Below are 72,089 nucleotides of genomic sequence, written 5' to 3'. Positions count from 1 at the left end.
CCTCTCTCATTCTCTCCATCTGTTCCTCTCTCCTCAAATGCTCTAACTCTCACTTGTCAGGAGTGATTTTGGATAAACTTGGTCATTCCAAAGCACGCCCCCATTCTCATCGACGGGACTGTAGTGGAGCAGGTTGAGAGCTTCAAGTTCCTTGGTGTCCACATCCCCAACAAACTATCATGGTCCAAACATACCAAGACAGTCGTGAAGACGGAACGACAATGCCTATTCCCCCTCAGGAGACTGATCCTCAAAAAGTTCTACAGTGGCACCATCGAGAGCATCCTGACTGGTTGCATCACCGCCTGGTATGGCAACTACTCGGCCTCCGACCGCAAGGCACTACAGAGGGTAGTGCGTACGGCCCAGTACATCACTTGGCCCAAGCTTCCTGCCATCCAAGACCTCTATAACAGGCGGTGTCAGAGAAAGGGCCTAAAAATTGCCAAAGGCTCCAGCCACCCTAGTCATAGACTGTTCTCTCTGCTCCGGAGTGCCAAGTCTAGGTCCAAAAGGCTTCTTAACAGCTTCTACCCCCAAGCCGTAAGAGTCCTGAACAGCTAATCAAATGACTACCCAGACTATTTGCATTGTTCTCTCCCCCATGCATAGTCACTTTACCTCTACCTACATGTACATATTACCCCAATTACCTCGACTAACCTGTGCCCCCGCACTTTGACTGTCAATGTGCCCCCTGTATATAGCCTCACTACTGTTATTTTATTGTTGCTCCTCTACCGCTTCTCTCTCCCGGATCCGGGATCCTCCTCATCAAAAAAGCTGACTAGCATAGCCTAGCCTAACGGGACAGGGATATCATATAATATAATTTTCATGAAATCACAAGTCCAATACAGCAAATGAAAGATAAACATCTTGTGAATCCAGCCATCATTTCTGATTTTTTTAATGTTTTACAGCGAAAACACAATATGTATTTCTATTAGCTAACCACAATAGCCAAACACACAACCCCATATTTTCACCATGTTTCCACCGCATAGGTAGCTTTCACAAAACCGACAAAATAGAGATAAAATTAGTCACTAACCAAGAAACAACTTCATCAGATGACAGTCTTATAACATGTTATACAATACATTTATGTTTTGTTCGAAAATGTGCATATTTGAGGTATAAATCATAGTTTTACATTGCAGCCACCATCAAAAATAGCACCAAAGTAGACAGAATAATTACAGAGAGCAACGTGAAATACATAAATACTCATCATAAAACATTTATGAAAAATACATGGTGTACAGCAAATGAAAGATAAACATCTTGTGAATCCAGCCAATATTTCCGATTTTTTAAGTGTTTTACAGCGAAAACACAATATAGAATTATATTAGCTTACCACAATAGCCAAACACACAAACACATTTATTCACCGCAAAGGTAGCTTTCGCAAAAACCAGCAAAAGACATAAAATTAATCACTAACCTTTGGACAACTTCATCAGATGACAGTCTTATAACATCATGTTATACAATACATTTATGTTTTGTTTGAAAATGTGCATATTTATAGCTACAAATCCTGGTTATACATTGTGAATACGTAGCAACGATTCACCAGAATCTCCGGAGATATTTTGGACACTCACCTACTCTGACCAAAGAACTCATCATAAACTTTACATAAAAATACTTGTTGTATGGCAAATGAAAGATACACTGGTTCTTAATGCAACCGCTGTATTAGATTTAAAAAAATAACTTTACCATAACATACAGCTTGCGTTATTGTGAGACAGCACTCACCAACACGGCGGAGAATAGGAGTCAACATTTTACACAGAAATACGAAATAACATCATAAATGTTTTCTTACTTTTGCTGAGCTTCCATCAGAATGTTGTACAAGGAGTCCTTGGTCCAGAATAAATCGTTGTTTGGTTTTAGAATGTCCATTTCTTCTGTCGAATTCGCGCCACAATGCTAGCCAAGGTTGCTAACATTCCCATCCTCTCTTGGCGCAAAGAACGGAAAACTCCAAAAGTCCCAATAAAGGTTGAATAAACTGATAAAACTCGGTTGAAAAAACCTACTTTATGATGTTATTATCATATGTATCAAATAAAATCAGAGCCGGAGATATTCGCCGTGTATACCGAACGCTTTTCAGAAGACAATGTCGAGCTCCCCCGCGTGCCTTCGAAGACAAAGAAAATACCGGACCTGTCACTCCAAAAGCTCTTATTCGACCTCAGATCAAGCTAGACACCCCATTCCACCTTCCACTGCCTGTTGACATCTAGTGGAAGGCGTATGAAGTGCATACATATCGATAAATAAAAGCCAGTTGAATAGGCAGGCCCTGAAACAGAGCCTCGTTTTCAGATTTTTCACTTCCTGTATGGAAGTTTGCTGCCAAATGAGTTCTGTTTTACCTACAGATATAATTCCAAACAGTTTTAGAAACTTCACAGTGTTTTCTATCCAATAGTAATAATAATATGCATATTTTATGATCTAGAATAGAGTACGAGGCAGTTTAATTTGGGCACGATTTTTTCCAAAGTGAAAACAGCGCCCCCCTATTGACAAGAAGTTAATTATTTATTTATTTTTTGTTATTTTTTGTTGTTATTTTTACTTCAGTTTATTTTAGTAAATACTTTCAAAACACTTATTTTTCTTAACTGCATTGTTGGTTAAGGGCTTGTAAGTAAGCATTTCACTGTAAGGTAATACCTGTTGTATTCGGCGTATGAGACAAATACAATATGATTTGATTTGATTCCTTGGTGTGACTTTGTGAGGCGGTAACCTTGAGAGGGTGTGTGTGTGTGTGTGTGTGTGTGCGTGCGTGCGTGCGTGTGTGCGTGCGCGTGTGTGTGCATGCGTGCATGTGTGTGTATGTGTGTGTGTGTGTGTGTGTGTGTGTGTGTGTGTGTGTGTGTGTGTGTGTGTAAGCGAGAGAGAGGATGAGTCCCTGTGTGTATAGTAGATTAAAAAGTGTGAAAGGAGATACTGTGATGTGACAAGGTCTAATGAAAAACGCCTGATCACAGTGTGTGTGTGTGTGTGTGTGTGTGTGTGTGTGTGTGTGTGTGTGTGTGTGTGTGTGTGTGTGTGTGTGTGTGTGTGTGTGTGTGTGTGTGTGTGTGTGTGTGTGTGTGTGTGTGTGTGTGTGTGTGTGTGTGTGTGTGTGTGTGTGTATATGTGTGTGTGTGTGTATATGAGTGTGTTAATTGCGCTGCTATCTGACCAGCACAAACTACAGGTCCTACAGCCCTGTGGCTGTATGTAACTAGCTCCTCAGAGTAGGAGTGCTGATACAGGATCAGGTCCATCCTGTCGATGTAATCTTTTTCGATGTGATCTAAAAGGCAAAACTGATCCTTAACCCCTAAAAGTCTAAGGGCTCTATTTTTGGCCGGCGTTAAGGCGGTGCCAGTGTCAAACGCACGCTCTTTGGCAATTTAGACTTGTAAAAGCCAGTGCTCTGCTATTTTCCAACCCTCATGCCAGTGTTGGTAATTGACCTGTCTTATATCAGGTGGGAGGGGTGGAAATATTTTAGGTGTGTCTTTAAAAACGTGTGCCAATGTGCAAATTTCACGCAGCGCTACTGGTGATATTTAAGACTCACCAAAAAGCTGGTCTTAGCAGTAACGCAATTGGTTTTGGCATCAATTTGGCCAGCAGAGGCACACAGTAGCCTAATCAGTAGCCTATAACCAATGTTTTATTAAAATATCATGAGCAGCAAAACAGTCAACAGACATCCCCTATTATTTATATTGGACATTATTTTTGTCCATAGAGCTTCTGTGAAAAGTTTGTACTCATTAGGCCGTGCGGGAGTGGATATCGACTCTCAGCACTCCTACTCTAAATCACTTTAGAATAGGAGTGCAAGGACATCTAACTTCCTGCAATTCTCCACATTTTACCAAGAGGCTGAGAGAAAATGTTGCTATTTTAAAACGAATTTTCTGCAGTTCTACACATTTTGCCATGTGACACGGAGAAACATTTTGTCACGCCCTGGCCATAGAGAGGCTTTTATTCTCTATTTTGGTTAGGCCAGGGTGTGACTAGGGTGGGCATTCTAGTTTCTTTATTTCTATGTTTTGTATTTCTATGTTTTGGCCGGGTATGGTTCTCAATCAGGGACAGCTCTCTGTCGTTGTCTCTGATTGGGAATCATACTTAGGCAGCCTTTTTTCCTTTGGTGTTTGTGGGTAGTTGACTTTGTTAGTGGCACTATAGCCCTAGTAAGCTTCACTGTCGTTTTTTTGTTTTGTTGGTGACATTCTAAATAAAAGAAAATGTACGCTTACCACGCTGCACCTTGGTCCGGTCATTTCCACGTAGACAACGGCCGTGACACGTTTTCAGTTTCATAGCTAATCTTATGCTATCCTACACGTTTTGCCATGAGGCTAAGAGAAAAAGGTTCATTTCCTGCAATTATATAAATTTTGCCATGGGGCATGGGAAAAAAATTGCAGTTTCATACTGTAATGGCTTCCATCGGTAGAAGGAGAGGAGGACCAAAGCTCAGCGTGGTATGTATCCATATTTATTAGAATACTTTTTCAATAATGAACAAAACAATAAACAGACGAAAACCCAACGAAGCTACAGTCCCGAAGTAGAGAACACATAAACAGATGAACGCAAGAACAGGAACAATCACACACAAACCAACAGTGAAAACAGGCTACCTTAATATGGTTCCCAATCAGAGACAACGTAAAACACCTGCCTCTGATTGAGAACCATATCAGGCCAATAAGACAAACCTAAACAAAGAAACACGTAACATAGACTACACCCACCCAGCTCACGTCCTGACCAACTAAACAAAGACTAAACAAAGGAAATAAGGTCAGGAACGTGACAGTACCCCTCCCCCCCCCCCCCCCCCCAAGGTGCGGACTCCGGCCGCAAAACCTGAACCTATAGGGGAGGGTCTGGGTGGGCATCTGTCCACGGTGGCGGCTCTGGCGCTGGACGTGGCCCCCACCGCACCATAGTTAATCCCCGCTTCCCTGGCCTCCTCGGAATGGCGACCCTCCAAAATAACCCGACTGTACTGATGGGCGCCTCTGGACAGAGGGGCAGCTCCGGACTGAGGGGCAGCTCCGGACTGAGGGGCCGCTCCGGACTGAGGGGCAGCTCCGATCTGAGGGGCAGCTCCGGACTGAGGGGTAGCTCATGACTGAGAAGTAGGTCATGACTGAGGGGTAGCTCATGACTGAGGGGTAGCTCATGACTGAGGGGTAGCTCATGACTGAGGGGTAGCTCATGACTGAGGAGTAGCTCATGACTGAGGGGTAGCTCATGACTGAGGGGTAGCTCATTACTGAGGGGTAGTTCATGACTGAGAGGTAGCTCATTACTGAGGGGTAGCTCATGACTGAGGGGTAGCTCATGATTGAAGGGCAGCTCATGACTGAGGGGTAGCTCATGGCTGAATGGCAGCTCAGGCAGCTCCTGACTGGCGGGCGGCTCAGGCAGCTCCTGACTGGTGGGCGGCTCAGGCGGCTCCTGACTGGCGGGCGGCTCTGGCAGCTCCTGACTGGCGGTCGGCTCTGGCAGCTCCTGACTGGCGGGCGGCTCTGGCGGCTCCTGACTGGCGGGCGGCTCTGGCGGCTCCTGACTGGCGGGCGGCTCTGGCGGCTCCTGACTGGCGGGCGGCTATGGCGGCTCCTGACTGACGGACTTCTCTAGCGGCTCCTGACTGACGGATGGCTCTAGCGGCTCCTGACTGACGGACGGCTCTGAAGGCTCAGGACAGACGGGCGGCTTTGAAGGCTTAGGACAGACGGGCGGCTCAGACGGCGCTGGGCAGACGGGCAGCGCAGGCGGCGCTGGGCAGACGGGCAGTGCAGGCGGCGCTGGGCAGACGGCAGACTCTGGCCTGCTGAGGCGCACAGTAGGCCTGGTGCGTGGTGCCGGAACTGGTGGTACCGGGCTAAGGACACGCAGCTCAAGGCTAGTGCGGGGAGCAGCAACAGGGTGTACAGGGCTCTGGAGACGCACAGGAGGCTTGGTGCGTGGTGTTGGCACTGGTGGTACTGGACTGGGGCGAGGAGGTGGCACCGGATATACCGGACCGTGAAGGCGTACTGGAGCTCTTGAGCACCGAGCCTGCCCAACCTTACCTGGTTGAATGCTCCCCGTAGCCAGGCCAGTGCGGCGAGGTGGAATAGCCTGGCGAACCAGGGACACCATGCGTAAGGCTGGTGCCATGTACTCCGGCCCTATGAGACGCATTGGAGACCAGCTGCGTTGAGCCGGCTTCATGGCACCTGGCTCGATGCCCACTCTAGCCCGGCCGATACGTGGAGCTGGGATGCACCGCACCGGGCTAAGCACACGTACAGGAGACACCGTGCGCTTTTCCGCATAACACAGTGTCTGCCCGTACTCTCGCTCTCCACGGTAAGCACGGGGAGTTGGCGCAGGTCTCCTACCTGACTTCGCCACACTCCCCGTGTTCCTCCTCCCAAGACATTTTTAGGGTTTCCTCTCGGGCTTCCTTGCCAGCCGTGTTCCCTCGTAACACCAGTTCCCTTTCACAGCTGCCTCCGCTCTCCTAGCTGCCTCCACCTGTTCCCATGGAAGGCGATCCCTTCCAGCCAGGATCTCCTCCCATGTTTAGCAACCCTTTCCGTCCAACACGTCTTCCCAAGTCCATTCCTCCTGACATCGCTGCTGCTGCTGCTGCCGCTGCTGCCCATTATCCACGCTGCTTGGTCCGAGTTTGGTGGGTGATTCTGTAATGGCTTCCATCGGTAGAAGGAGAGGAGGACCAAAGCGCAGCATGGTATGTATCCATATTTATTAGAATACTTTTTCAATAATGAACAAAACAATAAACAGACGAAAACCCAACGAAGCTACAGTCCCGAACTAGAGAACACAAAAACAGATGAACGCAAGAACAGGAACAATCACCCACAAACCAACAGTGAAAACAGGCTACCTTAATATGGTTCCCAATCAGAGACAACGTAAAACACCTGCCTCTGATTGAGAACCATATCAGGCCAATAAGACAAACCTAAACAAAGAAACACATAACATAGACTACACCCACCCAGCTCACGTCCTGACCAACTAAACAAAGACTTAACAAAGGAAATAAGGTCAGGAACGTGACACATACCTAATCTCATGCTATTCTACACATTTTGCCACGAGGCAGAGAGAAAATTGTGCAGACTTAAAGCTAATTCACTGTAATTCTAAAATATTTGCCATGGTTTATGTGATCATATGATGTCTGGGTGGGAGTGGTACGCCAGTCCATACGTCCCCTGACCACACAGTCGTCACGTCATAAAAAAACTGTTTCTGCTGAAGAATTTATTTTCAAACTCTCCTTTACACAAGTCCTTTTCCTATGCCAAACATGTGTTGCTGTTTTATATTGTTGGATCATTAGGACCCATAAACACTTGAAATATGTGAAAGATTGTATTCTTTAGTTTAAAGATGTATTGTAAGAGCTTCAGTTTAGGGGGATTTTAAATATTTGATTTCGTAACAGAGGAAAACTGACAAGAGTCGTCGGCCAAAATCTGTCTGAAAGGAATCCTTAGTCTACTGTCATGTCTTCTGATAACACACAAATAACCCCCCCACCCCACCGCACCCCACACGCACACAAAAATCCTCCCGTCCCCACCCACACAACACCACCAAACGCACCAAACCCCAGGGACGTTGGGTCTCGGAAACAATCAAATCAAATATATATGGTTCCTTACGTTCCCAACGATGCAGGTTTAATAATAATAAGAAGAATACAAGTGGCATAAAATAAAATACACAAGAGTGGAGCTGTATACAGGAAGTACCAGTACCAGAGGTACGAGGTATTTGAGGTAAATATGTACATGAAGGCATGGTAAAGTGACTAGGCATCAAGATAGATAATAATAAGATTAAAATAAACACAGTAGCCACAGTGTCATCACCAGTGGAAAATCTGAAGTATACAGAGGCCAGGGAGCATCTGTTGAGTCTATCAGTAAATTCCCAGTCCTGCTGTTCCTCTACAGAACAAACATGTCAGACAGGAGATTTACACTGGCATGGAAACCACACAGACATACCAGCTAGGTAGCTCAAGATCCGTTGTGAAATTAGACATCCGTCCAAGTAAGAAGGACGTTGGGAGATGACGTCAAAACCGGCCACTAGGGGCAAAGTTGAGTGCAATTACCATCAAGTAGGCTTGGGTTTTAATAGGGCATTGTAGATGGGGATGGAGGATGGGTGTAAGCCGCGACCTCTGACTCCGAGGGTTCCATGTTCAATCCCAATTAGAATTTTTTATTTGTTTACCCTATCCCAAACCTTAACTCTTAACTTAAGCGTTCGCAATTAATACCTCAATTAAACCTTAGAAATGTGATGTTTATGGATAGGGTTTGGACATTTGATTTTGCAGTGAGATCTGCACATCAAATCAAATTGTATTCATCACATGCTTAGTTAACAACAGGTGTAGGCTAACAATGAAATGCTTACTTACAGGTCTTCCCCAAAAAAATGCAGAAAGAAAGAAAATAATAGAAAGTAATAACATGTAACAATAAATACACAAAGAGTAACAGTAATTTGTCTATCTACACGGTGTATACACCAGTGCCGAGTACCGAGTGCCGAGTCAATGTGCAGGGGTACAAGGTAGTTAGGGTAGATATGTACAGTTGAAGTCGGAAGTTTACATACACCTTAGCAAATACATTTAAACTCAGCTTTTCCCAATTCCTGACATTTAATCCTAGTAAAAATTCCATGTCTTTGGTCAGTTAGGATCACCACTTTATTTTAAGAATTTGAAATGTCCGAATAATAGTAGAGAGAATGATTTATTCAGCTTTTATTTCTTTCATCACAATCCCAGTGGGTCAGAAGTTTACATACACTCAATTAGTGTTTGGTGGCATTCCCTTTAAATTGTTTATCTTGGGTCAAACGTTTCAGGTAGCCTTCCACAGCTTCCCACAATAAGTTGGGTGAATTTTGGCACATTCCTCCTGACAGAGCTGGTGTAACAGAGTTAGGTTTGTAAGCCTCCTTGCTCGCACATGCTTTTTCAGCTCTGCCCACACATTTTATACAGGATTGAGGTCAGGGCTTTGTGATGGCCATTCCAATACCTTGACATTGTTGTCCTTAAGCCATTATGCCACAACTTTGGAAGTATGCTTGGGGTAATTGTCCATTTGGAAGACACATTTGCAACCAAGCTTTAACTTCCTGACTGATGTCTTGAAATGTTGCTTCAATATATCCACATCATTTTCCTGCCTCATGATGCCATCTATTTTATGAAGTGCACCAGTACCTCCTGCAGCAAAGCACCCCCACAACATGATGCTGCCACCCCCGTGCTTCACGGTTGGGATGGTGTTCTTCGGCTTGCAAGCCTCCCCCTTTTTCCTCCAAACGTAACGATGGTCAATATGGCCAAAAATTTCAATTTTTGTTTCATCAGACCAGAGGACATTTCTCCAAAAAGTATGATCTTTGTCTCCATGTGCAGTTTCAAACCGTAGTCTGGCTTTTTATGGCGGTTTTGGAGCAGTGACTTCTTCCTTGCTGAGCGGTCTTTCAGGTTATGTCGATATAGGACTCGTTTTACTGTGGATATAGATATTTTTATACCTGTTTCCTCCAGCATCTTCACAAGGTCCTTTGCTGTTGTTCTAGGAATGATTTGCACTTTTTGCACCAAAGTGCGTTCGTCTTTAGGAGACAGAACGCGTCTCCTTCCTGAGTGGTATGATGGTTGCGTGGTCCCATAGTGTTTATACTTGCATACTATTGTTTTTACAGATGAACGTGGTACCTTCAGGAATTTGGAAATTGCTCCCAGGGATGAACCACACTTGTGGAGTCTACAATTTTTTTTTCTGAGGTCTTGGCTAATTTATTTTGATTTTCCTATACGGTCAAGCAAAGAGGCACTGAGTTTGTAGGCCTTGAAATACATCCACAGGTACACCTCCAATTGACTCAAATTATGTCAATTAGCCTATCAGAAGCTTCTAAAGCCATGACATAATTTTCTGGATTTTCCAAGATGTTTAAAGGTACAGTCAACTTAGTGTATGTAAACATCTGACCCACTGGAATTGTGATACAGTGAATTATAAGTGAAATAATCTGTCTGTAAACAATTGTTGAAAAATTACTTTTGTCATGCACAAAGTAGATGTCCTAACCGACTTGCCGAAACTATAGTTTGTTATCAAGACATTTGGGGAGTGGTTGAAAAACACTCCAACCTAAGTGTATGAAAACTTCCGACTTCAACTGTACATATCACCAGAAACAAAGTGACTAGGCAACAGAATAGATAATAAACAGTAGCAGCAGTGTATGTGATTAATCAAAAAAGTTAGTGCAAAAAAGGTCAATCCAGACAGTCCCATTAGATATTTGGTTAAAACCTGTTTGGGATATGGGGCAGCATTTTCACTTTTGCATGAAATGCGTGCCCAGAGTAAACTGCCTGCTAATCTGTCCCAGATGCTAATATATGCATATTATTAGTAGTATTGGATAAAAAACACTCTGAAGTTTCTAAAACTGTTTGAATGATGTCTGTGATTATAACAGAACTCATATGGCAGGTGAAAACCTGAGAAAAATACAACCAAGAAGTGGGAAATCTGAGGTTTGTAGTTTTTCAAAGCTTGGCCTACCGAATACACAGTGTCTATGGGGTTAAGTTGCACTTTCTAAGGCTTCCACTCGATGTCAACCGTCTTTAGAAACTAGTTTCAGGCTTCTGCTATAAAGGAGGGGGGAATGGGAGCTGAATGAGTCATGGGTCTGGCAGAGTGTCTCAGGCTCGTGACGCGCACTCCCGACAGAGTTAGCTCTCGTTCCAATGCTTTGCTGCAGACAATGGAATTCTCCAGCTGGAACATTATTGATGATTTATGTTAAAAACATCCTAAAGATTGATACCATACATCGTTTGATATGTTTCTACGACCTGTAACGGAACTTTTCGAGTTTTTGTCTGGACGCAGTGCTGTGTTCGCCTTAGCAATCACACTAGGATAAAGACCTCCTCCATTCCTGCCATTATTGAAAGAGATCGTGATACCTCACATCTCAAAATAGGGCTACTTAATGTTAGATCCCTCACTTCAAAGGCAGTTATAGTCAATGAACTAATCACTGATCATAATCATGATGTGATTGGCCTGACTGAAACATGGCTTAAGCCTGATGAATTTACTGTGTTAAATGAGGCTTCACCTCCTGGTTACACTAGTGACCATATCTCCCGTGCATCCCGCAAAGACGGAGGTGTTGCTAACATTTACGATAGCAAATTTCAATTTACAAAAAATAAATGACGTTTTCGTCTTTTGAGCTTCTAGTCATGAAATCTATGCAGCCTACTCAATCACTTTTTATAGCTACTGTTTACAGGCCTCCTGGGACATATACAGCGTTCCTCACTGGGTTCCCTGAATTGTCTCTGGACCTACTAACTGTCACAGTCATACTCTGGACCTAGTTTTGTCACATGGAATAAATGTTGTAGATTTTAATGTTTTTCCTCATAATCCTGGACTATTGGACCACCATTTTATTACGTTTGCAATCGCAACAAATAAAATGCTCACACCCCAACCAAGGAGCATCAAAAGTCGTGCTATAAATTCTCAGACAACACAAAGATTCCTTGATGCCCTTCCAGACTCCCTCTGCCTACCCAAGGACGTCAAAGGACAAAAATCAGTTAACCACCTAATTGAGGAACTCAATTTAACCTTGTGCAATACCCTATATGCAGTTGCACCCCTAAAAACTAAAAACATTTGTCATAAGAAACTAGCTCCCTGGTATACAGAAAATACCCGAGCTCAGAAGCAAGCTTCCAGAAAATTGGAATGGAAATGGCGCCACACCAAACTGGAAGTCTTCCGACTAGCTTGGAAAGACAGTACCGTGCAGTATCGAAGAGCCCTCACTGCTGCTCGATCATCCTATTTTTCCAACTTAATTGAGGAAAATAAGAACAATCCTACATTTATTTTTGATACGGTCGCAAAGCTAAATAAAAAGCAGCATTCCCCAAGTGAGGATGGCTTTCACTTTAGCAGTAATACATTCATGAACTTCTTTGAGGAAAAGATCATGATCATTAGAAAGCAAATTATGGACTCCTCTTTAAATCTGCGTATCCCTCCTAAGATCGAGAGACAATTAAGTGTTTTAGTACTATATCTCTTGACACAATGATGAAAATAATCATGGCCTCTAAACCTTCAAGCTGCATACTGGACCCTATTCCAACTAAACTACTGAAAGAGCTGCTTCCTGTGCTTGGCCTTCCTATGTTGAACATAATAAACGTCTGTCTATCCACCGGATGTGTACCAAACTCACTAAAAGTGGCAGTAATAAAGCCTCTCTTGAAAAAGCCAAACCATGACCCAGAAAATATAAAAAACTATCGGCCTATATCGAATCTTCCATTCCTCTCAAAAAAAATTTAAATGCTGTTGCGCAGCAACTCACTGCCTTCCTGAAGACAAACAATGTGTACGAAATGCTTCAGTCTGGTTTTTGACACCATCATAGCACTGAGACTGCACTTGTGAAGGTGGTAAATTACCTTTTAATGGCGTCAGACCGAGGCTCTGCATCTGTCCTCGTGCTCCTAGACCTTAGTGCTCCTAGACCTTAGATTGGAAACCCAAATTGGTCTACACGGACAAGTTCTGGCCTGGTTTAGATCTTATCTGTCGGAAAGATATCAGTTTGTCTCTGTGAATGGTTTGTCCTCTGACAAATCAACTGTACATTTCGGTGTTCCTCAAGGTTCCGTTTTAGGACCACTACTGTTTTCACTATATATTTACCTCTTGAGCATGTAATTCGAAAACATAATATTAACCTTCACTGCTATGCGGATGACACACAGCTGTACATTTCAATGAAACATGGTGAAGCCTCAAAATTGCCCTCGCTAGAAGCCCGTGATTCAGACATAAGGAAGTGGATGGCTGCAAACGTTCTGCTTTTAAACTCAGACAAAACAGAGATGCTTGTTCTAGGTCCCAAGAAACAAAGAGATCTTCTGTTGAATCTGACAATGAATCTTGATGGTTGTAAAGTCGTCTCAAATAAAACTGTGAAGGACCTCAGTGTTACTCTGGACCCTGATCTCTCTTTTGACGAACATATCAAGACTTTTTCAAGGACAGCTTTTTTCCATCTACGTAACATTGCAAAAATCAGAAACTTTCTGTCCAAAAATGATGCAGAAAAATGTATCCATGCTTTTGGTACTTCTAGGTAAGACTACTGCAATGCTCTACTTTCCGGCTACCCGGATAAAGCACTAAATAAACTTCAGTTAGTGCTAATTACGGCTGCTAGAATCCTGACTAGAACCAAAACATTTGATCATATTATTCCAGTGCTAGCCTCCCTACACTGGCTTCCTGTTAAGGCAAGGGCTGATTTCAAGGTTTTACTGCTGACCTACAAAGCATTACATGGGCTTGCTCCTACCTATCTTTCCGATTTGGTCCTGCCGTACATACCTACACGTACGCTACGGTCACAAGACGCAGGCCTCCTAACTGTCCTTAGAATTTCTAAGCAAACAGATGGAGGCAGGGCTTTCCCCTATAGAGCTCAATTTTTATGGAATGGTCTGCCTACCCATGTGAGAGACGCAGACTCGGTCTCAACTTTTAAGTCTTTACTGAAGACTCATCTCTTCAGTGGGTCATATGATTGAGTGTAGTCTGGCCCAGGAGTGTGAAGGTGAACGGAAAGGCTCTGGAGCAACGAACCGCCCTTGCTATCTCTGCATGGCCGGTTCCTTTCTCTCCGCTGGGATTCTCTGCCTCTAACCCTATTACAGGGGCTGAGTCACTGGCTTACTGGTGCTCTTTCATGCCGTCCCTAGGACGGGTGCGTCACTTGAGTGGGTTGAGTCACAGACGTGATCTTCCTGTCTGGGTTGGCGCCCCCCTTGGGTTGTGCCGTGGCGGAGATCTTTGTGGGCTATATTCGGCCTTGTCTCAGGATGGTAAGTTGGTGGTTGAAGATATCCCTCTAGTGGTGTGGGGGCTGTGCTTTGGCAAAGTGGGTGGGGTTATATCCTTCCTGTTTGGCCCTGTCCGGGGGTATCATCGGATGGGGCCACAGTGTCTCCTGACCCCTCCTGTCTCAGCCTCCAGTATTTATGCTGCAGTAGTTTATGTGTCGGGAGGCTAGGGTCAGTTTGTTATATCTGGAGTACTTCTCCTGTCTTATCCGGTGTCCTGTGTGAATTTAAGTATGCTCTCTCTAATTCCCTCTTTCTCTCTTTCTTTCTCTCTCTCGGAGGACCTGAGCACAAGGACCATGCCTCAGGACTACCTGGCATGATGACTCCTTGCTGTCCCCAGTCCACCTGGCCGTCCTGTTGCTCCAGTTTCAACTGTTCAGCCTGCGGCTACGGAACCCTGACCTGTTCACCGGACGTGCTACCTGTCCCAGACCTGCTGTTTTCAACTCTCTAGAGACAGCAGGAGCGGTAGAGATACTCTTAATGATCGGCTATGTAAAGCCAACTGACATTTACTCTTGAGGTGCTGACTTGCTGCACCCTCGACAACTACTGTGATTATTATTATTTGACCATGCTGGTCATTTATGAACATTTGAACATCTTGGCCATGTTCTGTTATAATCTCCACCCGGCACAGCCAGAAGAGGACTGGCTCTTCCTAGGTTTTGGCCTTTCTAGGGAGTTTTTCCAAGCCACCGTGCTTCTACACCTGCATTGCTTGCTGTTTGGGGTTTAGGCTGGGTTTCTGTACAGCACTTTGAGATATCAGCTGATGTAAGAAGGGCTATTTAAATACATTTGATTTGATTTGATTTGAATGAGTGTGGTCTTAGTGTCAGCATCTTTTTCTGGTGTTAAATGAACAGCTACGAAAAATATAAAAGAAAATACATGCATGCACACACATGCACACACATATACACATGCACATGTGCACACACGCACATACACACACATAGACGGACACATCCACAGACGGACGTACGCACAAACACACACGGAAAATGACATATACACACACTAACATGTAGACAGATACACACACACTCTCTCTCTCTCTCTCTCTCTCTCTCTCTCTCTCTCTCTCTCTCTTTCTCTCCCCATCTCCATTGATTAGGGACTGAAAAGGGCCTGACAGGAAAGAGTATAGGCATTATATCAATTAGTGTTCTCACAGTGACACAACACCCCTTACGCTGTCATGGCCTTACGGGTCAAAGTTGACGACAATCACAGAGGTCACTCCTAATGACCTCCCACTGTGTTTCTTTGTGTGTTTGTGGGTGCATGTGTTTATTTGTGTGTGTGTGTGTGCGTTTGTGTGTGTGTGTTTGTTTCTGTGTGTGTTTATTTGTTTGTGTGTATATGTGTTTGTTTGTGTGTGTGTGTGTGTGTGTTTACAGTTTTTAACAATCACTTTGGCACTAATTTCAGAACCTTGCAGTCATTTTTCAAAACTCTAGACACAAAACTCAAAACGGTCATCCCTTGTAACACAGGCTGTCCAATGTTCAAAACATTGCATTGTGCATTCCTATCTTTAAAGAAACCTTGCATTTGCAGATTCATTGGTTCAAATAACTCATTTATCATGAAATACCATAGGAACATTCATTTAGATCACCCACACACAAGATACCGATAGTTTCACTGTGTAGATGTTCATATAATCATTAAATATTGTAGTACAAAAGATGTGATACATGTTTCATTATGCTACTACACGTAAATGCATCACTGTAAAAGAACTAGTAGAGAGAATACTACAGACACAGTGGAATCATTGAACAAAATATGAAATTTATTGATGAAATACAATAAAATCACAACATAGGTTTCTTTGAATCAAAGCAAAATTTATTAGCTACAAAAAAGAAAAAACAGTTAAAGGTCAACTGCAGTGTTCCTCACCTGGCTTACTGTAAAAAGCTAAACAAAAGATTGATTACTGTACTTCTATATTTCCATCAACCCTGTCTTGTGGACTTGGCCACAGGTTCTCATCCACATCACAATGGATGTTTTCATTAGCCAAACATCTTGGGAAGAATCTTCGGGCATGGCGAATCCAGGCCTGACACTGGTCTGCCGTGATGTGCTTGACGCATGCGTCATCAATGGTCTGGAGAAGGGTGGCTTTTTTGCGAGGGCGCCTATCATATACCTTCCACTTCCATGTGGAGAAAAATGCCTCAATCGGGTTAAGGAAAGGAGAGTATGGGGGTAAGTACAGGGTGGTAAATTGTGGATGGGCCTGAAACAATGCTTGCACCATTTGAGCATGGTGGAACCTGACATTATCCCACACAATGACATAGGTCATGCCATCAGCTCTACAGACCTGATTTAGCTGATCAAGGAAGGTTACATTCGAACACCGAATCATGTGGCTGCCTGCAACTCAATATATAGAGTATATAGAGAAGAGAGCTTTAGATTTTGTTCGACCAAACATTAGAAGGGGCAAGATGCGCAATCTAAGCAACTTTGACTGTGGTATGATTGTTGATGCCACACATGGTGATTCCAACATCTCAGAAACAGCTGCCTTCCTGGGAATTTTATGCACTACAGTCTCTAGAGTTTACAGAGAATGGTGCGATAAACAAAAGGCATTCAGTGAGCGGCAGTTCTGTGGGCAAAAACACCTTGTTAATGAGAGAGGTCAGAGGAGAATGTTCAGACTCATTCAAGCTAACAGAAAGGCAGAAAACAGAAAGGCCACAAATGCTCAAATAACAGCTGTTTAAAACAGTGGTGTGCAGAAGGGAATCTCTTAACGTACAACACCGTGAATAATTCACGCTGTTGTGGAGGCAAAGTACCAGATAGGTGTACCTAATAAAGTGGCCGGTGAGTGTACAGTAATGTCAAATCTGAAAACATGGTCTGGAAAAGTGGTACATGGGACCATAGAAACAGTGTCTGATAAAGAATGATGATGAAATATTACATCCATAGATAATGTAGTCCAATTGGTTCATGTTCCACGGTAATTGGTGTCAAAAGATCTCGTTATCCTGAACCTTTCATGATCTAAACATGGAATATTGTTTGTCAGTTTCCATAAAACTATGCATTAAGAGTAATGCAAAAGTTACTTCTCATTTTGAGCAGTTGTATCAATTGATAGTTAGATCATTGAAATTAAATTAATAGACAGTCATTTCAGATGTAATGTGTGAATTGCATTTTGAAATGGTAATACTTTGATGTTAAGTTGTATCATTTTGAACAGGTGATTTTAGTTCAATGAACAAATGATCTTAGCTTTTTGTGTATTGTATCCAAGCAACTGGAAAAAGTGTTAGAGTTTTGAAAAAATTGCATTTTGATCATTGGTTGTGAGTTTTGTGTCTAGAGTTTTGAAAAATGACATCAAGGTTCCGAAATTAGTGCCAAAGTGATTGTAAAAAACTGTATTTGTGTGTGTGTGTGTTTATTTTTGTGCATTTCTCTCTCTAGATTGGACCTTTCAATCTCCCTTCTCTTCCTATCCACCTTGACATGGAATACGACTGTGTCTGCGGCCAGTGGCCCAAGCAGCAACCAAGCAGGAACATACTTGTGTGTGTGTTAGTGTATGTGTGTGTATACATGCGTGTGTGCTTGTTTTCTGACTCTTGTGTCTGGATTGGAATATATTACTATCCTTTCCCTAGACCTTTCAAATTGGCTTTGTTATACATCCAGGACTCTATGCAAACACAGTCATCTCTCTCTAGATCAAGTTGTAATACAAGTTTGCTGTGTGTGTGTGTGTGTGTGTGTGTGTGTGCGTGTGTGCGTGTGTGCGTGTGTGTGTGTGTGTGTGTGTGTGTGTGTGTGTGTGTGTGTGTGTGTGTGTGTGTGTGTGTGCGTGCTTGAGCATTTGTGTGTGTGCGTGTATGTGTATCTGTGTGTGTATGTGAGTGTCTGTGTGTGTGTGTGTGTGTGTGTGTGTGTGTGTGTGTGTGTGTGTGTGTGTGTGTGTGTGTGTGTGTGTGTGTGTGTGTGTGTGTGTGCATGTGTGTGTGTGTGTGAGTGTCTGTGTGTGTGTGTGTGCATGTGTGTGTGTGTGTGAGTGTCTGTGTGTGTGTGTGTGCATGTGTGTGTGTGTGTGTGTGTCTGTGTGTGATTGTTTGTAAACAGAGCCAAGCAGACAGAAAGGCTCTAATCAACTGTGAAAAATGTTCCCCTTATCACTACACATCAATAAATAGACCTATTCTCATGCTGTGTGTATGTGTTTGTTTGTGTGGGTAGGTGTGTGCGTGCACATGTGTGTGTGTATGTGTTTGTTTGTGTGGGTAGGTGTGTGCGTGCACATGTGTGTGTGTGAGTTTGCGTGTGCTTCAGACCTGGGTAGAAAATATTTGTATTTTGTAGTTTATTTGAAAACATCACATTTTCAAATACTCAAGGTAGTCAAAGGGTAGTGGAAAATGTAGAGAATCCACTGAAGGCAAGTATTTCCTTTGATATTTATATACAGGTCTCAGAAAAACAAATAATATTTTAAAGCACAAATAATGGCATTTTAATGAATTTGTCCTCTTTTCTTTAAAATATTTGAACGTATTTTGAATACCTCTATATATTTATTTGATGACTGCGAAATATTTGATGAAGAACCCAAAAACTACAACAATTAGTTTAGGTATTCTAGATACATGATCATTATTACATGGTTTGTACGTCTTTCAGGTATGAATCTTAATATATAGCCTATAATTAAATAGTTCATGATTGAATCAAATAAAACATGGCAAACATTCACATTTATCAATCTAAATAATGGAAAGGGATACAAATGTAAATCAATCAGGCATTTAGGTACATCTAGGCAATTGTTCGTGAGGGACATGGACTCATCTCAACATTGGAGTTGGAACGGTTGTCTAAAATACATTTTCTTAATGATTTAAACATAAGGTACAGTAACACTTGACATCAAGTTCATATAACGTACATATACAATATACCATATATGTAGTAACCTTGTGATTACTACAATAGCAACATGGTTATTAAATAAGACTTTAGATATTGGTTTATAATTTCAAAATAAGGGAGTTATTACACAAGTGGAATAAGGTACAATCACTAATCTTGTGCACAGTAATTTCAAAATCTCTCGGCTCATTGCTATGCAATTTAATTACCCAAGTATTATGTAACAGCATACTAATAAAATTGTGCTCTAAAAGTAATTACAGTGTTATTACACAGGCACAATAACTGTTATTGAGAATGTTAACAGTAACGGTTAAAATATAGCTATTAAGTGTCTAAGGGAACTAAATATAAAAAACTTGACAGCCAAGGTGGGTGGAAAATCATGTTAATAGCTTATTAAACCATCCCTTTAAATATGGTTTACTGTGTGTTTGAAATAAGAACACTCAGATAGACAAAGAGGTTCTAAAATGTTTTTGTCTAGCATCCAACTCCCTGTCTGCAATGTTTTCACTTTTCTTTGAATTTCTCTGCAGTATTTTCAGGTATCATAACATGTATTACAGCTTTCAACCTTTTCAGTGGCATGTTGAAAGAGGCATACTGTAGTTTAGTGTCACAACTAATTTATGTAAAAATATCATTGGTTGATTGGTTTGACTTGATTATCTACACCTGGGGTCTGTTCAGGAGAAAGGAAATATACAGAATATTCAGATAGAAATGTATTGTGTAGATCAAATTTGATCTCCTGTCAGATAGATTGGAATAGTACAGGAGATTGTGTTTGGTCTATTCATTATATCTGCAACATGCAGTTCCTGAGTTTTTTGTTATGTTTGTTTTAACCCTATCCGAAACCTCAACCCTTATCGTAACCATTCAGAATTAATACCTAATCTTAACCGTCAAAATTGGATGATTATCCCCCGTCTGAACAAACGTTGAATACTGAAGTCAAACAATGTCAGTGTGAGATCTTGTTGGGAAAGCAGGGTGGAGGACATCAGCCAGGCTTGACAGTCTGACAGAAGCTGATGGAGGATCTAAATTAGTTTGATATTGGCCATGTCTGTGTGTGTGTGTGCGTGTTTGTGTGTATACGTGCGTGTGGATATGCATCCTTGTGAGTGTGTTTGTGTGTCTTTGTGTGTATGCACGTGCACATGTGCTGGTGTGCATGTGTGTGTCAAGAGGACCAGGGGACAAAGCTGGCTCCTGTCTGTGTCCTGGGTCCCTCATCAGGCCCTCATTAGTCACGCTAAGTGACCTTTGAGGAGGTGAAGATAGACAGGAGATGGGACACAGCCAGAAAGTCTATCTCCCTCTCCTTCTCCTTCTCTCTCTTGTCCCTCTCCCTTGCTAGCTCTCTGTCTGTATGTCTGTCCCTCTCTCTCTTTCCCTTCTCTCTCTCTTTTCTCTATCCTGTCTGTCTGTCTCTCTCTCACTCTCACTCTTTCTCTCTCTCCCTCCCCCCTTCTCTCTCTTTATCGCTCTCTCCTCCTTCACTCTGTCTCTTCCCTCCCCTCCTGGGTGGTTCAGTGGTTCCAGAGACGGTTCAACAGAGGAAGGTTTTTATATCTCATACAAATACAGTACAGCATTGTCTAAGAATGTATTTGGAGAAAGTGTGAACTATCAACTCATTTGAATGTTTGTTATTGGATGTTTATTTGTGTGTGTTCATTTTAGTGTGTCAGAAATGCAGCCTCTGTCTGTTGGAATCATCTTACTATTTTTATCCATCTTTCTTTCTCCTCTCTCTCTCTCTCTCTCTCTCTCTCTCTCTCTCTCTCTCTCTCTCTCTCTCTCTCTCTCTCTCTCTCTCTTCATCTCTCCCTTTTTTCTTTCTCTCGCTTTCCCTCTCTCTCTTTATTTATTTATTTATTTCTCTCTCTCTATCTCGCTCTCTGTATCTCTCTCTCTCTCTGTCTCTCTCTCTCCCTCCCTCCCCTTGACCCGGGTAGCAGCTCCAGCCCGGGGGGACTATGTGTGTCTGTGTGTAGCCTGATTAGAGGCAGTGTGGGCTGGGGAGAGCTGGGCGTTGTGCTGGGCTGTCTGGAGCTCCTCCAGACATATTCAGACCTGCTACTGAGGAGACAGGCTGGAACGTGGGAGGAAACGCACACACATACACACACACATACAAGGACCAGAGAAGGAGGACACCCACATAATCGCTAGTGCTGCCTGGAGAAAAGGCACTTAGAAAAGGTGACTTAGCCCTCTGAGACAGAGGCTGTTGTGTGTGCGCTCGTGTGTGTGGTCCCTTGTTTTACTATCTTATCCCTTCTTAGACTTGAGTTAGTATTAGAAATGTAGAAAGAGAAGCAAACAAAAATGCCTAAAAGTTCCATAGAGTAAACAACGTTAGATAGTGAATGCCAAAATCACATATATCTTTTGGTTTGAAAATAAATGGCACCATTAAGATAGTTATCTTTATAAAAATGTCAACTATATTTGATTTATTTACTTTTGCAAAACAATAAAAAGTGGTTCAGTAACAGAACTACTTAAAGTTTTAAAGGGTTAAAAACATAACTGCGTAAGTTAAATTAATCTTTTCATGAATTCAGGTGCTATGTCTGTATTTATGATTACTGGTGTACCATACCATAAAGTATAATTCAAGCAAATTATAACAAATTCATTTTTTTCATTTTAAAGTTGAACGCTGTCACTTTACAGCCCTTTTACTACTGGACTTGTCATCTGGTATGTAATGTGACATTTCTTCTAACAAAAAGTACTCTCTGGTCTATATTACACTCAATTCCCAAATGAACCGATATGTTCTCACAATATATTTTAATACATAGGTAAATACCTGGTAACTAGAGAAATCAAGCGTTACTAAAAAGTGACATATTTCAATAGTGTTAGTGAAACATAGTGAGAACCAGAGAGTTCACCACCCAATGGGTAGTTTTATTCCATAATATGAGTCTCTCTCTGGCCTCTCTTCTTTTTCTTTCTGTTGTCAGATTTAGTATCCTTCTCTCTCTATCTCTTTCTGAGGAGTAGGCCTATGGTCCCAATGCAGGCTGCTCTGTACGATAGTCAGTGGCAGCATCAATCCATCCATCCATCCATATCTTCTTCTTTCTAGGAATCCATCCATCCATATCTTCTTCTTTCTAGGAATCCATCCATCCATATCTTCTTCTTTCTAGGAATTCATCCATCCATATCTTCTTCTTTCTAGGAATTCATCCATCCATATCTTCTTCTTTCTAGGAATCCATCCATCCATATCTTCTTCTTTCTAGGAATTCATCCATCCATATCTTCTTCTTTCTAGGAATTCATCCATCCATATCTTCTTCTTTCTAGGAATCCATCCATCCATATCTTCTTCTTTCTAGGAATTCATCCATCCATCTTCTTTTTGATATTTCTGATATCAACAACCAATTATTATAATTTTTTCATTTAATTAACTTTTTCATTCTTATCTACATAAAATGAGAAACATAACAAGGAATGGAAACACGTTATTTGAATATTCCATAATGTTTCTGTGTAGGCCTGCAAAATTCCGATAACTTTCCCAAAATTCCTTGGTTTTCTAGAAATCCTGGTTGAAATACTCCTGGAATCGGGAGGGAATAGAGAGGACGTGGATATTCTCCAATAAGGTTTTCTGAAAAACCTTGGAATTTTGCATCGTCTGTGTTTTCAGGAAATACCTGATCCAGCTCAGTCATGATTTTGAGCGTATGACAGAACATTCAAATAAGGTGTCATCAGTAGCTACCTAACTTTCTATATCCACTCTGGACAGACAGGTAACTTGTCCATTTCAGTGTCTACTGAACACACAAACGGCTTTGCTAAGGGCACAACCTTTAACTCAAACTTTACACATGCATTTTCTCTTACCCCTTTTTCTCAAAAGCATAAACTCTCCCTTTTGACTATTAATAAATCTTGAAGCTTGCTTTACTCCAATGTCTGCATTCTTTCAAAGAATTATAAAATCATTCAAAGCACCAAAAGCATTGTCCTTACCGCAATCTGTGCAAGTCTTACCATACATTTTACTAACCCCCTCTGCTATCGTCATAATGATAAGGGGACATCTGTAAAATATACATGTGATTGTTTTATTTATAGGATCTAACAATCTAATAGTGTCTTGGAGGATCCCGCCACCTTGTGTCTGTGATAAACGCGGACTCCAAAATGGCAGGTTAGTAACACCACCACCTCTGTATCAAAAATCTGTAGTAACCATCTCAAAAACAGGACAGTCTGGGTTTCTTTGGGGCTCTCAGGTCAGGTATAAAATAGTGCTACTGTATGGTAGGGGCTAGGGTAGGGGCTAGAGAAGGGGTAGGGGCTAGAGAAAGTGCTACTGTAGGGTAGGGGCTAGGGAGTGAGTTATCAGAATAGTCTACACGGGGTGGGTGGGTAGCAGAAAGGAGATTGGGCCACAAAAAGGTTAAATGTTTGGACTAGTGGTCTGGAGGGGTCTGGAGGGTTCTAGAGGGTCTGGAGGGGTCTAGAGTGGTCTGGAGGGGTCTAGAGGGTCTGGAGGGTCTGGAGGGGTCTGGAGGGGTCTAGAGGGGTCTGGAGGGGTCTAGAGGGTCTGGAGGGGTCTAGAGGGGTCTAGAGGGTCTGGAGGGGTCTGGAGGGTCTGGAGGGGTCTAGAGGGTCTGGAGGGGTCTACAGGGGTCTAGAGGGGTCTGGAGGGTCTGGAGGGGTCTGGAGGGGTCTAGAGGGTCTGGAGGGGTCTGGAGGGGTCTGGAGCCGAGGGGCATGGAGGGTGTTTTCTAGAGCATGGTGGGATATGTGGGAGACTGGTGTGAGACTGGGCGAGACTTGGGAGAGAGACTGGGGAGACTTGGGTGAGACTGAGGGATAGATAGCCAGGTGAGAACTAGCCCGAGTGCCAGTCTGTTTGTGCTATCATACCCAACTCCCTGTCACTCATTGTCATTTTGGCTTGACAAGGACAGAAATGGAGTTCGCAAGAGCACAAAGAGATCTGGGACCAGACTAGATGGGAATACTAATCCGATACTAATAGGATATGAGAGGTATTTGTGAGATATGAACAGTGGCTTAGTGGAGAGTATACCCAGGTATACGCCGTATACCCCAAAAAATGTAAGTGGAAGTATACTCACTTCTTAATCGCCCGTGAGCACTGCATACCCTCACTTCTTTTTTTTTTATACCCCTTTTATCTCCCCAATTTCATGGTATCCAATTGGTAGTAGTTACAGTCCTGTCTCATCGCTGCAACTCCTGTACGGACTCGGGAGAGGCAAAGGTCAAGAGCCATGTGTCCTCAACCATACTGCTTCTTGACACAACGCACATCCAACCCGGAAGCCAGCCGCACCAATGTGTCAGAGGAAACACCATACACCTGGCAACCTGGTCAGCGTGCACTGTACCCAGCCCGCCACAGGAGTCGCTAGTGCACAATGAGACAAGGATATCCCTGCCAGCCAAACCCTCCCTAACCCGGACAATTGTGCGTCACCCCATGGACAGAGCCTGGGCTTGTATCCAGAATCTCTGGTGGCACAGCTAGCACTGCGCCACCCGGGAGGCCTCTACCTTCATTTCTTAATGAGTGTACTTCTAGGGTAATGGCGGTATACATCGGATCAATTATGTAGTACAAAAAAGAAATAATGCACAAAGTATCCTACACAGACGCAAGGCACGTGAAATACATTACATTACCAAAAGTATGTGGACACCTGCTCGTCGAACATCTCATTCCAAAATCATGAGCATTAATATGGAGTTGATCCCCCTTTGCTGCTATAACAGCCACCACTCTTCTGGGAAGGCTTTCCACTAGATGTTGGAACATTGCTGCTGGGACTTCCCAGGGCACTGATGTTGGATGATTAGGCCTGGCTCACAGCCATTCCAATTCCTCCCAAAGGTGTTTGATGGGGTTGAGGTCAGGGCTCTGTGCAGGCCAGTCAAGTTCTTCCACACCGATCTCGACAAACCATTTGCGTATGGACCTCGCTTTGTGCGTGGGGGCATAGTCATGTTGAAACAGAGAAGGGCCTTCCCCAAACTATTGCCACAAAGTTGGAAGCACAGAGACGTCTAGAATGTCATTGTATGTTGTAGTGTTAAGATTTCCCTTCACTGGAACTAAGGGGCCTAGACCGAACCATGAAAAACAGCCTCAGACCTTTATTCCTCCTCCACCAAAAATTACAGTTGAGACTATGCAATGGGGCAAGTAGCGTTCTCCTGGCATCCACCAAACCAAGATTAGTCCGTCGGACTGCCAGCTGGTGAAGCGTGATTCATCACTCCAGAGAACGCATTCCCACTGCTCCAGAGCCCAATGGCTTCGAGCTTTACACCACTCCAGTCGACACTTGGAGCTTAGGCTTGTGTGTGGCTGCTGGGCCATGGAAACCCATTTCATGAAACTCCCGAAGAACAATTCTTGCGCTGATGTTGCTTCCAGAGGCAGTTTGGAACTCGGTAGTGAGTGTAGCAACAGAGGACAGACATTTTTTTTACGTGCTACACGCTTCAGCACCCAGCAGTCCCATTATGTGAGCTTGTGTGGCCGACCACTTCGCGGCTGAGCCATTGTTGCTCCTAGATGTTTGCACTTCACAATTACAGCACTTACAGTTGACCAGGTTAGCTCGAGCAGGGCAGACATTTGACAAACTGACTTGTTGGAAAGGTAGCACCCTATGACCGTGCCACGTTGAAAGTCACTGAGCTCTTCAGTAAGGCCATTCTACTGCCAATGTTTGTCTATGGAGATTGCGTGGCTGTGTGCTCGATTTTATACACCTGTCAGCAATGGGTCTGGCTGAAATACCCAAATCCACTAATTTGAAGGGGTGTCCAAATACTTTTATAAATATCGTGTATATTCACATGCGAGCTGCACACATAGCCTAGTTTCAGAGCAGACAGCAAGAGCGCGCAGCTATCAACTGGCTGTTTCATGGAGCAGCTCACAGAAGAACGACATCGATTAGTAGGGTAGGTAGGAAAGACGTTTCAACTTTTGATATCTACCAGTAAATGCTAACTAAGGCAACAATGGGTATGCAAACCAGGTATTGAAAAAGTGTCCGAAATCGGTGTGCAATTCAGTCATCATGGGCTGTTTGAATGAAAATGTCTGGCAAAAAAACTTTCCAATTAAATGTTGACTACAAAGTAGGCCTACCTGGTAGAATGATATCATGATGATCCGTATCAATTGGGAGGGCATTTGTTTTACAAACTCTGTCATCACAAGTAGGACATTGTACAGTAGAAAAACACCACTTGCCAAATTCCGCCCTACAAAGGCAAAATGCAGTAACTACGGATTTGTTCAAAAGTCTTTGATCCATTCTAATGGCTAAGTATATTATCTGATTAATGTGGAATTAAGTTTCCTGACACAATAACAAACCAGTTGATCAGAGGATATCATTGAGTATCAGAGAATGTTGTCTGTCTAGACAGAAAAATACTTTGAAGACAGATCATACAGTCAAAACATATGTAGTTACTGTATTTTGCATTTCTAGTGCATAAATGGTATCTTGCTAGGTGCACAACTGAATTAATGGGCAACTACTACCTGCCAAAAATATTTTATTACGATTTTTCCCAGGCCTCAAAAATGGTCCCCTGATGTGGTTTAAGCGTTATTGTGGACTTAGAACATACATTTGTTATCGTTTTTCTATATATAAAAAAGTGTGATTCTGAGAGTGAAAACCTGAAAAATCTATAGGAAAATACATAAAAACTATAGGAAAATATATATATTTTTTGCCTTTCCTTTGATGGGCGGGCCATTTGAGATTATTTTGGGCAGAATTAGAGTATACCCACTTCTACAGGCATCACAACACCACTGGATATGAAGGATACATCTCCACGGTGTCACAGCAAAACAGTATGATAGGTAGGACAATGGAAGGATAGACGGGAGAGGGAGGGACAACTGGGGAAGACTGGGAGTAGGGTTGTGATTGTTGTATCACTAAGGTCACTGGAAGACAGTATGATAGGTGGGACACTGATGACTCTTCATGTACTTAATGGCGAACTTCAACTCCTTGCTCTTCTTCTCCCATTTATGGATGGACATGAGCAGCAGCTGCTGGTCCACCTTACGACCCATGATGAGGAAGTTACTGCCAAGACTGTCGAGCTGAGCACAGGGGCAGTTGGCTCCATTCTTTATGTACAGTGTCAGCTTCTTCAAGTCCTTCTTACGCAGGACACCCATCTTGAGCACCTTCTTCTTCTTCTGGGCAGCGATGAGTTTACGGTCGCCCTTCTCTTTCTTCACTTCTTTGATCTTCATCTTGATAGCTATGGGAGAAGGGAGAGAGAGAGAGGACGTAGAGAGGGAGTGAGGAGAGAAGCGGAGAGGGAGGGAGGAGGGAGAGAGAAAGGAGAGAGCGAGAAGGGAAAGTGACAGAGAGAGAGAGATGGAGAGGGAGGAAATATGAAGAGATATACAGAATTGGATCAATGACATCAATTTTATTTCAGATGATCATCCTAATGATTGTGTTGCCTTTAAACAACATATTTAACTTATTTGAATCTATGGTAGGGTAAACAGAGACAACTTCAATCCATGAGCTAAACAAACAAAACATACAATCCATTCTTTTGCAAATCAAATCAGCCTAACATTGGACTTGATCATTCAAAGACTACAGTATATGAAAAGCTAATCATGTGTTTTAGGTTGTGACTTGGCCATTGCTTTGACAGCACACAAATGCATGCACGCACACACGCACGCACGCACACACGCAGATGCACACACACACGTTAGATCCCGCCCCAGGCACAGGGGTCCTCTACACCTCTCTAGATCAGGGTTTCCCAGTCCTGGGGCCCCTCCCATGGGTGCCTACACAGCTGATTCAAATAATCAAAGCTTGATGATGAGTTGCTTATGTTCTGAATTAGCTGTGTAGTGCTAGGGCAAAAACCAAAAGGTGCACCCACCGGGGGCCCCAGGACCGAGTTTGGGAAACCCTGCTCTAGAGGGTCATCATTTACCCCTGACACAACTAATCGCTATTACCTTGGGACTGCCTCAAGACTACATCCTCTGTGTGTGTGTGTGTGTGTGTGTGTGTGTGTGTGTGTGTGTGTGTGTGTGTGTGTGTGTGTGTGTGTGTGTGTGTGTGTGTGTGTGTGTGTGTGTGTGTGTGTGTGTGTGTGTGTGTGTGTGTGTGTGTGTGTGTGTGTGTGTGTGTGTGTGTGTGTGTGTGTGTGTGTGTGTGTGTGTGTGTGTGTGTGTGTGTGTGTGTGTGTGTGTTTGTGTCCGCCCTAATCGTTGTCCCTCTATTGAGCACCTAAACACTACAATGGAAAGTTACACTGGCGGATGTGTCCCAAAATGGCATACAAAGTAACACACTATAAAAGGAAAATGATGCCATTTGAAACGCAGCCCATGACAAACGTTTTTATTCTCTTACTTACTGAAACCCAGTTATAAAGCATTTATAATGTAAATATTCCTACATGTGGCACTGTATATTCCTCTATATGGTTGTTTACATTTTGGTGAATCACAAATAGATAGCAACAGCGTAGATACGTATATGCTATGACAAACAGAGTATTAAGCTAGTGACTCCAATACATTCATTTATACAGCTTAATGTATACACGTGAAGGCGGGTTAAATGGGACTGCTCTGTGCGTGTGTGTGTGTGTGTGTGTGTGTGTGTGTGTGTGTGTGTGTGTGTGTGTGTGTGTGTGTGTGTGTGTGTGTGTGTGTGTGTGTGTGTGTGTGTGTGTGTGTGTGTGTGTGTGTGTGTGTGTGTGTGTGTGTGTGTGTGTGTGTGTGTGTGTGTGTGTGTAACAGAGAGGAATTCTCCATGCGAACACACCCTGACAGGCAAAATTAATCATGTTGAGGGTAAGGACCAATGTTGGTATGAAACATTGCTATGTTTCCAAACCGCCTGGAAGATTGCCATTTCACTTCTCGCCTGCTCTTTTATAAACATACATTTCATAAGTTTCATACACACATATACACACATGGTCTTAGTATGTTCAGGGGAATATGTGTCTGTTTAGTGTTTGTGTGTCCCACTGACTAGGATTTGACCTGAGACATTGCACAAAATAATGCAAGTAACATACAATAAAATGGCCATGGAAAGAGTTGTCTCTGCAGGTTGGATGGCTAGGTGGGCCTACTTCACACACAAACACACCACACACACACACACACACACACACACACACACACACACACACACACACACACACACACACACACACACACACACACACACACACACACACACACACACACACACACACACACACACACACACACACACACACACACACACACACACACACACACACACACACACACACACACACACACAATGATGAAAGCTTCAAAGGGGTCAGCTGTAAGTAAAATGCCCTGTGTGCCCACCTAGAGATATGTCATAAGTAATGTTCTCAGAGTCTGTGTGTGAGTGAGTCTGGCCTATGTCCTGATGACAAGCTCAACCTGCTTTATACAATGAAAATGAAAGGAGCGAGAGAACGAGGGGGACAGACAGACAGAGACCGAGAGAGACCGAGAGAGACCGAGAGAGACAGAGAGAAACCAAGAGAGAGGCAAAGGAGGAGAAAGTGACGGAGAGAGAGAGAGAGAGAGAGAGAAAGAGAGGGCCTGTCATTTTGAGCAGAAACAGCACTTCCTGGGGCGAGAGCACGTCAGCCTCACTAACACGCAGGTGTTGGGTATTTACAGGACCACACCTAAGAGGGTTATACCTAGCAGGTCCACAGCCAAGTCTCTCTGGGACTGCTTTGCTTGGTCAGCAGTTTATTGCCAGTGACTGACTGGATATCCAGCTGCCCAGTGGGTAAAAACCTGACAACATCAAATCAACGTCCAATTTTGGTTGCCTGATTGACAAAAAACTTTAATTCAACTTGAAATCATGTCGAAGTTACTTTCTACGCAATAGCCGGAAGACAGCTAGTTTCCATCCTCCTCTGGGTAAATTAAATGCAATACCGGAACTAGGAGGCTCGTGGTTCTCACGCCCTTCCATAGACTTACACAGTAATTATTACAACTTCCGGAGGACGTCCTCCAACCTATCAGAGCTCTTGCAACATGTTGTCCACCCAATCAAAGAATCAGAGAATGAAACTAGTACTGAAAGTATACGCTACAGCTAGCTAGCATTGCAGTGCATAAAATGTGGTAAATGTGATGAGTGAGTCCAGGTGAGTCCAATATCGCTGATGCGCGTGATGAGGGAAGGCAGGTGTGCGTAATTGATGACAGGAGTGCATGATGCAGGGCAGCCTGGTGCCCTCAAGCCCCAGGAGGGGAAGAGCGGGAGCAGACGTGACAGTACCCCCCACTCTTGGGGAGCCACCCGGCGTCCCACCGGGGCGAACCGGCCGAGACATGGGCGCTGGGCAAGCCTGTTGGTGTGTGGGAGCCCAACGAACCAGCAGGAGTGTGAGAGTCTGGCGAGCCGGCTGAGGCATGGAAACCAGACAATCTGACTGAGGCAAGACGCCTGTTGATCCTGCTGCAGCGATGGAGCCCGAAGATCCAGTGGAGAGTGACGTGGGATGGGAAGCCGACGAGCCAACAGAGGCTAGGAAACCTCTCGAATCCGCCCGGGCGTGAAAGCCTGACGGGCTGGCTTAGGCACCCCCAGTTCCATCGGTTGCGGAATCCACCCCGACATCACCAACAAAACAAAAAACAAAACAAAAAAACTCCTGGACCGGCTAGGCGAACAAGACCTGATGATCCGGCTGAGGCCTGACGTGAGATGGGTGCCTTCCAAGCCAACCGGGGCAAGGAAACCTCTCGAGCCAGCTAGAGTGTGGAAGCCCGACGAGCTGGCTAGGCACCCCCGGTTCCATCGACGGCGACCCAGAGCCGACATCACAACCAACCGGAACGCCAGTACTCCCAGATGCTTCGGATGTCGGCTGATGCATTCTGTCACATGAATTGAAGCTGGACAGATGAAGCAGGTATGGGGAGTAAAATATTTTATAAATAACGGACATGGAATGAGACAGTAACAGCGTCAGCAAACAGGTAACAGAGAGCGGGAGCAGACGTGACAGAGAAAGACAATAGTTGAACAGTTTTGAATAAATTAATTTCATAAAAAATTAAGGAGAGGAGAGAGAGAGATAGCTATAATTGATTTAATTTCTTTATTTTTCACTTTCACTTAGTTAGGTAGCGAATGCAGCTAGTTAATTTAGCCTACTCAAACACCCGGCTCAAACAGAGAGGGATTATAGCTAGCTGGCTATAACTATCCAACACGGGAACTCTTCCAAGTCAAGTTAAGCTTTTGGTTTTATTCATTTATTTCCACTGAGGCCGGTGTAACTGCCAAACTGCTTGCTGCTTGCTGCTGACTGTACACTGTACTTGTAACGGGTTTACTAACACGTTAGTTCTAGTATTTATGTTGACTATGCTGTTAACATGGTGACAATGATGTATGTTGTGTGTAGCAGTTAGCATTTATGATATGAAGGTTGGCTTGGAAACGTTTTTTTGCCTGGTCACAGGAAGCTGATGTGTTGTGGCCAGGCACAACTCTAACACCATCATTAAGTTTGCTGATGACACAACAGTGGTAGGCTTGATCACCGACAACGATGAGACAGCCTATAAGGAGGTCAGAGACCTGGCCGTGTGTTGCCAGGACAATAACTTCTCCCTCAACGTGATCAAGACAAAGGAGATGATTGTGGACAACAGGAAAAGGAGGACCGAGCACGCCCCCATTCTCATCGACGGGGCTGTAGTGGAGCAGGTTGAGAGCTTCAAGTTCCTTGGTGTCCACTTCACTAACAAACTATCATGGTCCAAGCACACCAAGACAGTCGTGAAGAGGGCACGGCAAAACCTATAGCTGCACCATCGAGAGCATCCTGACTGGTTGCATCACTGCCTGGTATGGAAACTGCTCGGCCTCCGACCGCAAGGCACTACAGAGAGTAATGCATACGGCCCAGTACATCACTGGAGCCAAGCTTCCTGCCATCCAGGACCTCTATGCCAGGCGGTGTCAAGCCCTAAAATTTGTCAAAAATTCCAGCCACCCAAGTCATAGACTGTTCTCTCTTCTACCGCACGGCAAGCGGTACCGGAGCGCCAAGTCTCGGTCCAAAAGGCTTCTCAACAGCTTCTACCCCCAAGCCATAAGACTCCTGAACAGCTAATCAAATGGCTACCCAGACTATTTGCATTGCCCCCCCTCTTTTACGCTGCTGCTATTCTCTGTTTATTAACTATGCATAGTCACTTCAACTCTACCTACATGTACATGTTACCTCAATTACCTCGACAAACCGGTGCCCCTACACATTGACTCTGTACTGATGCCCCCTGTATATCACCTCGCTATTGTTATTTTACTGCTGCTCTACTTTTATTTCTTATTTTTTACTTATCTATTTTTTTACTTAACACATATTTCTCTTAAAACTGCATTGTTGGTTAAAGGCTTGTAAGTAAGCATTGCACTCACTGTAAGGTCTACACCTGTTGTATTCGACGCATGTGACAAATAACATTTGATTTGTGGCAGTGAAGTCCACAAGCAAATGGAAGAGGTGAGAGGAGGAAAACGCATAGATGTGAGTAGGAATTATACAACAATCAATGTGATCATGCTGTTGTATGTTGGCTGCTATGAAAGTGAATTGTGTTTGTGTGTGTTCAGGGGTGTATTCATTCCGCCGATTCTGTTGAAAAACATTTCTTAAACTGAAGCAAACGGAATGAAACTGGGATAAACATACCTGAATTTGTCTAGTTTGCAAATTTTGCACTGATGATTACACCCTAGATCAGCTAGATGCAGGCAAGATTGTGCAAGGCGGTATTGAATGTGTCAATGTCTGTCACCTTGATGACTCAAATTTCTCTTGACCTGTGCACCTAGGTTGTACACTTTCATTCACAGGTTAGGTTGTAGTTCTATTTGGGAAACCTCATGATGCTTATAGGGAAAATGTTAGTATCATGTAGTAGCCTAAACCTATTGATGTTACATTGAGCTGGGTGAATGGAATATGAATGACAGTCATCCAATATGCTGTAATTAAAATAAGGCCATGCTCATAAAAAAAGTATTGTCCTCCCTCATCTTAAACGGCACCGACCGCACCTTGTGTGTGTGCATTTGCATGTGTGTTTCTGTGTGTCTTCAAATTGCTATCTGCCATCATACGCAATCATATTACATTCTAATGAGAGAGTTATTGCGTCATGCTTTTTCAAGCTAACCCTATTATTCTCCTTCATTCCCCCTGGACTCCACAATTTACCATTATTCAATCTCACAATTAAAACAGACAAATAAATATATCTAGATGAGTTTCTGACCTCATGTTAGATGACAAGAGATGTGTGTCTGTGACCTCATGCTAGATGACAAAGAATAGGACAGCAGTGTTGGCTGCTACTCTAAATGGGAAAGTGAATTAAGACATTGGATGTGTCCCAAATTGCATCCTATTCCCTATATGTGACAGACCGCCTTGATTCGGTCTTATATAGCAACATTTGAAATTGTGTTTTTTACATTGGATAAAAGCAGAGACACAGAACTACAAAATGGTATATCATACATTACATTTGAGAAACAATGGGAAGTAATTCTGCTTTGAAAGTTGATAAGCTTGTAACCTCACTTTTGAGATAATTGCCTTTGAATCTTTTTGTACCCACTGGAGAGCTCTTCCTTGCCTACACCCATTCCGCATTGTTCACACCCTCTTAAGCTGTAGCCCCACCCATCTCTTTAAGGGTTGATCCGTTCTGTCCTAACAACAGCAGTCAAGCACCCAAGTTAACAGGCTAAGGTTGGCTAGCTTGCAGCTCACTCATTTTACTCACCCTAGCAGAGCTGGACTGGCTGTTTTTATGTTATCCAGAGCGTTGGTGACTACAACTGTGCTGCTGGCAATGCTTTGTTCGTCATCAGATACGTCATCAGAGCGCACAATAGAACACTGTACTGTCTACACTCGGTTTGTTGTTAATATAATTATTTTTTTCATTAAATCGATTTTAAACAGAACTAAAGTTTTGTTGCTAAGGATTTCACGACGTGGATAGCCTTTACAGCTGGGACTGCACATTTCTGTTCCATTTTTTCCCCCCCTGTGGATTCCGCGAGTGCTCGCTGGCTGTACTACGGACACCTGTCATCGTCATGGGAAAGACTCATTGTTATCTTTTCGTAGAACAACTGGTTGCAGTAAAGAGCCAACCGGGATACTAAGGAGATCCTGAGGGAAATCGATGAGTACCAACAGCTTTACATTATGGAAGAACAACATACTCCATCATGGAAAGACTACCTCACAAAAGAACTTCAACCCGCCAAAGAAAAGAAAGACGGTGTCTACAGACACGGACGATTTACTTACCATTGAAGTAGAGGCTAGTGCTCTGGCTGGAATCCATGCAATACTGGAAAAGTTATGTGAGGAGGTAGCAGGGCTGAGGGGGAGTTTGGAGTTCAGCCAGAGTGAAATTCTCACGCTCCAAGGAGAAAACAAGGCACTCACAGCCAAGGTAAAAATCCACGATTTCAAAATGGATTGTCTACTCAGGGAAAACAGGGTGATGAAGGAGTCGCTACTAGACATACAAAGTCGTAGCATGCGCGAAAATCCATTTTTTTCGGGGATTCCTGAGGACGCATCCAATAATCCAGACTTCGCGATCAGAGAATTCATGCAATCCATCTTGAAACTTCCTCCAGAGACTGTAAACAAGGTGGCTTTCCACTGAGTACACAGACTTGGAGCTCAGAGCGACAAGACCAAGGGTCCCCGACCGATCATCGCAAAATTTGAATACTACCAACAAAAGGAGCTGATCAAAAGCAGGGGAAGGGAGCTAAAGGGACCAAATGTTTAGTCTCAATGACCACTTTCCAAGGGAGATAAACAAACGTCATAAGAGGCTGTAGCCGGTACAAAGACAAAGGAAAGTATGGGAACTGTAAAAATATCTGAACATCATGAAGTGGATATGAACACACAAGTACTCAATTGCATGCTCGCTTACACATACGGACTTATACATACAGTACACATACACACCTGATCTCGCTGTCTTCTCTCACTCTCTCTCTTTTCTCTTCTCTTCTCTCCCTCTCTCTATTGTCGAGAACTGTTTTATATTTGAATGTGTTTATTGTTGTCTATCTTTTTTTATGTATTTGTCTACAAGTTTATATATGTTTACAACAAGCAAGGGGAAGATATCAGAATAGGGGTATTGGGGAATAATAACATATTGTACGGAATACATTTGTACTATAGTGAAGCCGTCTCTAGAGTAATGCAAGGTCTCTTTCATGATCATGTGAAACGTCAATTGCTATGGAAATGCTGGGATGTGTTTTTCAATGATGTTAAAGGTAATTATGATGCAACTATGACGGTGATACGATATGGATTACAATTATCATCATGAATATTAAGGCTATACGCACTACATGTTACACACATAGACACTCAACCATGCAAATTGGTGGAGTTATTATTTATTTGGACATCACACATTATAATCTTACTCTTATACAGACATCGTACACACTCTCACTAAATCACATCCAATATCATACACATCAACCTACTCAGATTTACTACACACATAATATCAAGTCTCAATTTTCTAACATCTGTGGCATTGGCTCACAGGCAAACAGGCAAGGGAATAAAACAAATATTGCTAGAACCTATTTCTTGAATTCTAAATATCAGACATTTGAAAGCTCTAGTTTTGACCGTCATATAATACCTCTGATGGCAGTAACTTTACAAGCATTAATTATGGTCAATTTAGACTGAGAATAGTATCTAGTTATGGTAAGGGGTGAAATAAGTATAGCCATTTATAATTGTAACGGTTCAGCAGATTATAAAAAAGATGATCAGTCTTTACATGGCTTAAAGAAAAGTAATATAACATATACTGTTCACAGGAAACTCAAATATCAAAAGAGATCTGGCTCATTAATCTATATGGTCCAAATCAGAATGATCCATACTTCTTCTAAAACAATTATACCAATTTACTGAACTTACAGGCAACAAATGATCAAATCATTATAACACAGTGTTAAGTTCCTCAATGGACCGTAAAGGTAATCACTCTACAAACTATCATCACCGTGCCCTTAAGGAAATCCCAAATATTATGGACACATTAGAAATAGTGGATATTTGGAGACTAAAAAACCCCGACCTAGTGAGATATACTGTACATGGAGGAGACTTAATCAAGCTAGTCGTCTTGACTACTTTCTTGTCTCTTTCTCGCTTGCATCAAAGGTGAAAAAAGTTATAATAGGGGACAGAATGTGATCGGATCATCATCTAATTGGCATTCACATAACTCTTGTAGATTTTCCACGTGGACGGGGATATTGGAAATTTAATCAAAGTTTACTGGAGGACAACTTATTTTTAACTAAGACAAAATAATTTATAACTGAATTTTTCCAGTATAATATAGGTTCAGCAAATCCCCTTATTGTTTGGGATACCTTTAAATGTACCTTCAGGGGTCATTCACTTCAATATTCATCAATAATAAAAAAGCAGTTTCTGGCTAAAGAGACCAGACCTACAAGGGAAATCCATGAACTAATAGTACAGGTAGATAGCAAAAAAAACGATGTTACATAGACACAAAATAAGTTAGAGGAAAAACAAAAAGAACTTGAGGAACTTATTCAAGAATCTAATGTAATCTATTACAAAAATAAAGCAACCTGGATGGAATATGGAGAAAAATGCACAAAATTATTCCTGAATCTCCAACACAGGAACGCTAACAAAAATAATTTGCAGAAACTCGTTACTGAAGAAGGAGTCATCTATGATTCTCCAAATTATATTTTAAAAGAGGAAGCTAATAATTTTTGGCAGACATTCTCTTTTCCGTCTCATCCTGTCACGAATACTACCGAAGGTGGCTCCCCTTCCTGTTCGGGCGGTGCTCGGCGGTCGTCGTCGCCGGTCTACTAGCTGCCACCGATCCCTTTTTCCTTTTCGTTTATGTCTGTCTAATTGTTTTCACCTGTTTCTTGTTGGGGTTTTGGGATGGTACTATTTAGGTTCGTTTTGCCCGCTAGTGTTAGTGCGGGCTTATTAGTTGTTACGTGTGGTGATGTTGCGTGTCTGTTTTTTGTTTTTTTCGCTGTCCAGTGTTTGTAACAAGGTTTGGGGTTTGTGTAGCGCCAGTGTTTTGGGCATTCACCCATGTTTGGACCTGTTACGTTTTCGAAGGACATTAAAGCGTTTTCCCGTACATTTCGCTCTCTGCAGTTGACTCCTCATTCATTCCACTCACCCGCCGTTACACATCCTCTCCCACTGAATGAAGATTACGGTAAGGAATTCTTTCCAAATAACATAATTTAAAAAAAAAAATAATTACATGTACAGAAAGATCAGTGTGAAGGCCAAATTACAGAGGAATAACTTTTTGAGGCTATTAAATCCTTTCAGTCTGGAAGGATACCGGTAGAGGTATATCAAGCCTTTTTTGATATACTAAAAGCTCCATTGTTAGATTGTTTTAACTACTCCTATAGAAATGGTAGTCTGTCCGGTACTCAGCAGGAAGGTCTGATTATTATTAAAACAAGACCCAGATGGCAAATATAAAGACACAGTCTATCTAAAAAACTGGCGGCCCCTTACACTTCAATGTTGTGATGGAAAAATACTCGCGAAATGCATAGCACTCAGAATTAAAAGGGTTTTACCAGGTATTGTTCATCCTGATCAGACAGGTTTTTTACATGGACAATACATTGGAGATAATATACAACACTACTAGAAATAATAGCACATCATGAAACATCTAAGAAGCCAGGCCTGGTATTTATAGCGGATTTTGAATAGGCATTTTATAAAGTAAGACTGGATTTTATTTATAAATGCCAGATTTTTTTTCAATTTCGGTAATTCTCTTATAAAATTGATAAAAATAATGTATTACAACCCCGGGTGTTAAATAGTATATAACGGCTACTTCTCAGAGAGTTTTGAATTGTCAAGAGGAGTTAAACAAGGGTGTCCGCTGTCACCATATCTATTCGTTATGGCCATCGAAATGCTAGTTATTAAAATCAGATCCAATAACAACATTAGAGGATTAGAAATCCAAGGCTTAAAAACAAAGGTGTCCATGTATGCCGATGACTCAAGTTTTATATTAAGTCCACAAGCTAGATCCCTGCAATGTCTCATTGAAGATCTAGATAACTGTTCTGTACTCTCTGGACTAAAACCTAATTATGATATGTGTACAATTTTACAAATTGATTCTTAAAAAAATACAACTTTTACTTTACCCTGCAGTTTACCTACTGTATAACATGGGCTGATGGTGAAGTAGACATACTTGGTATTCATATCACAAAATATATAAATAAGCTCTCCACAATGAATTTCAATAGGAAACTTGTAAAAATAGACAAGATCCTGCAAACATGGAGAAATAAATAACTGTCTATTTACGGAAATATTGCCCTGATTAACTCCTTAGTCATAGCTCAGTTTATTTAGCTTTATCTGGGATGGTAAACCAGACAAAATAAAATGTGCCTATATACAGTGGGGAGAACAAGTATTTGATACACTGCCGATTTTGCAGGTTTTCCTACTTACAAAGCATGTAGAGGTCTGTCATTTTTATCATAGGTACACTTCAACTGTGAGAGACGGAATCTAAAACAAAAATCCAGAAAATCACATTGTATGATTTTTAAGTAATTAATTTGCATTTTATTGCATGACATAAGTATTTGATCACCTACCAACCAGTAAGAATTCCGGCTCTCACAGACCTGTTAGTTTTTCTTTAAGAAGCCCTCCTGTTCTCTACTCATTACCTGTATTAACTGCATCTGTTTGAACTCGTTACCTGTATAAAAGACACCTGTCCACACACTCAATCAAACAGACTCCAACCTCTCCACAATGGCCAAGACCAGAGAGCTGTGTAAGGACATCAGGGATAAATTGTAGACCTGTACAAGGCTGGGATGGGCTACAGGACAATAGCCAAGCAGCTTGGTGAGAAGGCAACAACTGTTGGCACAATTATTAGAAAATGGAAGAAGTTCAAGATGACGGTCAATCACCCTCGGTCTGGGGCTCCATGCAAGATCTCACCTCGTGGGGCATCAATGATCATGAGGAATGTGAGGGATCAGCCCAGAACTACACGGCAGGACCTGGTCAATGACCTGAAGAGAGCTGGGACCACAGTCTCAAAGAAAACCATTAGTAACACACTACGCCGTCATGGATTAAAATCCTGCAGCGCACGCAAGGTCCCCCTGCTCAAGCCAGCGCATGTCCAGGCCCGTCTGAAGTTTGCCAATGACCATCTGGATGATCCAGAGGAGGAATGGGAGAAGGTCATGTGGTCTGATGAGACAAAAATAGAGCTCTTTGCTCTAAACTCCACTCGCCGTGTTTGGAGGAATAGAAAGATGAGTACAACCCCAAGAACATCCTCCCAACCGTGAAGCATGGAGGTGGAAACATCATTCTTTGGGGATGCTTTTCTGCAAAGGGGACAGGACGACTGCACCGTATTGAGGGGAGGATGGATGGGGCCATGTATCGCGAGATCTTGACCAACAACCTCCTTCCCTCAGTAAGAGCATTGAAGATGGGTCGTGGCTGGGTCTTCCAGCATGACAACGACCCGAAACACACAGCCAGGGCAACTAAGGAGTGGCTCCGTAAGAAGCATCTCAAGGTCCTGGAGTGGCCTAGCCAGTCTCCAGACCTGAACCCAATAGAAAATCTTTGGAGGGAGCCGAAAGTCCGTATTGCCCAGCGACAGCCCCGAAACCTGAAGGATCTGGAGAAGGTCTGTATGGAGGAGTGGGCCAAAATCCCTGCTGCAGTGTGTGCAAACCTGGTCAAGAACTACAGGAAACGTATGATCTCTGTAATTGCAAACTAAGGTTTCTGTACCAAATATTCAGTTCTGCTTTTCTGATGTATCAAATACTTATGTCATGCAATAAAATGCAAATTAATTACTTAAAAATCATACAATGTGATTTTCTGGATTTTTGTTTTAGATTCCTTCTCTCACAGTTGAAGTGTACCTATGATAAAAATTACAGACCTCTACATGCTTTGTAAGTAGGAAAACCTGCAAAATTGTCAGTGTATCAAATACTTGTTCTCCCCACTGTATACACTGCTCAAAAAAATAAAGGGAACACTTAAACAACACAATGTAACTCCAAGTCAATCACACTTCTGTGAAATCAAACTGTCCACTTAGGAAGCAACACTGATTGACAATAAATTTCACATGCTGTTGTGCAAATGGAATAGACAAAAGGTGGAAATTATAGGCAATTAGCAAGACACCCCCAATAAAGGAGTGGTTCTGCAGGTGGTGACCACAGACCACTTCTCAGTTCCTATGCTTCCTGGCTGATGTTTTGGTCCCTTTTGAATGCTGGCGGTGCTTTCACTCTAGTGGTAGCATGAGACGGAGTCTACAACCCACACAAGTGGCTCAGGTAGTGCAGCTCATCCAGGATGGCACATCAATGCGAGCTGTGGCAAGAAGGTTTGCTGTGTCTGTCAGCGTAGTGTCCAGAGCAAGGAGGCGCTACCAGGAGACAGGCCAGTACATCAGGAGACGTGGAGGAGGCCGTAGGAGGGCAACAACCCAGCAGCAGGACCACTACCTCCGCCTTTGTGCAAGGAGGAGCACTGCCAGAGCCCTGCAAAATGACCTCCAGCAGGCTACAAATGTGCATGTGTCTGCTCAAACGGCCAGAAACAAACTCCATGAGGGTGGTATGAGGGCCCGACGTCCACAGGTGGGGGTTGTGCTTACAGCCCAACACCGTGCAGGACGTTTGGCATTTGCCAGAGAACACCAAGATTGGCAAATTCGCCACTGGCGCCCTGTGCTCTTCACAGATGAAAGCAGGTTCACACGCACATGTGACAGACGTGACAGAGTCTGGAGATGCCGTGGAGAACGTTCTGCTGCCTGCAACATCCTCCAGCATGACCGGTTTGGCGGTGGGTCAGTCATGGTGTGGGGTGGCATTTCTTTGGGGGGCCGCACAGCCCTCCATGTGCTCGCCAGAGGTAGCCTGACTGCCATTAGGTACCGAGATGAGATCCACAGACCCCTTGTGAGACCATATGCTGGTGCAGTTGGCCCTGGGTTCCTCCTAATGCAAGACAATGCTAGACCTCATGTGGCTGGAGTGTGTCAGCAGTTCCTGCAAGAGGAAGGCATTGATGCTATGGACTGGCCCGCCCGTTCCCCAGACCTGAATCCAATTGAGCACATCTGGGACAACATGTCTCGCTCCATCCACCAACGCCACGTTGCACCACAGACTGTCCAGGAGTTGGCGGATGCTTTAGTCCAGGTCTGGGAGGAGATCCCTCAGGAGACCATCCGCCACCTCATCAGGAGCATGCCCAGGCATTGTAGGGAGGTCATACAGGCACGTGGAGGCCACACACACTACTGAGCCTCATTTTGACTTGTTTTAAGGACATTACATCAAAGTTGGATCAGCCTGTAGTGTGGTTTTCCACTTTAATTTTGAGTGTGACTCCAAATCCAGACCTCCATGGGTTGATAAATTTGATTTCCATTGATAATTTTTGTGTGATTTTGTTGTCAGCACATTCAACTATGTAAAGAAAAAAGTATTTAATAAGAATGTTTCATTCATTCAGATCTAGGATGTGTTATTTTAGTGTTCCCTTTATTTATTTTTGCAGTGTATAATGAATATGAACTGGGTGGGTTGAGATTATTAAATATAAAAGCACTAAACCTCTCTCTAAAAGCTTCACTTATTCAAAGTTTTTTTTAACCCTAAATGGTTCTCAAGTAGATTACTAAGAAAAACTCATCCATTGTTTAAAAATGGCCTATTTGCCTTTGTGCAGATTGCCATGTCACAATTTCGAATAATTGAAAATGATACCCTTTTCAAAGTATCTCTCTTTTTCAAACAAGCATTGCAGAGCTGGCTACAATTTCAACTTCATCATCCTGAAAAGAAAGAACAAATATTATGGCTGAACTCAAATGTGCTTGTTGATAAAATACCTGTATTTGTGGGAAAGATGTTTGAAAAGGGTATTTTGTTCTTAATTTATATTGTAAATTATGTCTTTCATGGAATTATCAGAATTATATGGGAAGGTCTGCTCAATCCAAGAGTACAACCAATTGATTACAGCATTACCCCAAAAATGGAGGAGGCAGGTGGCAGCGAGAGGAGGTAGGGAACTGGTCTGTCTGCCCAATATAAAGGATCAAAACTGGCAGAGGAATACAAATAGCATAAATAGGAAAGTATACCAGTTTCATTTGAGGACCAGGATGTTCACCACTGTGCCATACAGATTGCAAAATAGTTGGGAAGAGATTTTTGATGTACCGATTCCATGGTATGAGTTGATATATAAGACAACGCAAGATTCAAGACTTTTCAGCTAAAATTATTATATAAAATTCTTGCCACCAACAAAATGTTGAATATTTGGGGCATAAAATCATCGAAGCTCTGCAGATTTTGTTGTGAGGATACAGAATCAATAGACCATTTATTTTTGTATTGCCCTGCATAGCATTGATCTAAAATTGACCCTAGAAATAGAACTGTTTGGAGATCTGGAGAGACCGGTCAGTCAATTACTAATATACTAATACTCTTAATAAAAGTATTTATCTTCAACTCGCAATCTGTGGATTCTATTCAATTAGATAGATTGAAATTGTACGTTAAACATCACAGCATAGTTCAAAGATATGTGTTGCGTAGAAACCCGAAGTGGGTGGCCAGCAGAGATAGATGGGATGGGCTGAGGGAAGCTGAGGGTTGGGATGTGTAATAGGAGACAAGTGGGAGTGGAGTTGCTGTGCGGGATATAGAATGATTATTAAAGATAAAAGTTGTTAAAAAGTACAAATAAACATAATAAAAAGTATGTTTGAATGACACAGAGGGGCAGTGTTTTTACAACTAATGCCGGTCTGCCTGAGGCTGAGTGCTCTGACATTGGCGTAGATAGCCAGAGCGAATTTAACAGGTACATCGATCAACAGTTGTCGCAGTGACATTATATTGAAATGGTTACCTGCGTAGTGGAGTCTTTTGTTAAGACATGTAGCTAGCTAGCTAGGTAAACAATTAACCATAATCCCAACTCATGACGTTACTACCCTGCATAAATCTGCAGGTAGCTAACCAACCAGGTTCAATGTTAGCTAGCTAACATTAGGCTATAACTAGCAAAGCATATGGTTCTGAGATACAAATAATAAGATCATACATGTAACATTAGCTAGCGAGCCAGACAGCTAATGTTAGCTAGATAGCTAACAGTACATTAACTTGAAATGAAAACGACCTTTTGTCAAAATTAGAAACGTGTAATATCTGAAAATGTAGCTAGATAGACTATCTTACCCGTGCTCTGAAATCGGAGTAGATAGCCAAAGCGAATCAACAGTTGTCGCAGTGACATTCTATTGAAATGGTTACTTGCATAGCTTTCTAGACTATATTACCCATATACATCATAGATGGACGCTTCTCCCTGTCATGGATGCCATGGTTGCCCTTAGTTTGAAGATGGAATCCGGAGAAAGGTGTGTTCTCCATCTACTTAGCTATCATACTCTAATTCCACTGATTTCAAAACTCGGTCCTCCAGCAGGTGGTGAGCAACACTTATGCTGTTATACTATGTGATAGATAAAAAAGCTGCGTTAGACAGGATTACTTACACATACTCACCTGCTCAAGTACACAGAAGCGTGCTATAAGGCAGACCAATCCAAACTCATCTCTCGGCATGTTCAGCCCACTCATTATCTCAGCCAATCATGGCTAGTGGGAAGATTGCTGTCTTTTTCTGTGGCTAAACCAACTACAGTAGGCTCGTAATTTAACATTTTCATTCGCATTTACAGATGGCATACAAGTCTGTTATTAAGGCACATGAAAGTTCACATTCCAGAAGGCATTTCTGCCTTTTTTTAAAGTAGTGACCCGCGACATATGGCTAGTGCAATGCTAGTACAGTGCACTGGTTTTGACTAGGGTTTATAAGGCTCTATGCACTATGTAGGGAATAGGGATCTATTTTGGACACATTCACTTTTTTGTGTTTCTCTTGGAATTGTATTGATGACACTGTTCCGCTATGCTTCAACCAGAAGTACCTTCTCATTAATTAAAGGTATGGCTGGTATCATATGAACTTGTGAGTAATGGACAGCAATAATATTTTGGTTAATGTCTTACATTTTGGGATGAGTCTTTAACTTGTTTTGAAACACATAAAATAGGTAATAGTGTACTCTGTGATCTCATGTACAAAAACCTGAAAGACGTAGAATATCTTTGCTTTAGTTGCTTGTTTTTAACAATGATTGATTGCCACTAGAGATCTGGACAGCTTGGGCAATGACCATGATTATCAAAATCATTCAGTGAATAGTTTTACACAGCGTGTGTGGCTTTTCTCAAAACTAACACACAAACACAACATGATTTCTACACACAGTATCCAGTCCAGAACAATATCAACTCTAAAGACTTTGGCAATGATCTAGGGATAGTTCAACATAGACGTTTTTGAGAGTTAGTCTTGTAGGGACAAGCTAAAAGACTTGGCTAAGGTTTCACCCCAACAAGATCTCACGGTTTTACAAATTTGACTTCACATTTTTCTGTTTCTCCAAACGTCAAATTTGTAAATGTTTTGACACCCTGGGTTGCTCCTCCTGCTCCGCATCATTCCGAATGGTTAGGTTATGGGTTAAACTTTTTGGATAGTGTTAAAACAAAAGCAATTAAACTGTTACATTTTGAGATTGGGTTAAAAATATGGATCTGGAGTCATGGGATTACAACACTCCTGTCCACAGCACCTAGCAAAATCTAAGCCTACTTGATGGTAAAATAGGCTACCGCCCCTAAACGACTACCGCCCCGTAGCACTCACTTCCGTCATCATGAAGTGCTTTGAGAGACTAGTCAAGGACCATATCACCTCCACCCTACCGGACACCCTAGACCCACTCCAATTTGCTTACCGACCCAATAGGTCCACAGACGACGCAATCGCAACCACACTGCACACTGCCCTAACCCATCTGGACAAGAGGAATACCTATGTGAGAATGCTGTTCATCGATTACAGCTCAGCATTTAACGCCATAGTACCCTCCAAACTCGTCATCAAGCTCGAGACCCTGGGTCTCGACCCCGCCCTGTGCAACTGGGTCCTGGACTTCCTGACGGGCCGCCCCCAGGTGGTGAGGGTAGGTAACAACATCTCCACCCCGCTGATCCTCAACACTGGGGCCCCACAAGGGTGCGTTCTGAGCCCTCTCCTGTACTCCCTGTTCACCCACGACTGCGTGGCCATGCACGCCTCCAACTCAATCATCAAGTTTGCGGATGACACTACAGTGGTAGGCTTGATTACCAACAACGACGAGACGGCCTACAGGGAGGAGGTGAGGGCCCTCGGATTGTGGTGTCAGGAAAATAACCTCACACTCAACGTCAACAAAACAAAGGAGATGATTGTGGACTTCAGGAAACAGCAGAGGGAGCACCCCCCTATCCACATCGACGGGTCAGTAGTGGAGAAGGTGGAAAGTTTTAAGTTCCTCGGTGTACACATCACGGACAAACTGAATTGGTCCACCCACACAGACAGCGTTGTGAAGAAGGCGCAGCAGCGCCTCTTCAACCTCAGGAGGCTGAAGAAATTCGGCTTGTCACCAAAAGCACTCACAAACTTCTACAGATGCACAATCGAGAGCATCCTGTCGGGCTGTATCACCGCCTGGTACGGCAACTGCTCCGCCCACAACCGTAAGGCTCTCCAGAGGGTAGTGAGGTCTGCAGAACGCATCACCGGGGGCAAACTACCTGCCCTCCAGGACACCTACACCACCCGATGTCACAGGAAGGCCATAAAGATCATCAAGGACAACAACCACCCAAGCCACTGCCTGTTCACCCCGCTATCATCCAGAAGGCGAGGTCAGTACAGGTGCATCAAAGCAGGGACCGAGAGACTGAAAAACAGCTTCTATCTCAAGGCCATCAGACTGTTAAACAGCCACCACTAACATTTAGCGGCCGCTGCCAACATACTGACTCAACTCCAGCCACTTTAAAAATGGGAATTGATGGAAATTATGTAAAAATGTACCACTAGCCACTTTAAACAATGCCACTTAATATAATGTTTACATACCCTACATTACCCATCTCATATGTATATGTATATACTGTACTCTATATCATCTACTGCATCTTACCATCTTTATGTAATACATGTACCACTAGCCACTTTAAACTATGCCACTTTATGTTTACATACCCTACAGTACTCATCTCATATGTATATACCGTACTCTATACCATCTACTGCATCTTGCCTATGCCGTTCTGTACCATCACTCATTCATATATCTTTATGTACATATTCTTTATCCCTTTACACTTGTGTGTATAAGGTAGTAGTTGTGGAATTGTTAGGTTAGATTACTTGTCGTTATTACTGCATTGTTGGAACTAGAAGCACAAGCATTTCGCTACACTCGCATTAACATCTGCTAACCATGTGTATGTGACTAATAAAATTTGATTTGATTTGATTTGATTTGATTTGGTAATAGCGCTCACTGTTGCCCCTAGTGGACGGTTTTGAAGGCATTTCTCGACATCCTCAGGACATGGACAGACAATCTTGAGCGATCTGATGTTGACCCAATGTTTCCTGCTGAGACTATTCCATCCAGGGAACAAGATAGGGATGTTACCTCATGGCTGCGGGAGGTAGGGGTGCTGAGGTTGCTGCAGCACCCCCTGAAAAAAAATAAAAAATTATAATATATGTATTTTTTTTATAAATATACACTACCCTTCAAAAGTTTTGGGTCACTTAGAAATGTCCTTGTTTTTGGAAGAAAAGCAAATTTTTTGTCTTTTAAAATAACATCAAATTGATCAGAAATACAGTGTAGACATTGTTAAAATTGTAAATGACTATTGTAGCTGGAAACTGATGATTTTCTATGGAATATCTACATAGGTGTACAGAGGCCTATTATCAGCAACCATCACTCCTGTGTTCCAATGGCACGTTGTGTTAGCTAATCCAAGTTTATCATTTTAAAAGGCTAATTGATCATTAGAAAACCCTTTTGCAATTATGTTTGCACAGCTGAAAACTGTTGTCCTGATTAAAGAAGCAATAAAACTGGCCTTCTTTAGACTAGTTGAGTATCTGGAGCATCAGCATTTGTGGATTCGATTACAGGCTCAAAATGGTCAGAAACAAAGACCTTTCTTCTGAAACTCGTCAGTCTTTTATTGTTCTGAGAAATTAAGGCTATTCCATGCGAGAAATTGTCAAGAAACTGAAGATCTCCTACAACGCTGTGTACTCCTCCCTTCACAGAACAGCGCAAACTGGCTCTAACCAGAATAGAAAGAGGAGTGGCCCCGATGCACAACTGAGCAAGAGGACAAGTACATTAGAGTGTCTAGTTTGAGAAACAGATGCCTCACAAGACCTCAACTGGCAGCTTGATTAAATAGTACCCGCATAATACCAGTCTCAACGTCAACAGTGAAGAGGCGACTCCGGGATGCTGGCCTTCTAGGCATAGTTGCAATGAAAAAGCCCTATCTCAGACAGGCCTATAAAAATAAAAGATTAAGATGGGCAAAATAACACAGACACTGGACAGAGGAAGACTGGAAAAAAGTGTTATGGACAAACTAATCTAAGTTTGAGGTGTTCGAATCACAAAGAAGAACATTCGCGATACGCAGAAAAATTGAAAAGATGCTGGAGGAGTGCTTGACGCCATCTGTCAAGCATGGTGGAGGCAATGTGATGGTCTGGGGGTGCTTTGGTGGTGGTAAAGTGGGAGATTTGTACAGGGTAAAAGGGATCATAAAGAAGGAAGGCTATCACTCTATTATGCAACGCCATGCCATACCCTGTGGACGGCGGTAAATTGGAGCCAATTTCCTCCTACAACAGAACAATGACCCAAAGCACAGCTTCAAACTATGCAAGATCTATTTAGGGAAGAAGCAGTCAGCTGGTATTCTGTCTATAATGGAGTGGCCAGGACAGTCACCGGATCACCCTATTGAGCTGTTGTGGGAGCAGCTTTACCGTATGGTACGTAAGAACATCAAGCCAATCCAATTTGTGGGAGGTGCTTCAGGAAGCGTGGGAGGTGCTTTAGGAAGCATGGGGTGAAATCTCTTCAGATTACCTCAACAAATTGACAACTAGAATGCCAAAAGGTCTGCAAGGCAGTAATTCCTGCAAATGGAGGATTCTTTGACGAAAGCAAAAACACAATTATTATTGCAATTAAAAATCATTATTTATAACCTTGTCAACGTCTTGACTATATTTCCTATTCATTTTGCAACTAATTTCATATATCGTTTCATGGAAAACAAGGACATTTCTAAGTGACCCCAAACTTTTGAACGGTAGTGTATTTTTATTTTATTTTGTTCAACAGTACCCCCAAACCAAAACATCTTCCCGCAGCCATGCATTACCTCAATGTTGTATGGACGTTACTATCAGGACATTGCCTGAAATGTACCATTTAAAATATGAAATGGATCAAAATGAGTAGATTAAATTGTTTCAAAATGCAGTTAAACTGAACTCGAACACAACCTACTGACTAGATTTCCTATTTGTAATCAGCGTTGGGGAGGATCTGATTACATGTACAGTACCAGTCAAAGGTTTGCACACACCTACTCATTCAAGGGTTTTTCATTATTTGTTACTGTTTTCTACATTGTAGAATAATTGTGATAACATCAAAACTTTGAAATAACACATATGGAATTATGGAATAATGAAAAAAGTGTTATTTTAAATTTTAGATTCTTCAAAGTAGCCACCCTCGCCATGATGACATCTTTGCACACTCTTGGCATTCTCTCAACCAGATTCACCTGGAATGCTTTTCCAACAGTCTTGAAGGAGTTCCCACATATGCTGAGCACGTGTTGGCTGCTTTTCCTTCACTCTGCAGTCCAACTCATCCCAAACCATCTCAATTGGGTTGAGGTCGGGTGATTGTGGAGGCCAGATCATCTGATGAAGCACTCCATACCTCTCCTTCTAGGTAAAATAGCCCTTACACAGCCTGGAGGCGTGTTGGGTCATTGTCCTGTTGAAACACAAATGATAGTCCCAGTAAGCGCAAACCAGATGGGTTGACGTATCACTGCAGAATGCTGTGGTAGCCATGCTGGTTAAGTGTGCCTTGAATTCTGAAAAACTCATTGACAGTGTCACCAGGAAAGCACCCCCACACCATCACACCTCCTCCTCCATGCTTCACTGTGGGGACCACACATGCAGAGATCATCCGTTCACCTACTCTGCGTCACAAAGACATGGCGGTTGGAACCAAAAATATCAAATTTAGACTCATCAGACCAAAGGATAGATTTCCACTGGTCTAATGTCCATTGCTTGTGTTTCTTGGCCCAAGCAAGTCTCTTCTTGTTATTGGTGTCCTTTAGTCATGGTTTCTTTGCAGCAATTCGACCATGAAGGCCTGATTCATGCAGTCTCCTCTGAACAGTTGATGTTGAGATATGTCTGTTACTTGAACTCTGTGAAGCATTTATTTGGGCTGCAATTTCTGAGGCTGGTAACTCTAATAAACGTATCCTCTGCAGCAGAGGTAACTCTGGGTCTTCCTGTCCTGTGGCGGTCCTCATGAGAGCCAGTTTCATCGTAGCGCTTCATGGTTTTTGTGACTGCACTTGAAGAAACGTTCAAAGTTCTTGAAATTTTCCAGATTGACTGACCTTCATGTCTTAAAGTAATGATGTACTGTTGTTTCTCCTTGCTTATTTGAGCTGTTCTTGGACTTGGTCTTTTACCAAATAGGGAGTTCTATCTTCTGTATTCCCCCCACTTTGTCACAACACAATGTATTGGCTCAAACTCATTAAGAAGGAAAGAAGTTCCACAAATTAACTTTTATCAAGGCACACCTGTTAATTGAAATGCATTCCAGGTGACTACCTCATGAAGCTGGTTGAGAGAATGCCACGAGTGTGCAAAGCTGTCATCAAGGCAAAGGGTGGGTACTTTGAAGAATCTAAAATATATTTTGATTTGTTTACCACTTTTTTGGTTACTACATGATTCCATATGTGTTATTTCATAGTTTTGATGTCTTCACTATTATTCTACAATGTAGAAAATAGTAAAAATAAAGAAAAACCCTGGAATGAGTAGGTGTGTCCAAAGTTTTGACTGGTACTGTATGTACACCTTCCTGTTTTCAATTCAAGTTTAACGCTGCAATATGTACGTTTTTGGCCGACCCGACCAAATTTACATAGAATGTGAGTCATAGATCTGTCATTCTCATTCTCAAGTAAGTCTAAGAAGTGGTATATCTGTTCTATGTGCGCTATTTATAAGCTTCCCGTTCATAATTTGTTTTTGCTTCTTTGACTTTCGGTTTTGTACACCAGCTTCAAACAGCTGAAAATACAATACTTTTGGTTATTGAAAATATATATTTTACAGCGGTTTAGATGGTACAATGATTATCTACACTTGTTTTGTCACATAAACAAAACTTTGATGTACAATTACAATTTTAGCAACCAGGAAATGGCAGAGCGATTTCTGCACATTGCACCTTTAAGTTTATTCCACCTGAGCGAGTATATCTGTCTTCTAATGCCTCTTAAGGGGAAAGTAATCCAAAAGTAAGTCATGAGATTACGTTGCTGAATTTGGGTAAGCTAAAAAAGAAAACAACCATCATAATACCTTTTTTTCTTCATATTCCAGTCGACACATTTTACCCAATAGCAGCAAATGAAAAGTAAATCTGGTTAACATCTAAAAGCCTGAGAGACGAGTGAAGGCTAAACTAGCCAGTTTTAGAATTTTGTGTTGCGGAACGAAGAGTTGAACAGCAAGGTGTTGTAGCAAACAAGTCTTAGCTAGGAACTACCTCAGCAGCAGGAACACATGCAGTTTTATGTGTGGATTTTATTTATTTATTTTTACTATTCATACTATGTGTTTCTCATTACTGTCATCGTCTCTGAAGTGAGATTTGTGTTTGTGTGTGCGTGTGCGTGTGCGTGTGCGTGTGCGTGTGCGTGTGTGTGTGTGTGTAAGAAGGCAATCTACAGTATTGAGTTGTCAAACTAAAACTGTCATGCCATTACCCATTCATGTTAACTGGGTCGTTCCACTTTTGCGTCCCTTTAAAATGAAAAGATTCTGCACCAATATAGAATTTCAAGGCCTGTTATATTAAATGAATTGCCCTTTATTAAAGACAACATGGAGAATTCAATAAATCAGATGTTTTATATGTTCTGAAGATCATGATTTATTTCATGTGATTAGTGAATCATTTACGTCTGTCCCTCATTTAAGGTCAACCCTGTTACTGAACTCTCGTTATAATATGATGAAACTATTCCTTTTTTAATTTATTTTTTTCAAAAGAAACATGAAACATCTAATAGTGAAATAAATCATAGTGTAAAAGCAGGTGAGCTGGTTTTACTATTTTTGGCAATTTGACACCTTTTGCACACAACAAGCTTCCATTCCCCATGTCACAAGGGGATTTATGGCTGAATTAAGATGAAATTGTCAACCCTGTTACTTTATTTGGCACTTAATAGGCACTTACTATATTATTTTGAGATGGGAAAACGTGTTTTCTTATGAAGTTTAACATGTTGACAGAATGTAAAAATTAGGCGAAATCAAACTTTTTTTCCGACCAAGTTACACTTCTCAAAAGGCACTGAATTGGTGGAATGACCCAACTACACACATCACACATCACACTTCTGTGTGTGTGTGTGTTTGCGTGTGTGTGTGTGTGTGTGTGTGTGTGTGTGTGTGTGTGTGTGTGTGTGTGTGTGTGTGTGTGTGTGTGTGTGTGTGTGTGTGTGTGTGTGTGTGTGTGTGTGTGTGTGTGTGTGTGTCTGTGTGTGTGTGTCTGCGTGTGTGTGTCTGCGTGTGTGTGTCTGTGTGTGTGTGTAGTACTTACCAAAGTCACTGGCACAGTAATGTTCCATAATGGTGTCAGCTTTCAGTTCGTTGTCACATGGAGGGCAGGCTTTAGATGCTGGGGAGAAATAGAGAGAGAGTGATTGATATTGTGGCAAAGGCAGAGGGTAGTCCCAACCTGAACTTGAACCTTGGACCTTTCGACTTTCAGCCCAACACCTTGGATTTCACACCAAGACATTCAAACCTCTTCACGACAAAGCTCTGTGTTGGGTTAAGGTCGCTACAATATAATGAATTATTACTGAAAATACATGTATTAATTTCAGCTAGTGTAGGCAGTTACTTATATACAACAGCCAGAGTACAGTAGAGTAGAGTGGACTAAAGTAGAGTAGAAGGCTACAGTAGAGCAGAGAATCAGCTTGTTCATACAGTGCATTCGGAAAGTATTCCGCCCCCTTCACTTTTTCCACACTTTGTTACGTTACAGCCTTATTCTAAAATTGATTATTATAATAACAACACCCCAAAATGACGAAAGCAGGTTTTTAGAATTGTTTGCTAATTCATTAAAACAAAAAAAACAGAAATACCTTATTTACATAAGTATTCAGACCCTTTGCTATGAGATTTGAAATTGAGCTTAGGTGCATCTTGTTTCCATTGATCATCCTTGAGATGTTTCTACAACTTGAGTGTAGTCCACCTGTGGTAAATTCAATTAATAGGACATGATTTGGAAAGACACACACCTGTCTATATAAGGTCCCACAGTTGACAGTGTATGTCAGTGCAAAAACCAAGCAATGAGGTCGAAGGAATTGTCTCTAGAGCTCCGAGACAGGATTGTGTCGAGGCACAGATCTGGGGAATTGTACAAAAACCTTTCTGCAGCATTGAAGGTCTCCAAGAACACAGTTGTTTCCATCATTCTTAAATGGAAGATGTTTGGAAACACCAAGACTCTTCCTAGAGCTGGCCGCCTGGCCAAACTGAGCAACCGGGAGAGAAGGGCCTTGGTCAGGGAAGTGACCAAGAACCCGATGGTCACTGACAGAGTTCCAGAGTTCCTCTGTGAAGATGGGAGAACCTTCCAGAAGGACAACCATCTCTGCAGCACGCCACAAATCAGGCCTTTATGGTAGATTGGCCAGACGGAAGCTACTCCTCAGTAAAAGGTACATAACAGCCCGATTGGAGTTTGGCAAAAGGCACCTAAAGGTCTGATGAAACCAAGATTGAACTCTTTGGCCTGAATGCCAAGCGTCACGTCTGGAGGAAACCTGGCACCATCACCATCACCATGTGAAGCATGGCAGCATCATGCTGTGGGGATGTTTTTCAGCGGCAGCAACTGGGAGACTAGTCAGGATCGAGGGAAAGATGAACAGAGCAAAGTACAGAGAGCTCCTTGATGAAAACCTGCTCCAAGGTGCTCAGGACCTCAGACTGGGGTGAAGGTTCACCTTTCAACAGGACAACGATCCTAAGCACACAGCCAAAACAACGCAGGAGTGGCTTCGGATGTCCTTGAGTGGCCCAGCCAGAGCCCGGACTTGAACCCGATCGAACCTCTGGAGAGAGCTGAAAATAGGTGTATATGTCTCCCCATCTAACCTGAAAGAGCTTGAGAGGATCTGCAGAGAAGAATGGGTGAAACTCCCCAATACAGGTGTGCCATGCTTGTAGAGTCATACCCAAGATGACTCAAGGCTGTAATCGCTGCCAAAGGTGCTTCAACAAAGTTCTGAGTCTGAATACTTATGTAACCTGTTTTTGCTTTGTCATTATATGGTATTATTGTGTGTAGATTGATGAGGGAAATAAAACAATTTAATACATTTTAGAATAAGGTGTAACGTAATAAAATGTGGGAAAAGTCAAGGGTTCTGAATACTTTCTGAATGCACTATATATAGATCAGCCTGTGCTGTTTTTTGCCCTAGTCTAGACTGAAGCTCTTGTTTAGAAGCAGCCTGTCAGAAGTTATTTGCTGAAGAGGGAATATATAGCGCAGGATCTTGAGTGATGTTTTCACTGCAATTACTCTGGAGAAAATGTTTTAATTTGAGAAGTTGTATATTTTGGTGTTGAGGCGTGGCACGTGTGTTCGTGTGTGTGTTTTCTCATTACTGTGTGTGTGTGTGTTGGGGGTGGGGAGTTAGATTGTGTGTGTGCGTGCGTGCATCTGTGTCTGTGTTCGTGTTTGTGTGCGTGTGTGTGTGTGTGTGTGTCTGTGTGTGAAAGGTAAATGGCAACAGTAACAGCTAAGTTTAATGAACAGTGATTTTGTGTGTAGAAGCAGAGAACCAGTCATACAGTATGTCCAAACATGAAACACACATGTGTAGTCTGATAGGCTACAGTGGAAAATCAAGGGAAAAGCAAAGCAAATTACTAAAATTAGGCCTCTCGTCTCAATTTCACTAACTCTGATACCCCTGTGTGTGTGTGTGTGTGTGTGTGTGTGTGTGTGTGTGTGTGTGTGTGTGTGTGTGTGTGTGTGTGTGTGTGTGTGTGTGTGTGTGTGTGTGTGTGTGTGTGTGTGTGTGTGTGTGTGTGTGTGTGTGTGTGTGTGTGTGCACATGGGTGTGTTAAATCACATGGGTTTATTAAGAATGTCTATGCAGTTGTCTTATGCCATTTCCTATAGAGACCGAAATAAGTTCATTGATCCACACACAAACGTTTAGGGAAGAGAGAAAGAGAGCAAGAGGGGAGACAGCGGGGGTAAGGATGTGGTTGCCGATAATAGTATGTTTACCACTGTAATACACACTGAGTGTACAAAACATTAGGAACACCTACCTAATATTGAGTTGCACCCACTTTTGCCCTCAGAACACCCTCAATTCGTCAGACATAGACTTTATAAGGTGTCGAAAGCGTGCCACAGGGATGCTGGCCCATGTTGACTCCAATACTTCCCACAGTTGTGTGAAGTTGGCTGGATTTCCTTTGGGTGTTGGACAATTCTTGATGCACACAGGAAACGGTTGAGCATGAAAAACCCATCAGCGTTGCAGTTCTTGACACACTCAAACCGGTACGCCTGGCACCTACTACCACACCCCGTTCAAAGGCACTTAAATATTTTGTCTTGCCCATGGCACACACAGAATCCATGTCTCAATTGTCTCAAAGCTTAAAAATCGTTCTTTAACCTGTCTTCTCTGATTCATCTACACCAGTGGTTCCCAAACTTTTTATAGTCCCGTACCCCTTCAACATTCAACCTCCAGCTGCATACCCCCTCTAGCACCAGGGTCAGCGCAATCTCAAATGTTGTTTTTGTAATCATTGTAAGCCTGCCACACACATTTATTAAATATAAGAATGAGTGTGAGTTTCTGTCACAACCCGGCTCGTCAGAAGTCACAAAGAGTTCTTGTTGGACCAGGGCACAAATAATAATACAATAATAATCAATAATTTTGCTCTTTATTTAACCATCTTAAATATAAAACCTTATTTGTTAATTGAAAATTGTGAATAACTCACCACAGGTTAATGAGAAGGGTAGGCATGAAAGGATACACATAACTCTGCAATGTTGGATTGTATTGGAGAGAGACTCAGTCTTAAATAATTTTCCACACAGTCTGTGCCTGTATTTAGTTTTCATGCTAGTGAGGGCCGAGAATCCACTCTCACATAGGTACATGGTTGCAAAGGGCATCAGTGTCTTAACAGCGCAATTTGCCAAGGCAGGATACTCTGAGCGCAGCCCAATCTTGAAATCTGGCAGTGGCTTCTGATTAAATTCAATTTTCACAGAACCGCTTGTTGCAATTTCGATGAGGCTCACTTGTTCAGATATCGATAAGTGGACTGGAGGCAGGGCATGAAAGGGATAACGAATCCATTTGTTTGTGTCATCCGTTTTGGGAAATTACCTGTGTATTTGTGCACCCAACTCACTCAGGTGCTTCGACTATATCACATGTGACATTGTCTGTTAGCTTGAGTTCATTTCCACACAAAAATCATACAATGATGGAAAGACCTGTGTGTTGTCCTTGTTAATGCAGACAGAGAAGAGCTACAACTTCTTAATCACAGCCTCAATTTTGTCCCGCACATTGAATAAAGTTACGGAGAGTCCCTGTAAATCTAGATTCAGATCATTCAGGCGAGAAAAAACATCACCCAGATAGGCCAGTCGTGTGAGAAACTCGTCATCATGCAAGCAGTCAGACAAGTGAAAATTATGGTCAGTAAAGAAAACTTTAAGCTCCTCTCTCAATTAAAAAAAAATTGTCAATACTTTGCCCCTTGATAACCATCGCACTTCTGTAATTTGTAAAAGCGTTACATGGTCGGTGCCCATATCATTGCATAGTGCAGAAAATACATGAGACTTCAGGGGCCTTGCTATAACAAAGTTAACCAGTTTCACTGTGGTGTCCAAATCGTCTTTCAAGCTGTCAGGCATTCCCTTGGCAGCAAGAGCCTCTCAGTGGATGCTGCAGTGTACCCAAGTGGCGTCAGGAGCAACTGCTTGCACGCATGTTACCACTACCCTATGTCTCCCTGGCATGGCTTTAGCGCCATCAGCACAGATACCAACATGAGCAACAGCTATGTTTGGCTACATACGTACCATTAGTGGAATTCCCATGAGAGAGTAACGGTTACTGTGATTGGATGTTAATTATTTGACTAGGCTATCTGTATTTGACATTGTGTTGTTATTTTGCTGAAAACTAGATGGTTTAATTTTATTTTTGGCAGTAAAACGAGGCTACTCAGGTGAGAAAAAAACCTCACCCAAATGTATAACCCGTTGGAAAATATAAATGTACTGTTTGAAAATGTGAAGAAACCCCCCCCAAAAAACCAAACCAAACATTTATTTATTTATTTGAATCACATTTTTATTTTGGGTACCTCCGACGGCATTCTGCATACCCCTGGGGGTTGCATCGCGCTTACCCCAGTTTGGGGATACCTGATCTACACTGATTGAAGTGGATTTAACAGGTGACATCAATAAGGGATCATACCTTTCATTTGGATTCACCTGGTCAATCTTTGTCATGGAAAAAGCAGGTGTTCCTAATGTTTAGTACACTCAGTGTTTATACCTGTGGGTTAGTGTGAGTAAGCTTGCTATGATCAGGTATAGCACGTCATTGGGAAAATGCATTAGCCATCTGCTGACTGTACTTTTCAAACAAAGCTGGGTCTTTGCTTACAGTTGTAGTAAATACTTCTTTGTCATGATTCTCTCCCCATACAACATCCCACTAGCCACCCTCACTATAATACAGAAGCATTTGGAAATGTTGAATTTAGACAAGGGACTTAGAAGCAGATATGCTGACATACAGTAACTTAATTTTTCAGGTTTTTCCACATTTGATTATGTTACAGTCTTATTCTAAAACTAATTAAATAGTTTTTTTCCCTCATCAATCTACACACAACACCCCACAATGACAAAGCAAAAGCAGGTTTTTAAATGTTTTTGCTAATAAATAAAAAAACAAATAAAAGAAATATGACATTTACATACTGTATGTATTCAGATCCTTAACGCAGTACTTTGTTGAAGCACCTTTGGCAGCGATTACAGCATAGAGTCTTCTTGGGTATGATTCTACAAGCTTGGCACACCTGTATTTGGGGAGTTGCTCCTATTCTTCTCTGCAGATCCTCTCAAGCGCTGTCAGGTTAGTTCGGGAGCGTTGTTGCACAGCTAATTTCAGGTCTCTTCTGAGATTTTCGATCGGGTTCAAGTCCGGGATCTGGGGCTGGGGAACTCAAGGACATTCAGAGACTCGTCCCAAAGCCACTCCTGCCTTGTCTTGACTGTGTGGTTAGGTTTGTTATCCTGTTGGAAGGTGAACCTTCACCCCAGTCTGAGGTCCTGAGCGCTCTGGAGCAGGTTTTCATCAAGGATCTCTCTGTACTTCGCTCTGTTCATTTTTCCCTTGATCTTGACTAGTCTCCCAGACCATGCCACAAAAAAACCTCCCCACAGCATGATGCTGCCACCACCGTGGGGATGGTGCCAGGTGTCCTCTAGATGTGACGCTTGGCAATCAGGCCAAAGAGTCACACCAGAGAATCTTGTTTCTCATGGTCTGAGAGTCTTTAGGTGCCTTTTGGCAAACTCCAAGCAGGCTGTCATGTGCCTTTTACTGAGGAGTGGCTTCCGTCTGGCCACTCTACCATAAAGGCCTGATTGGTGGAATGCTGCAAAGATGGTTGTCCTTCTGGAAGGTTCTCCCATCTCCACAGAGGAACTCTAGAGCTCGAGTTCTTGGTCACCTCCCTGACCAAGGCCCTTCTCCCCAAAATTGCTCAGTTTGGCCAGGCGGCCAGATCTAGGAAGAGTCTTGGTGGTTCCAAACTTCTTCCATTTAAGAATGATAGAGGCCCCTGTGTTCTTTGGGACCTTCAATGCTGCAAACATTTGTTGGTACTCTTACCCAGATCTGTGCCTCGACACAATCCTGTCTAGGAGCTCTACGGACAATTTCTTCCAACTCATGGCTTGGTTTTTGCTCTGACATGAACTGTCAACTGTGGGACCTTATATAGACAGGTATGTGCCTTTCCAAATCATGTCCATTCAATTTAATGTACCACAGGTGGACTCCAATCAAGTTGTAGAAACCTCTCAAGGATGATCAATGGAATCAGGATGTACCTGAGATCAATTTCGTATCTCATAGCAAAGGGTCTGAATACTTATGTAAAAATTGCAAAAATGTCTAAAAACCTGTTTAGCTTTGTCATTATAGGGTATTGTGTGTAGATGTAGGAGAGAAATATTTATTTAATTCATTTTAGAATAAGGCTGTAATTTAACAAAATGTGGAAAAAGTCAAGAGGTCTGAATACTTTCACAAAGGCACTGTATATTACCTGATTGTTAATTTAAATGCATAATAACAGAGTATCTTTGGACAAGGGAAAAAAATCACAAATCAAATTTCTTTAAATTCATGATTGCTAAGGGAATATCTAATTAAAAGTAACTTCTTCAATTCACTTACATCACAAGACAATATAGTATGGACCCTGGTCAAAAGTAGTGCACTATATAGCGATTAGGGTGCCATTTGGGACCTATTCACTGACTGCAGCCAGCCCAGTCTAATTGATTTCCCCTGTTAATGAATAAACAGGACAGAGCGTTGGTTGTGCTGTATAGAAGGAATGCATTCTCCTGACACAAACCCTGGCACTGAGACAACTGGGAAGCCAGCCAACACACCACAACCCCAGAGAAATCACAATCTATTACTCTATGGGATGAATAAGATGCAACAGCCTCCAAGTGAATCGTTCAAAACAGGCAGAGCAGAGAGGGAGAGAGAGAAGGCGGAAAGCGAGAGAGGCTGTTTGTGTGTGTGTATGTGTGTGTGCGTGTGTGTGCGTGCGTGTGTGTGCGAGAGAGAGAGAGAGAGAGAGAGAGAGAGAGAGAGAGAGAGAGAGAGAGAGAGAGAGAGAGAGAGAGAGAGAGAGAGAGAGAGAGAGAGAGAGAAACTGTCTTTCCACCGTGAGAGTTCCCATGCATTAACACAGTGAGGCCTGCTATACAGAGGGGGTCAGGACTTTAATTGTGTGTTGCTGATGATAAGACAAGGGCACGCACACACACACACACACACACACACACACACACACACACACACACACACACACACACACACACACACACACACACACACACACACACACACACACACACACACACACACACACACACACACACACACACACACACACACACTGAGGGTTTCTGTGTGACTAAGGAGTTCACCTCGATGCGACCCAGTGCAGTGAGGCATGTTGAACTCTGACCCCTGTCATTATCAGGCCAGACGGCTAGTTAGGACCAGGTGATAACCTCCAACCTTTGACTTTTAACCTTTGGAGGAGAACGGGCTGGCCTGATAATGAATGGGCTCTCTCTCACTCCCTCTTACTTTCTCTCTCCTCCCTCTCTCTTTATTTAGTTCTATGAGTACATGTTTGCATGCATAAGTATCTGTACATGGTAGTACAAACTGGACAGGGGTCATGTAAATACACTAGCCTCTAATCATTTCGTTAAAGTGGTCAGTGTATGTTCTAAACATTGACAGACAGTCAGCACTGTCATAGCCAGTTCCCAGATCTATTTGTGTTGTATAGGTCCTAAGGTTGCTGTCTGACCAGTGACCATAGGAGTTGGCAGGAAAGATCTGGGACCAGTCTAACACTGTCAGGTCACCAATAGCACAATGACCACTAGTCATACTGCTGGGCTGATGTTAAAAGGGAACATCTGATCCAACGCTCTGTACACGGAACACTGGCCATGCCTTTGGAGAATATTATTTCTGTTCTGTAGAGGACACACACTCACACACACACATACACACTGTGGGTATAGGATTCCTACAGATGCGAGAAGCGTGCTGTATTTTAGTGGTCCCAGGGGTCGGCCTGCGGGGCGATGTTTAAACTCTTCTCTGTCTGTGAGCATGGTGCATTTAACCAGATGTTAGCCTCACTGACATAAATCACATGCTGTATTTCATGTGTGTGTGTATTTCATCCCCGCCACAGCAGCGTTTTATGTCAGAAGTGTCTCTGCTCGTAAGTTAAACGGCCCAAATGAGCCGTGAGATTGTGACCTGTGCATAGTTTATTCATAAAAGCCCCTCTGATACATGGGAGTGTGTGAGTGTGTGTGCAAATATGAGTGTGTGTCTATGAGTGTGTGTCTATGTGTGTGTGTGCGTGTGTGTGTGTATGCATGTGTGTTTATATGTGTGTGTGCGTGCGTGTTTGTGCGGGTGCGTGTGTGTATGCATGGGTTTGTGTGTGTGTGTGTGATACTGCACACTCTGTTTAGGATCAGTGTTATTCAATCTGACAGTAGACAGCAGGCCAGTCATCACACACCCAGTGACCAACAAGATGTCACTGTCTCAAATTTTGACTGGTTAAGGTAAATGTTAAGGTTGGGGATAGGTTTAAAACAGGAAAAGACAAGGGTTAAGGGTTGGAACAGGTTAGGGTCAAAACAGAAAAAAGTTGATGGTTAAGTTTAGGCATTGGGCCTCTCGAGTGGCACAGCGGTCTAAGGCACTGCATCGCAGTGCTTGAAGCGTCACTATAGAAGCTGGTTTGATCACAGGCTGTGTCACAGCCAGCCGTGATCAGGAGACCCATAAGGCGGCGTACAATTGGCCCAGTGTCGTCCGGGTTAGGTGAGGGTTTGGCCGGCCGGGATTTCCTTATCCAATCGCACTCTTGCGACTCCTTGTGGCGGTCCAGGTGCCTGGAAGCTGACTTCGGTCGCCAGCTGGACGGTGGTTCCTCCAACACATTGTGTCAAGAAGCAGTGCAGCTTGGCAGGATCGTGTTTCGGAGGACGCCTCTCCCGAGTACATAGGGCAGTTTCAGTGATGGGACAATTGGAAATTATGAAATTGGGGCGAAAAAGGGTTAAAAATACATATATAATAATACGTTTAGTCATTAGTTCCCGACTGGCTAACGTAAGGGTTAAGGTTTGGGATTGGGTTAAAACAGAAAATAATAACAACAAGTGTCCTAGCCTACCAGCTCTCACAGCCTCACGTCAGAGTTAGACGTTCATTTATGTTTCTCAACACAGTACACATAACACCCTACAACACAGTACACATACACACTTGCACTGTCAGTCCAATCCTCTTCTGCTTGTTATGCTTTCATACACTCCAGCCTCCCTGTTCCGCTCTCTCCTATAACAACCCCAAAACCCATGGTCCCGCCAGGTACCGCTGCTTGTTTGTGTTGCCTTGCTATCTCTAGGTGTCAGTTTCATGTAATCACACACCCAGTGCCCAAACACACACACACACGTACATGGACATGTGCACACACATAGCACACAAACACCACAAGCACACAGACACACAGTTGGACATTGGTAGTGCTCATCTCACTCTATCTCTCTTGCACTCTCTCTCTCTGAAACAAGAGGTGGAAAGTGAATCTAACTCTGTTGTGCTAGTTTCTACACCAGCTCCCTAACCGTGTTCTCTTCTCCCTTTCCCTCTTTCTCTTGCTCCCTCTCGCTCTCTCTTTCCTCTCTCTATCTATCTTTCCTCTCTCTCTCTTTGTCTCTCTCTCTCTCTGTCTTTCCTCACTCTTCCTTTTTCTCTTGTGTATGTGTGTGTACGTGTGTGTTTGTGTGTGCGCGTCTGTGAATGAACGTGCACGTGTGTGTGAATGAACATGCATGTGTGTGTGTGTGCGTGCGTGTGTGCGTTCGTTCGTGCGTGCGTTCGTGCGTGCGTTCGTGCGTGCGTGTGTGTGTGTGTGTGTGTATCTGTGCTATATCATGTAATTGCAGAATAGCTAGTATCTGGTTCTTGCAGACAGACAGGAGAGATCCCTCTGAGTGATAAAAAGTCAGAAAGACTATACAGGGAAGAATGATCTAGAGGTTTCTAAAGACCAACCATTCATTACACTTTGAAGTGATTTTAGAGCTCTGAGTAGAGGCACAGAGGCTATGAAAAAAAAGTTTAACAAATAATCTAAAAAGACCTAAAAAAATAAATAATGTGCTTTGATTTGTTCCATTAAGGCCACCTGTTTATGTGCTTCTATTTTAAAACTCTGAAGTTCCCCCTCAGTTCTCCAGATACTATCCGGGGCATCCCTAGACCAGACCAAGTAGTGTATGTGTGAGATACCTCTAGGCTGGTACTCTACCATGTGGAAAAAATGTGTCTTCACCAGTGGGCAAAACATTTCAAAGATTTTACTGAGTTTTACAGTTCATAAATGAAATCAGTCAATTGAAATAAAATCATTAGGCCCAAATCTATGAATTTCACATGACTGGGAATACAGATACTATATGCAGCTGTTGGTCACAGATACCTTAAAAAAAGGTGGGGGCGTGGATCAGAAAACCAGTCAGTATCTGGTGTGACCACCATTTGCCTCATGCAGCACAACACATCTCCTTCACATAGAGTTGATCAGGCTGTTGATTGTGGCATGTGGAATGTTTTCCTACTCCTCTTCAATGGCTGTGCGAAGTTGCTAGATATTGGCAGGAACTGGAACACACTGTCGTATATGTCGATCCAGAGCATCCCAAACATGCTCAATGGGTGACATGTCTGGTGAGCATGCAGGCCATGAAAGAACTGTGACATTTTCAGCTTCCAGGAATTGTGTACAGATCCTTGAGACATGGGGCCGTGCATTATCATGCAGAAACATGAGGTGACAGAGGAGGATGAATGGTACGACATTGGGCCTCAGGATCTCGGCACGGTATCTCTGTGCATTCAAATGGCCCTCGATAAAATGCTATTTTTTCAGTTTTCAGTAGCTTATTCCTGCCAATACCCTAACCCCACCGACCACCATGGGGCACTCTGTTCACAACGTTGACATCGGCAAACCACGCGCCCACACTTGCCAAATATGTGGTCTGCAGTTGTGAGGCCGGTTGAACATAATGCTAAATTCTCTAAAACGATGTTGGAGGTGGCTTATGTTAGAGAAAGGCACATTTAATTCTCTGGCAACAGCTCTGGTGGACATTCCTGCAGTCAGCATGCCAAATGTACATTCCCTCAAAACTTGAGACATATGTGGCTTTGTGTTGTTTGACAAAACTGCACATTTTGAGTGGCCTTTTATTGCCCTCAGCACGAGGTGCACTTGTGTAATGATCATGCTGTTTAATCAGCTTCTTGACATGCCACACCTGTCAGGTGGATGGATTAACTTGTCAAAGGAGAAATGCTCACTAACAGGGATGTAAACAAATTTGTGCACAATATTTGCGAGAAATAAGCTTTTTGTGCTTATGGAACATTTCTGGAATATTTTTTTCAGCTCATGAAACATGGGACCAACACTTTACATGTTGCGTTTATACTGTATGTTTTTTCAGTGTAGATTGCGTCTTTAGAGGAGTTTGGTAGCAGTTGTGTGTTAGAAGGATTATTATGGTGTGTCTGAAACGTTGCAGGGTTAGGTGTAGTATCAGACTAAGAGGCATGGAGCCGGTACATCAGAGAAGCTCTGGATCTTAACAGCATGTCAGCAGCCTCTAACCCGCCAGGCTAGAACTGATAAGGGTTCAATCTGTTTCACACACACACACACACACACACACACACACACACACACACACACACACACACACACACACACACACACACACACACACACACACACACACACACACCCACACACACACACACACACACACACACACACACACACACACACACACACACACACACACACACACACACACACACACACACACACACACACACACACACACACACACACACACACACAGACACATGCACGTTTGCCAAGCGTAAATCTCAAATGCTCCACTCTAACAGGATGGAGACACACACCGGGAGCCATATTCAATCAAAAGCTGTAACCAGGTTTCCAGAAAAAAGTCAAAAATGTATTTTGTTCTTGAAATCTTTTTTTTTTTAATGACACTGACCCTGTGATCAGTGTTTAAAGAAAATGCATTACTCCGAACATAAGAGAGTAAAATATTTAAATAATGCATTTATTTTATTTGTACCAAAATTTGGGTATTTCAAAAGCAGCATATGTTGTAATATCACAGTGTGTGCTTGGACTTTGCAACTTTATTGTAACTATTTGACCATGAACCAGTCATTGAAATGAAATGTACACTCTGAAGTAGCCTATATATTATAATTTGAATAGATAAACATGTGGTTTTCCATATAAAAAGATAAAGTTCAGGTACAATTCATGCCGTCTACTTTCCAAGGACCATGTAAAATAGTGAGTTATGGCTCAGGAAAGTGAATATGTCACATAGTTGATTCTAGTCCTATAAAAACACAACATATATTTTCATAATGGAATATGATCTGCATCCAAAATGGCACCCTATTCTCCATATCATGCACAGTTTTTCAAAAGCAGTGCACTACATATGGAATAGGGTGCTATTTGGGACACACATTCTCTCCTCTGCATGAGCTCAATGAAACAGCTTCTATGAATATCTGTCTTCCAATACTATCAACGTAGACATGTGCACACATGTTGAGTGTGTGTGTGTGTGTGTGTGTGTGTGTGTGTGTGTGTGTGTGTGTGTGTGTGTGTGTGTGTGTGTGTGTGTGTGTGTGTGTGTGTGTGTGTGTGTGTGTGTGTGTGTGTGTGTGTGTGTGTGTGTGTGTGTGTGTGTGTGTGTGTGTGCGTGTGTGCGTGCGTGTGTGCGTGTGCGTGTGCGTGCGTGCGTGTGTGTGTGTGTATGTGTGCGTGCGTTCGTAGACACTTGCTGAATGAGTTTTCCCTGAACACTTCATATTTCCTGATGAAACATGAAAGGTTTGCAGACTTGTGTTATCATTCAGAGTGTCTGATTAAAACTGACACGTTTTCCTAGATTAAGTCGGCCATATGTCTCTTTCATCCTTCTCCTATCCACACTTTACATTGTCCTCCTGTCCTTCTCGGCCAAGTTTGTCTGACTCTATTAAGCCAGTTTCTTGTCTTTGTACTCTTTTAAATAGAATGTTCAGTCTGAAGCATAGAACCAGAAGGATTCTAGTATTACATAGACTGATTCTATTCATACTGCCTGAGATGGTGCACTGTAGATGAAAACCTGGGCCCAGATTCACAAAACCTTCTTAAGAAGACATTTCTTCTTAACTGCCATTTTCTCCTTAACTATAGACTTAAGAAGAAAGATAAGCAATGTTGCTATTCCTCAAAAAGGTTCTTATGTTTATCCATAAGCAAAAAGTAAAGAAGAAATTTGATTCTTGAAAATAAAGTTATTGGAAATGTTCTTAATTTCAAGATAGATAAACCCTTGTCTGAAACTCAGGGCAGTGATAAACAAATCTCATGAAAGCAAAGATGTTTAATTCACTCACAAACTTCAGCTGACAGTGTCAGTATTGACTATTTTAAACCCAATAACATGTTTTACAACAGTAATCTCAATAAGAAATATGCTAACATGATTGCCATTGCTAGCTAGATAGCTAGTTAAAACGGTTGCCTAGCAATAACCATCTTAAGAATTAAGAAGATTTGTAAGAAGATATTTGAGAAGTTCGTAAGAAAATCATCAAATCTTAAGATATTGTTGAGGAATTGCACTTAAGAACTATCTTATGAACTTCTTATTTTTTTTCTTAAGATGTTTCTTAAGTTTTTGCGGAACAAGTGTTTTGTGAATCTGGGCCCTGGTTCTAAATTGACCAACCTGGGTAGCAAAGTAAAAAACGAAACATAAATGAAGGAATGAATGAATGAAACGTTCTCTTTCCCATCCTCATTGAAACTGGAAGGGAACCACTCTCTTTTCTTTACTTTGTTCTTTCACTTTACTTCCCTCACAACCTCCCCTCTCTCACTTAACTCTCTTTCCCCTCTTTCTCCTCCCTCTTGTCCCAGCTTTTTCATTCTCTCTCTAAAGCCCACTCGTTCTCTCCTTCTTTCCATCACTCTCTCACCTCCCTCTTTTCTCTCTCCTTTTCTCCCTCATTCTCTCTCTTACACCCCCTTCTCCCTCACCCCCTCTCTCTAACTGCCCCCCTCCCTCCCTCCCTCTCTCCTTTTCTCTCTGTAGACTAATTCGCCCTCAGTAATTAGTTGGCTAGTTAATTGGCTGTCTAACTGGCTGACCAGACAAAAGACAGAGTAGGCTTGGACAACAGAGACACAGAGGAGAGTGTCCCCTTCACATTCTATAGACTCTAGACTCACATTGACTCTCTCTCTCTCTCTCTCTCTCTCTCTCTCTCTCTCTCTCTCTCTCTCTCTCTCTCTCTCTCTCTCTCTCTCTCTCTCTCTCTCTCTCTCTCTCTCTCTCTCTCTCTCTCTTTCTCTCTCTCTCTCTCTCTCTCTCTCTCTCTCTCTCTCTCTCTCTCTCTCTCTCTCTCTCTCTCTCTCTCTCTCTCTCTCTCTCTCTCTCTCACTCACTCACTCACTCACTCACTCACTCACTCACTCACAGTCTTTCTCTCTCCTCTCTTCTTTCTCCTCTATCTTTCTTTTCTCTCTCTCGCTAGTTGCCATGCACACACACACACAAACACACACATCAGGGGTCATACAGTTGTTGATTTGGGAAAAGTGTGTATTTCTCTGTCCTGCACTCGAGTCGTAGCCGGAGAGCCTTCCACGCTGCTTGTCTCTCTGTGCTTAAACTACTCCTGGCTAGTTTCTCACTAGACTCACTGTCTGTTCAATCAATCAATCAAATTTATTTTATATAGCCCTTCATACATCAGCTAATATCTCGAAGTGCTGTACAGAAACCCAGCCTAAAACCCCAAACAGCAAGCAATGCAGGTGTAGAAGCACGGTGGCTAGGAAAAACTCCCTAGAAAGGTCTGTTGTCAGCACATCACTCCTACCATATGAGATTTAATGCCATTTTCTGTTACATTAGCAAAAATATAACTAATATGTCACTGTCAGTAAAATATGTCTCAAATGGTTAAATATCACTATTTTTACATATACTAATGAGACCATGTTGACATTAACATTATGAATGATGATAATCTATTCATCACTTACTGCATGTAAATGTAACATTTTATATTTCATGTTATATCATTGTGAAGAATACTTAATCCCTTTCCATGAATTCTACGGGTATGTTACATAGTTTTTCTTATGATTCTCTTAAGATTTTCTTATAGAATAGCTCCCTGATCAGCCCAGTCACTGATAATGTTCAAGAAATGTTGCTCGCTAAAATCAGTTAAAATATTAAAAGTCAAATATGGTTTCAATCAGCATCTGATTTTGATATTTTCTTATTTTTTAGTTTTAACTGAGAATTTGTTTGGAAGCACATTTAAGTTTAGGGTCGGTTTCCCTGACCCAGAATAAACCTACTCCTGGAGTTAAAAGCTGAATGCAGAATCTGTGAAAGTGTTTTCAGAGAATCAGGAATAGCCTTAGACTGTGCCTGGTCTAAGGGTTTATCTGAAACGCTGCTGTCACTGAGATCAGTCTGAAACTGTCAACTTGTTCTTCATTTTATTTTTTACACACACTAGCAGTTCTACTGTAGTCTGATACATGAACTGAAAATGTTTCCCTTGTCTACAGTAACTTTTATTTTCATCTCTGCCATTGCAATAACAATAAATCGTTGCAATATTTGACATGAAAACGTCCCCTTGGTCTTTCTTTAATGTCACTCTGCTTTATAGTAGAAGTTATATTGAACACATGGACATTTCATTGTGGTCTATCTATTATTTCCAGCTTTCTCATACAGTAGAAGAAACACTGACTTGCATATTAGCTGACCTAACGGACTATAATACATTCTGATATCTAACCTGAAACATTACTATACTTTCTTCCCTAGCTACAGAATATCTTATAGCAGTTACATTGACTTAAAAGGTGTATATTTGTATCTATAACTATCAACATTGTTTCAGTGGTTTGTTCTTTCCTATCCAAAGATTATTCCTTCCATTACGTAAAATGAAACGTAAATCTTGTTCTACAATATCTTCTGTTCAAAGCTCTGAAGCAGGAGTAAGAGTTAACCTGCATTGGGGCTTGTGCTCTCTCCCATCTAGAGCCAGTGTGATGTGTGGAGGCACAAACAACATTCAACCTGACAAACAGTCAACTAAACAAGTTATTACTATAGGGAAGACACAATTACCATGTAATGTAGGGGCTATCTTTTACACAAGTTAGTATACAGTCTCTAAACATGCAAGAACAAATAAGGTTGTGAATAAGTGTGTGTGTGATCTTACCTGGAGCTGGGGTGGCCTGGTTCCCAGCAAACTGCATGGGGATACACAGATCATTATCAATAGGAAACTTATCACAGGTCAACATCTCTGGCCAAGGGAACCCGTAGGTTTCCATAACGGGGGCACAGCTATCCCTCACGGCCTCACACAGCGAGCGACACGGGTAGATGGGCCTGTCCAGACACACCGGGGCGAAAAGGGAACACAGGAACACCTGTGTATCTGCGTGGCACCGCTTGGCGAGGAGCGGCACCCAGCTACCCGCCTGCTGTTTGACCTCCGGCATGGTCTCGTGGTCCAGCAGGTTGGGGAGGCGCATCTTCTTGTAGCCCACGTTGTGACAGAGGCGTAAATCGGCGGGGATGTCCACACACTGCGGCTGCTTCGTGTAGAAACGACCGTTGTGGAAGTTGTCTGATTGCCAGCTGTAGTAGTCGTATTCATCGGCGGCCGAGGCAGGGGAGGTGAGGAAGAGGAGGAGGAGGAAGAAGGACATGGAGAGGGACAGTGCCATGGTGGAGAAGGGGTTAGTGAGTAGTTGTGCCCGCTTCTGCCTGCTGTCGCTGTGGTTCTTTTGTCCCTGTGCCATGTTGCTCCGAGCTCTTGGAGGGAGAAAGAAAAGAGGAACGTATCCAAATTGTCCAACGTGACTCGGGGATTTTGGAGAATAAAGACTGTGCTGAAGAAATAAACTATAATCCTTTTTTTCCTGTCCAAGAACGAGAGCAGGAGCTGAGACAGAAAACAAAAAGAAAGTGTGTATTCTGGTCTTCTTTCAACAGAGAGAAAATGTGTGTGTTAGTGTGTGTCCAGTCATCTCATCTCTGCGCTGGTAGAGCTCTGTGTCTCTGCCTCAGGTTGTTGTAAGTGGGGAGATAAGGGTGAGTCGAGGGTAAGACGAGGGGTCAGTGGAGGGTGAGTGCTGTGTGTGCCTCCTTTCCCTGTGTCTAATTCTCTGTCAAATTTTAAATCTCTCTATCTCTTTCTTGCTCTCTTCCTGCAGTTCTCTCTATCTCACTCCACAGCTGTCTCTTCCGCTGTCTCTGCCTCCACCTCTATCCTTCTCTCTCTGTCTGTGTCTAGCAGTGTGTGTGGAGCAGCTACAGTATATCAGTTAGTGGGATAGTTTCTCCCTGTATTCTGTCAGGTCCCCTAGCAGACTCCCAGAACACTCTCCCTCCCACTGGCCCCACACAGCTCTGCCTCAGCCTATCACAGGCCTCACACAGTGCTACCTCAACCAATCAGAGACCAGGGGGAGGTCCTGAGGGGGGATGAGATTCTCCACCCTCATCACCCTCTCTGGTAGACACTCCCTGAGGCAGAGAGAGGCAGGCTGAAGAGAGAGAGAGAGAGTAGCACTACCAATGTCCAAGTGTGTGTGTGTGTGTGTCTGTGTGCTGTGGAGAGAGAGAGAGACAAATAAAGAAGGAGAGTTAGAGAAGGAGAGCGAGAGGGAGAACGAGAGAAAGCGGGAGAGATAGGAGAGGGAGAGTAAGAAGTGAGAGAGGAAAGCCCAATGTGTCGAGACTGTTCTACTCTCCCTGCTCTCTCTCTCACTCACACACACACACACACACACACACACACACACACACACACACACACACACACACACACACACACACACACACACACACACACACACACACACACACACACACACACACACACACACACACACACACACACACACACACACACACACACACACACACACACACACACACACACACAGAGAGTGGGGTGGCAGTGAAATGTTTGTGCACTATATTGAGAGTCAGGCAGGCTACAGCAGCTACAGGTGGCTAGGTCGTTTGGTTACGCTCTGTGAGATATGCTAATGTCTATGGTGGTGTTGAATAGAGGCGCGCTGCCTTTCTGTCTCTTTCCATCAGTAACACTGACACACACAACACACAGCAATAGCATCAAAATGAATCCAATTCTCATTCAATCTCATTCAAAGCACTCTAACTTAGTGGGTGGACTGGTGTGTTGGATTCATATGGATGCCCTCAATTAGGTGATTTCTCTTCTCAGTGTTCTACAGATTCTTCAAATTCTGTTGTGTCACCATATTGGGTGGACAAAGAAAGTACCAATGGATTTTAGAGCTATGTCCACTAATTAGGGGGGTCAAACACACACACAGCATTTAACCCAGCGACCATGCAGCTTTGCTGAAACCTCCCCGCTGCCAAAACATCACTGTCCAGACATTCACATCAATACCACAATAAAGCAGGGCTAGAGATTGGGAATTTGTCAATTGATTTACTTATTCCCTTTAGCTTCATGTGGAGCAAAGGGGCCTCAATCAGACACATTTGAGTGGATTTGTGATTGCATGTTCTTTGCATGCTAAAGCTGGTGAAAATATTATAAATAGGGGTTCACAGCGAAGCTTACCTTTCAATCAGTCAACTTCGGTATAACATACTATGGGGAGTTGCACTCTCGCGACTTCAGTTGAAGGATCTACAATCACACCTGAAAAGGCTAATTAATTCCGTGGCTCGCTGGAAGCCCCGCCTTCCACAGGTGATAAGCCTAAGACTCAGATTCATTCATTCAATTATTCTGCTCTTCACCTTGGTGTGAAGAGGAACAATTCCCGCTACTTAAACAATCAATTATGTTGTGCTAACTAAACTGTCTCTTAGTGCTAGAGTGTGCTCACCCCCACAACATTGTGTGTTGAAGGTTGTGCTTGCTCTCATAAGTTTTCTAATCACAAACAATTAGTTATTCTTCAATTTGCTGGTGCAATAGGTAAGATGCTAAGAAAACAACCGAGACGACGATGGCTGAGCCGGTTTCGGGGTCGAGATCATGCCGCCAGTCATGTGGTTATAGCATTTCTCTGAAAGATACTCACAGTCTATGCTATGTGTAGTGTGTCTTGGCTTGTAGCTTCGGCGGCCCTCGCTCGAACCAGTCCATGTGCGCATTGCCACATACTGTGTACAAATGTCCTGGAAGGACGTGTAGCATTCTTGAGGAAGCTTGGAATTATCGATGACGACTTTCCCTTCCCGGATGCCAGTATCGGCTGGGCCCGAGGTGCTGGAAGCGGAGATGGATTGGGTGGTCGGAGCAAATGTCTTGTCTGCCTTGTCTGCCTGCGCCCA

At 42.8% G+C, this 72,089-nt stretch overlaps 1 protein-coding gene across 1 annotated transcript; it reads right to left on the bottom strand.

Annotated features, from left to right (window-relative positions):
* Positions 1-26,597: 26,597 nt before the first annotated feature.
* LOC139571090 (secreted frizzled-related protein 5-like) lies at positions 26,598-70,048 on the bottom strand. Its single transcript, XM_071393626.1, has 3 exons — positions 68,956-70,048; positions 52,212-52,289; positions 26,598-27,343 (listed from the first exon to the last, which is right to left on the bottom strand). The coding sequence occupies exons 1-3, from the start codon at positions 69,542-69,544 to the stop codon at positions 27,015-27,017; spliced, it is 996 nt and encodes a 331-aa protein (XP_071249727.1). The 5' UTR covers positions 69,545-70,048; the 3' UTR covers positions 26,598-27,014.
* Positions 70,049-72,089: the final 2,041 nt, after the last annotated feature.

The sequence above is a fragment of the Salvelinus alpinus genome, chromosome 3 (genome assembly GCF_045679555.1).
Source record: "Salvelinus alpinus chromosome 3, SLU_Salpinus.1, whole genome shotgun sequence".
In the NCBI taxonomy this organism is placed as follows: domain Eukaryota; kingdom Metazoa; phylum Chordata; class Actinopteri; order Salmoniformes; family Salmonidae; genus Salvelinus; species Salvelinus alpinus.
Note: the sequence above shows the minus strand (reverse complement) of the source record. Positions and strands in the feature narration are given on the sequence as shown.

Coding starts and splice junctions, on each gene's coding strand:
- LOC139571090 (XM_071393626.1), bottom strand. CDS start 69,544: ATGGCACAGGGACAAAAGAACCACAGCGACAGCAGGCAGAAGCGGGCA. Junction 52,290..68,955: donor CCAGGCCACCCCAGCTCCAG/GTAAGATCACAC, acceptor ATTTCTCCCCAG/CATCTAAAGCCTGCCCTCCA. Junction 27,344..52,211: donor TTACTGTGCCAGTGACTTTG/GTAAGTACTACA, acceptor CTTCTCCCATAG/CTATCAAGATGAAGATCAAA.